Raw genomic sequence first — 55399 nt, 5'->3', positions numbered from 1 at the left:
TTGCATTAAAAAAAACCCAACACATTTCTCAATAACTTTCATATCATTAATGTAGATGACTTATAGGGACCACAATGGAAATTATAGGGACCACAATGGAAGTTAGAGGGACCACAATGGAATTTATAGGGACCACAATGGAAATTATAGGGACCACAATGGAAATAAGCCTTAGGGCTTTATTGTGTCATCCCTGACTATTTTTATCTATTTATAGTACGTATGACACAGGTTGCTGTTTCATATTTTTTATATCAAGAATGGTCGAATAAAATCAATCAATCAATCAATTCTGTGTACTGTAATATGATATTGACACCCCTCTCTGCAGGAACACTGCCATCATGATGGTGGACCCAGAAGGAGCCTTGGTCTCAATAGATCCCACCATGCCCACCAACTCTCCAAAGTAACACACCAACATTATCCTGTTGCACATTATAGATTTATTTATTTATTTATTTTAAAGACTCTCACTAAATTGAGGCTGCTTCTTTCCTGCTTCTCTTATTTCCTCACAGCTTTCTGTACAAAGTTGTCCCTCTGTCTACTGGTCAACTTGGAGGTAAGCCGCCAGCAGCAGCTTTATTTTCTCTCTCTCACCCTAACTAACACATACATTCATGCATCAACAACACATTTTCTGTGAAAGTAATAACGAGCTTGAAAATTGATCGACGCTTGACTGTGTGATAATTGTTCTCGAGGATTTATCTGGAGTGTTTTTCTATCTGCAGAGAAGGAGGACATGTTTCAGAATGTGTTGTCCCAGGTGGCTGATCAGTTCAGCAGGTAACACCTCAGTTGTTTATGTTGTGTTATGGCTGAAGCCAGCCCTTCCCCACCCACACACATACCTCACACACATGCCTCACGCCACTTTCAATGATAACACAAGCTTCAACTCATAGAGGCAAGTTAAATCACATAAGTTATTTCACCTTTTATTTTGTACACTGCAAAAAAGCCAACTTGTATTTTTTGGCCTAAAACAGTGATTTAAGTTGGTAAAACTTGGAAATATAAATGATTGATATTTAGGGCAATAATGTAAGTTAGCACAACAAAGGAAGCCAGTTGTCTGCTCAAAAACAAGTTGGTGAGTTGTTGTTACTTATATCTTTAAGTTGGGGTTCACAACAAGGGACAATTCTTCCCCTGCTAACTCTTATTTCTTTGTTGTGAAATGCGGGAAAGCGGTGAAATTCGGTCATTAGCGAAAGCTAGCGGCTAACTGATGCTAGCGGCTAACTGATGCTAGCGGCGCTGCTTGTTACAGCTACAAGAGTAGCCATTAGCGTATTAATGCTAACTCAAAATTGTGGTCGCAACATTAGCTAACATTTCATAGCGGTGTTACACTCGTGCCAATTCAGCACATTGCAGAAATTAGCGGAAGTAAGGATTAAAAGTTATTACAATGTAAAATTAGTACAATTTACAGTTGAGTTGACAAAAATCTGAATTCAGAGTTGAGCAAACTCAAAAACAAAACTTAAAATATTTAGTTTAACTGTCCAACTTAAAATTTTATCGAAGTTTGTTGCCTTGAAATTTTGAGTTCACCCAACTTTTCTTTTTTTGCAGTGTAAGCCCCATTCCAGTTTTTTTTTTTTTTTTTTCCATTATGACCAATGAACTGTGTGAATTATGTGTCAGTCTCTTATCAGTTTCTATTATTTTCTCTTACAGAGCCTTTCGCATCAACGAGCTGAAGACTGAGGTCACCAACAGGCTAGCAATGCTGGAGAAGAGAGTGGAACGTAAGTCGTACATTTTATACTTTCAATCAAAAGGATACTTCAGAACCAGAGGTGGTAATCAGCAGAGGCCCTACGATGCCATTTTATCCCGATACTTGAGTCCCTATACAATATTATTGCAATTTTAAGCATTATGCAAAATGGTGAGTACACTGTAAAAAAAAAGATAAACAATAGCTACTCAAAAAATTGAAGCAACAGATTGCACGCAATATTATTAATTAAATCTAACTACGTTACAAGTTCAGTTAATAACAACTTAACAGGAAATGCCTGTCATTTAAAAACAAACTAATTCTATTGTGTTGGATTCATTCAAAATTCTCTTGATTTAGAATTACATACACATAAAGATTATATTTAATGTGATCAAAATAAGTAGATTCCAACTCAAACATTTTTATATTAAAGTTACTTAAACAACTGCCTCAAAATCAAGGACGCATTTATATTTAATACATTTTATCAAATATATTAAGTAAAATGAAATGAACAATGACAATTGATGACAATATATTGTGATTTAACTTTTTTGTATAACATTTTGTGTCCATAAAATCAAAAATGGTGTCTATTGATCTCACTTCAGTCTTTTTTATTACTCCACACTGAGAGTCAAACCCACAGACTGACCAACAAAGTATTCAGGCAAATTTAACTTAATTGACAACAGAAATGGACAACAACACTTGCAGCATTTTTCCAAACTTTCCTCAACTTTAAGCTTTGCAGTTCTTATTTTTTTTAATGAAACATAAAAATAGCCTAACTTTGCAGCATTATTTCAACAACTTCCCAACACGATATCCTGACGCACAAGGTGCCTTGGATCTTCAAATTTCATATGATACCACTATCGCCAGTATATTCCTAAATAAAAGTGAAAATAAAGCCCGCTATAGCCTCTGAAAAAAAACAAAACAGTGAAAATACTGATGGCCTGCCAGAATGCTAAAGATCGATACTTGTCGGCCAATACCACCACGCAAAATATTGCGATACCATGCGGTATCGATTTTCCCCCCACCTCTATCCAGAACATCCCTTTCTTATGCGATACAACCTGAGATATAAACTGACAACTGTGACATCTGCTGTCATCTCGTTTCAGTGGAGGGCTTGAAGGTTGTGGAGATCGAGAAGTGTAAAAATGATCTGAAAAAGCTACGAGATGAGATGACTTCGAGAAGTGGTGGCAGGTGAAATGAATAAGAAGTTAAGACATTAGACAGAAATATCATGTGAAATGCAATATTGAATCAAGTTTCTTTCCTTTTTAATTTAGAGTAAACTGTCCGTGCAAATACAACTTTGACGATGGGAAGAAAGTCACTCCTCGACGAGATGTCCCCAATTACCCAAAGGTACGCCCATTTCTTCCATTACTATTTGACAAAGCTAACATTGAAAGCCTCTAAAGCCTCTTTTGAAGTTCTGATGGCTTTGTTTATTTGGCATATACAGTACACACTGTCTCAGGAGACTGTTGAGGCACTCAAGAAGCCAACATTTGATGTCTGGCACTGGGAACATAACGAGGTTTGTTGACATTCCCGCTTCATAACTCAATCAGCCGTTTCCATTCAATGTAATCCAAGTGACTGATGTCTGGATTTCTTTTCTCTTCTTTTGTGGCTGCAGATGCTAAGTTGTTTGGAGTATATGTACCATGACTTGGGACTGGTGAAGGAATTCAACATGAACCCTATCACACTCAAACGCTGGCTGGTAAAGTTTGAGCAGTAAATGACAAATAAATGACATAATTTTGGTGTCAGATTATAAAGTCATTTTAAAATGGTACAAGGCTGAAAAATACTTCCAGGAGTCTGCAATCAGTCGCTTAGTGAATAATTCTGTGTCTTCTAGTTGGCGATTCAGGAGAACTACCGTAACAACCCTTTCCACAATTTTCGCCACTGCTTCTGTGTTAGTCAGATGATGTATGGGATGATTCACCTCTGCAACCTACAGGTATGCTGCATGTTTGTGTGTGCTCATGATTAGATTAAAGTTTTAACTGGAGCCGGATTGTATGAGGTACCTATCCATAGTCGGTATATTATCTACAATAGACCTCATTTTGGAGAAGCTGGCAGGAGTACTAGTACAAAAGCTTAGTGTAGTGTAGTTCAATTTAATTCAACTTTATTTATAGAGCGCATTTCATGCACAAGGCAGACTCAATGTGCTTCACAATGGATATACATAATTACAGTTAAAAAACAAAACAAAACAACAGAAAACAAACAAAAACAAACAATTAGAAAAAATCAATTACAAATGAATTGAAGAGTGCAGGTAGACAAGCTATGCCATATTCACCACATACACACTTACTTACTCACACATGTGCACCCACTCCCACAACCGCACATGCACACACGCACACACACAGTTCAACCGAATGCTGTTGAAAAAAGATAGGTTTAATCTGTTTTTATAAATGGCTACTGATGTGGCATGTTTTTAGTGTTCTGCTGTGGACAGGGGCAGCAGCAAAACATATTTTAGCCACCTAAGAAAAAACAGTATTAGTTTAAGTGAACAATATACTTAAATATGTTTAACAAGCCTAGAAACAGCACTTTTCAACCTCAACAGAAGCCATTATCCATCCTCACTTCAAAGCCACCAGACTCCATTTACAAATACAGTCATTTCTTATCACAGAACACCAGAGTTGCTGGTTTACCGCTGCCTGGCCATTTAGTTAGTTTGTCACTGTGTGACTTAAGTGTTGTAAAGGGTACTTTGTATCCACCAATGTCACAAAATAAAATAAACAAATTAACCAATTGAGGAACTGGAAGACTAGCACCTGCCCTGTCCTACAAAGTAAAATTGTAGTTTTTGTCAATGGAGTCTGGTGGCTTTAAAGAGCACAGAACAGCTTCAGTTACCTGAATTTTAACTTAAACAGGGCTGTCTGATGGCAAGGTAAAGCAATGAAAATGCATCCATATTCAAATTAAAGCAGAAACATAAAATTATATTTATTTATTCTTTAAGGTGGGCCTTTTTTTAGGTGGTTAAAATAGTTTTTAATGTTACCTCCATCCACACTTTTTATTTTAGTTTCTGTACCTGTCCTCTTACCTGTTTCTCAAAAATTAGGGTATGCCAACTACTACACTGTAGGTAGTACACTGACTATGGATAAGTACCTCATACAACCCCACTTTAATATATTAGAATTATTACTTTAATTAAACAAATAGCAATTAAACGCTGTTTCCTACAACTCATATTTTGTTTTTATGTTTATTGTTTATTGTTTATTGGATCCCCATTAGTTGTCACCATGGTGACAACTATTCTTCCTGGGGTCCCTAAAAAGCAAGACACATAACAGTAACATTCACATGCATCATACATACACAGTACAAGTATACATACATAGTCCACGCATCTACACATACATACTCACAAATATACACAGACACATTCAGAGATCAGTTCATTAAGAGCTGTCTCTGTACAAGTTTAAACACACATAAAACACACATAAGCTTTACAGATATCAGTCAACTGAATTTAACCTAATTTCTTTACTCAAAACAGCAATTCCCTTCTAAATCCTGATTTCTTACACTTAAGAATGAAGCAGTACGGAAGTCCATTCCAGTATACAATAGCTCTGTACAATACAGTTCTTTTCAATGCATTTGTCCTAGGTCTAGGTAGTCTGAAACGACAGCTTAAGATGTACCAACTGATGGACATTTTGCCATTTTTGAACAACTTATACACTAATAACATGGTCTCATTGTCCAGGAGAAGCTGACTCTCACAGATATGGGCATTCTCATGACAGCTGCAGTGTGTCATGACCTGGACCACCCTGGCTACAACAACACGTAAGCGTCACTATGCTGTCTGTAGGTGTGTTGACAGATATAGCACAGTAGATGCCCACTGACCCCAGTGTGTTTTGACATACTCTGCACAACACTGTTGTCAATGAACTGTGAAACTAGTTCAGCATGGAGAGAGTTCAGGTATGAAAACATGCTGATTTAGATTATCGTGTTGTTTCTGGTCGGAGTTTTGGGCAGGCGAGGACCTCTCTTATCAGGGAAGCTTCATGGGAATTTACTCACTCCATCCATTCATCTGTGTCATCAAACTACCAAGGTACCAAATCAACGCCCGCACAGAGCTGGCGGTGCGCTACAACGACATCTCACCGCTGGAGAACCATCACTGCGCTGTGGCCTTCCAGATCCTTTCTCTTCCCGAGTGCAATATTTTTGCGAATGTGGATCCTGAGGCCTTCAAACAGATCCGACAGGTGGGATGTCAAATTCTCACTAGTCTATTCAAGACAATGATTCTCAGTTTTATCCTCATCCACAGTCTTGTTACATATCAACATATCAATTGCAAACGTCTTTCATATTTGCAGGCAATCATCACACTCATTCTGGCCACCGACATGGCGAGACACGGGGAGATACTAGACTCCTTTAAGCAAAAAGTGGACAACTTTGACTTCACCAACGAAGAGCATGTGACATGTGTATGTATACATTATACCTCACAAGATCACGTTGCATCTCCACCTGACATCAGCCCTTTAATGGACTGCATGTGAGAGTCGTGACGACAACACAAGAAGGCCTTTATTTGTTCAGTGTGCTGGGGTCAGCAGAGGCCAATGGATTGTATTAATAGAAAGAGGTCACAGAAATACATTCAAAGCTGTATGTTTGTACACATGCTTGTGTTTTCAGCTGAAGATGGTTTTGATTAAGTGCTGTGACATTTCCAACGAAGTGAGGCCAACTGAGGTAGCTGAGCCCTGGGTGGACTGCCTGCTGGAGGAGTACTTCATGCAGGTGACCTCAGTCTTGTAACCTCTGGTAACCCATTATCTAAATCCATCATGTCAACTTGAGAGTAATAGCTTAATGGTATTATTTCCACTTACGTGCTTCGCAGAGTGACAGAGAGAAGTCTGAGGGTCTCCCTGTGGCTCCCTTCATGGACAGAGATAAAGTCACCAAACCCACCGCTCAGATCGGATTCATCAAGTTTGTCCTCATTCCAATGTTTGAGACTGTCATGAAGGTAGGACAATGTTTCTACAGCTGTGTTCCTACCAGTGCTGTAATGTAACTAAGTACATTTACTCAAGTACTTTACTTAAGTATAATTTTGAGGCACATTTCTTGAGTATTTACATTTATGTTACTGGCAAATATTGTACTTTTTACTCCACTACATCAAGCTGACAGCGTTAGTTAATGTAATGTAATGCAATGCAATGTAATGCAATGCAATGTAATGTAGTTACTTTTTTTGGTCAAGATTTAACATGAAAAACATGATAAATTTAAAGTGATTAGATATTTGTTTTTTTAAAGATTCCTCATAAAAGTATTTAGGTAGTTTTAAATTAGTCCTGTCTTTACAAAATTAAAACACTGCTTATATAAATGTACAATACAAAAAAATGTAATAATATATTTGGAATATAAAACAATTTGAGGGGGGGCATTCTGCATAATGAGTACTTTTACTTTTGATACTTTAAGCACTTTATTATACTGATACTTTTGTACTTAAGTTTTCAATGCAGGACTTTTACCTATAGTGGAGTAATTTCACAATGTGTTATCAGTACTTTTACTTAAGTAAAGGATCTGAATACTTTTTCCACCACTAGTTCCTACATGCACCTTCCTTACAAATGCACTGATAAACAAAAAACATCCAAACACAAAAAACTGCCATTTAGGTCACTCATATTTACGTTTGTTGATGGGTAGCGACCTCTAGTGGCCATAGTCATTTTTAGGAGGAAGTCAGGTGACGTAATATAAAAAACAACAAAGCTGTAGAGAGAAGTAGGGGTTTACAGATCACAGGACTACGACCACTGATTATGAAACAATGTTGAGTTATTTTAAGTCAATTAGAGAACTATGTTAGTACTAAGTTAGCTTCAGATTTATTAACCACATCACATACTACGAAAATTACATAATTATGTCAGGTACTGGCATCCGGCACTGGTATATCTTAACAAACGCACTAATTTTCACCCAAACCATGATTTTTCCCTGATTGTAATGATGTCCATGACACATACATAACACCAGGCAAAATATGCAAAACCACACACACAAACACACTCATAGATTTACGAGGTGTAAAAAAGAAACAGTGATAAATAGATAGAACAGTGATACATGTAATGTTCTGAGTCATTGGTAAATTACCAATTGTGTCATTAATGTATGAGGACATGTTGCAGAAGAAATGAATGGTGTTACTGTGCTGTCCAACAGCTTTTCCCTCAGATTGAGGAGATCATGGTTCAACCTCTGAGAGACTCTCGTGACCACTATGAGGAGCTGAAACAGATTGATGATGCCATGACAGAGGTAGAACCTTTTCTATCTATCTATCTATCTATCTATCTATCTATCTATCTATCTATCTATCTATCTATCTATCTATCTATCTATCTATCTATCTATATTTCTATATTTCTATCTATATATCTATCGATCTAAATGTAGGTGGTTAACAAATTTAGAGTCACTGTGGTATGAGCCAGATTGCTGGAACATACACATACACACACACATAGACACACACGCCAAAAAGATTCATGTAACAGCTTATAAATGAACAGTTTGACATTTGGGGAATTTAAATAATTGACTGTAAAACACTCACTGTAATATTTTTTGGCTCCGACCAGTTGAAGAGATGTATTTTACTGAACCCAAATTTAGCCTGCTGCCACCGCGACCCGGCCCCAGATAAGCGAATACTTTTTGGCCCTAGTGGATTATAACTATATCACAATATTATTGTTACTCTGAGAAATCATACAGTGAAAATATCAAATTATGACCTCAGGGGATGTGTATAAGCGGTTAAACAGTGGCACTAATACCTGTTTCCTGCTGTGACAAGGACAGATGTATGGAACAAATCCAAATCAATCGACACAGTGTAATTTAAGTTTGTCATCTGGAGCTGCCAAACAATAACAATTATCAGTTATAAAAACATTTTCATGGGTGGGGTCACATACAAACACCCACACACACACACACATACACACACACACACAGCCAACCACTTGCTAACATAAAGGTGTGTCTTTTGTTCAATGAGGCACAGAAGAAAAAAACTGAAAATATGTCATTAGGCGGGAAGAAGAAGTAAGCTCTGCAGTGAGTGAGTGCAGTGGTATCTGTGTAAGTAAAAGCAACTGACTCCTTGGTTATGCTTTAGTGTTTAGTGTTAGTGTCATGAGTGCGCTCTGTCTCTGCCTCTCTCTGGCCTCTCTGCACAGCAACTCTCCTCTGTACTGAACACTGTCTACAAAAGCCACACCTTTAGGAATGTGCAGCACTTTCATCCCTTTGCATTCGCCTTTTACTCTACGTTAGCACCAAGGAGTTCATATCAATTTACTCACTAAAAGGAAAACCATGGGGGTAATCCCATTGAGACGGCTCAAGCAAAATGGCTTCAATGTGAGAAAATTCTTGGCAAGCACAAAGGCCTTGGCTGTATAGAACTTAAACTACCTACAAAGAAAAACAGACCGCAAGAAAGAAACATATAAGCATCTTTTTGATTCTTGCTGTGATGCTGATGATGCTGTTTTCATGGCTGAAAACAAAGTGGTGAAATTGTCGCTCATTTGCTCTACAGTGACAAGATACAACATTTTCTGCATTTTCTGCAAGTTCAGTCCAATTTGGTGGTCAGGCATGGTTTGTTTTTAAACCTAGTTTTAGTTTCAGTTTTCCTCCTTAAGACCCTGTTGTTTCTCTGTGCCTAATCCAAGCTCTAATTCTTTGCAGGGGTCTTCTTTTGTGATCAAACTCAGGAAAGACTTTTAAACGTGTGAGTGAGGCCTCGGTGAAGATATTCTGTACTGCGCTGGAATGATGACAGACGGATCAGGATAAGAGGGGAAAGAAAAGAGACTGCTTGGCTACATACTGAACTAAACTTAGGCGTCATGTCTTGAACTTTGACTTAGACTTTTGAACTGGATGTTACAGAGAGGGACCCGCTGACCTCTCTGTATATATATGGTGTTTATGTTATTCTCTTATTTGATAGTGCCTCAAGACATAGAAGGACCACTTTCTAATTATAAAATACAAAATGGCTGCAAAATAGACAGCCATTTTTCCCCAATATTTTTCCAGTAGAAGAATAAAATGCACCAAAGTGAGAGGTTTTCACCTCACTGTGGCAATACATTTTGGACATGTCGCACTGAGTGCTTGCCAGGGATAATATAATAATAATGCGGCATCACACCTTGACATTTTTGTTCACACACATGATGAGCTGTAAAATAAAGACACACATGGGCATATGTTGTCCAAGGTTGCTTTTAAAGGGATTATACCATCTAAAAAGTGTTCAGTGCATGTACAAAAACATTTGCAAATTGCAAACTGTGAAATGAGATACTGTGAGTCTTTACATTGTAAGTCAGATTTTAAGTGTTGACCAAGGTTTGTTAGAGAAGGTAAAAATGCATAAAGAAGCGTTATAGGAACTGAACAATGATTTTAAAAAATGAAGGTATCTGTTCAAAGACGGAAATTATAAAACAACTAATGAACATAAATCAGACCCTCATTTGTGCATTGTATACTTTCATATATGACTTGTTATATATAACTGTAGATATACACTACATTACCTTTCTGACCTTGGAAATAATGGCTTCGAAGTCAGTTGTCATGGGGATATATCTGTTTCCAAGCAAGCCCAGGAGCTGCAGGCTTGACTCCAATGAAACTGCATTGTTAATTACTTTCCCAGTTATTTCCCCCCAGATTGGATGAAGTGGATGGATGGGTCAAACACACATGGGACTTTCATCTTTGAGATTCTTCTCCGTGACCCGTGTGAAACCAAAAGTCAACATTGACTTTTTTTAGTTACTCATTACAAACATTTTTTTAAACGTAACCAAGTTGTTTTGTTGCCAAAAACCTAACCAAGCTGTGACTGTTTCACAATATTAACCAAGTTAATGAGTCTCTCCTGGTCTCCCCTCGAAAATCTCAAAATAAGCCCTTTGTACAGACAGCAAAATATGACTCACATTTACGTTTTCTCTTTCATTCATTCATTATCCTTAACTGCTTATCAGCACTTGGGTCGCGGGGGGCTGGAGACGATCCCAACTGACATTGGGCAAGAGGCAGGGTACAACCTGGACAGGTCGCCAGACTATTGCACTACTACTTTTCTTCTTACGTTATTTACATAACTTGCGGACCTTACGTAACTTGCGGACCTTACGTAACTTGCGCAACTTACGTAACTTGCGCAACTTTCGTAACTTGCGCAACTTTCGTAACTTGCGCAACTTTCTTAACTTGGGTGACTTGCGTAACTTGCGCAATTTATGTAACTTGTGTAACTTACATAACTGACATGGCTCCCGGTTTGTGAATCAACGTTTTTTACGCAACTCCCGTGGCTCACGTCACCCTCCTTTTTTTTAATACACATGTATGTATAATGATGTATGTTCTATTTTTAGGACAATCCATGGTACTATGAGCCGCAAAACGTTCATTTTGACTCATATGGGTTATGGGAGGTATTGACAAACGGTTTATTCTGACGTGAAGGTTGGAGATCTTGTTGGTTAATGATGAAGTTTTGCTGTTTGTGAATGTCACTTTTAGAAGATAGGGTTGGTAGCTGTTATGACTTCATCCATTGCACTTTAGATCCAATTGGGAATACTCAATGCTTGCCTGTCAACAGATCCATCACCATTACTATGAAGTGAACCCTATAAAAGGGTCACCAAAAAAAAGCGAAAGGGATTGTTTTGTCATGTCACTGTTGATATATGCTTTTACAATTACAATTACGATACTAACATCTTCAAAGACGTATTTCATTGTTTCACATTTCAATCAAACTTCTTGGCCCTTTTCAGAACACAGAATGATGCTTAATTTGAGCCCATGTGTAAGACTGCATGCTCTTCACATCATGAATCATTCAGCAGATGTTCCAGTTATGCTTCTGTGCCCCATCATCCTGATTTAAATACATTTTATTGACACATTTTAGACTTGGGGGCTAGAAACGTGTTGAAATATGACTAGTTATTCGGGTCTGTACCACCCAGAGGTGCCACTTATCTCAGGCAGCACCACGCCCCTCTCTCCCTCTTTCCCTCTCTCAGCTTCCCATTGAGCCACATCACATCTGAGTGGTTTTCCTGCAGCTACTCCTCACTGTTTTTATCACTGTGTTTTTGGCAACATGCTGCCAATAACTCCAGAGTGATTAATGTCTCACCTCTTGGCCTCACCTCACACAAACCCACCTACATAGCACTGATGAAATGTTATTATGAATCCAGAGTAATGCACAGAATGAATCGACAAAGATTTTATTTGTGCAGGATCTTTTTATTAAGGTTTGTTTGTGCATTCATAAATCAAGTAGGAGGATTAATAAACTTCAACTTCACTCCTCTAGTCAATAGCTAAATTTGATAAATCTCACTATGTATTCACGTTGATGGTCTTTTTAATTATTTTTTGTGGTTTGTGTGCATACTGCTGCAATCCTACGTGTAAGTGAATTATCTCAAAGCAATAATAAAAAAATGAAAACAGTAGATCACATGTTTGTGTTGCACTTTAGTTGCTCTGTGCTCAGTGGTGTCTGAATGAGTGTAATTACGCATCACATTCTCCACATAGCGTGCCAGAGTGTATTGACGTTCACCTGCAGCAATGTTTTGATTAAACAATATGCTGTCTTATCATAAAACAAAACTGCTGCACGGCCAATTAATAACTCAGAAAACACTCATGAACAAAAGGATTTTTTTTAAATTGGTGACAAGTTGAGACAATGTGCACTTTGATTATATTTTAGTTTATCTTGCAGCATGCAGACTGACAGCCCCCACCACACATAATCTCCTCATTTTTCACTTCAGCAAAAGATGAACCGCTCAGATTGAGCATTCACCCATGCAGCCGGCTAACTTGTCATTCAGTAGACTGTTAGATGTTTTCATGAGTGCAACGTTAATTAAAGCAACTGATATCTAAAACCCTTTTGTCATTCTCTTTGCCTTAAGGCTGGGTGTCACTTTGTGTTTTACTGCAACAATACTTCAATGGTGCTGTTTGTTGACATGAAAGTGAATACTGTAACTGTTACTAAAGCACCTTGATGGTGGTTAAATGAGCACCTGTTTAATTATTCTTTTACTGGGCTTGCACGATGTGGGACGTTAGCGTGCAAAGGCATTTTTACAGTGACATTTGATCAAGGGGTTTGGCACATTACTCATTCAGTGTGACAGTGACGTAGCCACCTTCTTCATTAGGTGATTCAGTTGTACAGTCTAATGTGATCCAACATAACAGCTCTGACATAAATTCTGCCTTTCCAAAGATAATAATGTTTAGTTATGACTGACACGGTTGATGTATTTTGCAATGGTGTTGAACTGGACTACATTAAAGTAACTGTACCCCACATCAGACATCGTTCTGCGATTTTATCCTTGATCGGACACATCTGCAATGCCGCACTTTCCGGTGTTTCAAGGGAATTTCGAATAAGATCACCACCACCAGTCTAGGTATAATTGATTCATACAAATTTAACAATCTACATGTGAAATGTAATTTATGTACATAGAGATTAACATGTCTAATTACAATACGAAAGTAACTCTGATGAGAGAAAGCAGTAAGAACGTTTGGGCGACACTTGGGCAACAATCTTAGAGTAGCATCATACCTCTGTATTTTTACTGTACTTTATTTTATTGTGAAGGACAGAAGTACGGCCCGGGTGTGTTGATAATGATGGTAGATAACGATGATATTTATTTGACTTACCCAGAACAACCGATTTCCCCAGAAAAATATCAGCAGCCTCCATTGTTTTACGGCGAAGAGATCCAAGTGGGATATAGATAGCGCACGGCTAATTCACCGGCGTTAGCATCTTTTTGCAGACTGGTAAAACACTCGTACAAGGTTAAAACAATAAATGGTTTTAAAGATAATAAGTTAGACTCTAGTTTCACACCATTCAATTATTTGGAAACTTAACATGATCATTTATGAGTAGTTAATGTCAAGTTTTGATATAATGTTAGCGAAAAGCTGTTTGATGCAGGGATACAGTGATGCTATATAGTAGATCTATTACTTTTCTGACATTGTCAATAAAAACACTAGGTTTTGTTAGTACAATTCCTGCCAGAGCTGTTGTATTGGATTGCTTTAAATTGTAAAGATGCATGTAATGAATTGGCCAGAAAATAAAGTAGAAAGCCATATTAACATGTAATTTGATATATTCTAACAGCGAATACAAAAATGTTTGACCTTATGGTTTTGGTTTTTTTTAAATTACATTACTAGTCATCACTTGTTTTTAATGCACTGGAATTTACTGATGAATGAAAGAATTATCTTTATATTCAACCATATAATGTACATCTTGAAGGTCAAATATCAAACATAATTTCTCCATAATTACATTACAAACCGAAAAAAATGATTTGAAGCACATGGCTTATTTTTGCCTATCCCATACAGTCCAAAATCCAAAAACCCAGAATATCAGCAAAAGAAAGAAAATGAATAAAAATAAATAAAATAAACCTCTACATTATAGTCTAATTCATAATCATTGATTGCCATTGATCGCCTTACATGCAAATCAATTCACAATAAATAAATAAAAAATGTAAACCCCAACAGACAGCTACACAATTTCAACCCATCATTAAGACCATTCCACAGTTTGATATGTCATCATCTTACTTTAGGCGCCAGTTGTTGCACATATCTACTTTATACTGGCACTTCCATTCGCTTATAGGAGAAATGTCTGAGTACTCTTATTTTAACCCAAACCATAAACTTTTTCCAAACATAACCAAGTAGCTCTGTTTCACAAGGTTAGCCATGTGTTTAAAACTGCAACTGTGCAACTATTTCACAGCGTTAAATACTAACAGGTATGTATGTCGTTTTGCGAGTCACTGGCATTGTAAGAGGTTGTGTTGTTCATTTCCGTGGAGAAATAATGTCTGCAGCACTAAAAACCATCCCCCAAAGAATCTCTTAGTGGTTCTTGATTTCTCTATAAAACAAACTGTTTCAGTCTGGCTGACCTTTTCTCTCAGTGTCCCTGGTCAGATCCATGCGGGTCCTTTTTGACTCTACCACTTGGGGGCGACAAAGGTAGATATGTTTAAATCCTTCATAGAGTGGCTTTAATTTTCTTCTGAGATCTCTGTTTATTTATGTTTCATTCTTGATTTTCTAGAATTTCCCTCAGAGCTGAATAAGTTTGTTTGATCTCATGAATTACTGACACAGAAATCCCTTGCAAATCTGTATTCTCATAAAAGGCTTACAAAAGAAATACACAGACACACATTTTCTATATGGACTGTGCAGGTACGACCCGCAGCTCTAACGCCTCTGACCCCGAGCCGTTTCAGGGCATTTTTTGCTCTTTTTTACATTTCACTTACTGTTTTATAAGTCCTGCACCTCTGTGGAATAGTCACAATCATGGTCAGAAGTGTGAACGACTCAAACAATGTCTTTTGTGTAGTATAACACATTATAATGACAAAATAGTATCCGCATTCTATAAATATTCGACTATTTGCATTTTTAAAACCTCTACTTGAAACTTCTCCTGTCCTCTTTCCTATGCTCTGTGTAAACAGCCCACTGTTCTGTCTGACTGTAGTGAATATTGGCAGAATTTAGTGTTTTAAAATGATCTAGTTATTCCATTTGATGACATTTTAAATAGAAAAAAAGTAATTTTGACAGAAATATCAAAATTTTGTTTACTTTTTCTAACTTAAAATTTTGTAAACAATGACATTAATGCCTGTTTTAACAGTTTCTTTCTACAATTAGTTGTACATTTTTGGCAGTCTTTTAAAGAAAACATACGTGGTGGAGCTCAGAGGGTTAACTGAGCTTCAACTCATGGATCACAGATCTGCACTGGTGGTCCAACAAACCCTGATTCAGAACCAGGAGAAAGTCTGAAATACTTTGAGGTAATTTGATCCAACTTCTTTCTATCTACTTTTATCGCAGCATATCAGGTAGAAGGCAGGTGAGAAAGACATATACAGGAATGTTGATCAAAATTGATAAAATATTCAGTTTGCAAAGCCGCGCAGAGAAAAACACATCCACTGTCTGTTGTGTCTGCAGTGCTGCTACCCTGTGTATGTTTGTGCTGTAAAGTGAATCTGTTTTGACTTGACATAATCAGTCACAGGAATAGAAATGGATAGTGCTTAATGAAAGCTTTTCTCTCATTTTATCATTTTAAAAGCATCTTGGAACAATCTCATAAAAGCTGTTAAATTCTTGTGTGTTCTACAAAACTCTCCTCTACGGAGACAGATTTACAGGTGTTGTTAAAACTTTTGGCTATAACCAAGGAAAATGTCATTCTCTATTTCCTCCTCCTTTCCTCCAATGTTTTCTTCTTTTCTTACCCGCTACTTTCCCAGATCAGAACGCACCGTGGAGAATTCCTCACAGCATGCAATCTTCCAGGGGTTAAGGTAAAAGGTTCATTGCGTGCGTGCGTCCATGCATGCATGGGTGTGTGCATGCACTTGCGTGTGTTTGTGTGTGTGTGTGTGTGTGTGTGTGTGTGTATGCTGTCAACAGGCTTTCCAAAAAAGTCTTTGCAGCAGGAAGCCGTAGATGATCCATGACCTTCCTGTGAAACTATGTAAAATACAAACCAAATGGCATGGAATAAATTCTGACTTTACTACTACCTGGCTGTTTTATTACCTTACTGTCCATTAATCTGTTCCTCATTATGTACTTCCAGCTTTTTTAAAGGAATCTGAATGAACTGTAAACTGCAGGATTCTTCAACAAGTCTATGTAAACACATGCGACTGTGCATTTATCTCTTGTCGGCCTGCAGATTAGGCAGTGGTGTTGGTCAGGGCAATGAGTCAGCCACACAGGCTTTTCTCTGCTGACCAGACAACAGCGAAGCCCAGGCCTTTTTCATGTGAGCAAACACGCATGCAGACAAAGCCATGCTTGTGGGAGAGAGGCAGTTAAATCATCAGGGATGTCCAATTCCCCTGACTCCCACATTCACAAGAATGCCCGGCTCCTTGTTTGGACTGTGAGGACACAAGCTAGATTTACTGAAGACAGTTACATCCCTGACAAGAATGGCGAGAAGTCAAAGGTCAGAAGTGAGAGTTAACCCTAAATAGTGCTGCATTTTTGTGTCAGTGACTGCGCAGTAGCAGAGAAAACAAAGAGCGGTGTCAGATGGTGTAAATCTCGGCAGCAAAACAAAATTGTTTTCTTTCTCTCTTAGGAAACACGTCCACTGTGGGAATGACTCTGCAAATAACTGTCTCTTTAATCAAACAGCCCCCTCTCCCCTTCCTTTAAATGCCCTTGTTAATGATTTGGGTCAGGTTATAAGAATAACCCAATGCAAAAAGTTGGTTTAACTGCTACATTTCTTTTTTTACAAGGTAGAAAGACCTCACACACACACACAGCCACAGGGCTCAGACACACCTGCACTACATCCTGATAAAACAAGTCTTAAACCTAATGTTTCCATGAAGCACTATCAGCAGAAAATTACTCATTTAAAGTGAGAAATATAAAGCTTCCTGTACTGAAATCACTGTGCACATCTTCCAGGTGCAAAAAAAAATACTGAATGCATTTCCATCCATCCATTATCGTTAACCGCTTATCCGCACTCGGGTCGCAGGGCCAGACTATCACAGGGCTGACACATAGAGACAGACTATCACGCTCTCATTCACTCCTATGGGCAATTTAGAGTCACCAATTAAACCTAAGTGCATGTTTTTGGACTGTGGGAGGAAGCCGGAGTACCCGGTGAGGACCCATGCTGAATGCATTTCCTACCTTGTAAAATCCTTGTAAACTTCTTGTTCTACTCTTTTATTGGTACATTTCTTTCATTGTGACACATAAGGCCAATCACCACTCTTTTTATTCAAGAAAAAGTGTATAATATCATCTTTCTCAACCTCCCTAGTCATGTGACCACCCTCCTGAAAATTGAAGCCAAAGAATCCTGAAACCTGCATTCTCTCTAATGACCAGGAGGGGGCGACTCCACTGTTTAAAAAAAGAAGTTACATTTTCGTCCCATTCAGAGTTGAATAGACTATAAACAGGGTATGCTTTGGGGCGTAGCTACCTTGTGATTCCGCTTCCACGACAACCTGTCAATCAAGACCGAGGCGTAGCAATGCTTATCCATGGCAACGTGTACATTTAAATAGCCAAGAATTTGGTTTTTGGTGTGTGTTGTTTTCATCTTTGACACTTTCACAGTGTGTCTTCAGTCCTTGAAAATAACATATTGAGAGCCAAAAAATGTCTTGTCCTGTCAAAGTTCAGTTTTACTAAATTAATATTGATATTAGCATCCCAGTTAATTTGTTAATGTGAATTTAATGGATACAACTTTCTTACCAAGCTAGCTAGCTAGCACTAGCCTTGGCTGGTAACTCAACGTCTAGTTTAGTGTTCCTTCCCAGCTCTCTGTCTTCCAAATACCCCCCTTATCTTGGCAATGGCCAAAATGTCAATTTCGAGGCTTCAAAATGAATTCTACAAACTATTGGGTGACATCACAGTGGCTATGTCAAAGGGTGTATTGGAGGGTGTACACATGTTTCTTGGGTATGCCCAAATCAGTCACAGTATACCCACCTTAAAGCCAAAAATCCATTGGAATATATAGGAGAAAAGAAGCTTCCCACCTAACAGTACAGTACTTTTCTACTTAGTTTTACAACCACCTCCACAACTACCACTACACAAATAAGTACATTTTTTACAGTCTTTGGTTACATCGCTAACAGTGATAAATGCTCCGCAGGGTACCCATAATCTAACTTAAAAACATTTCTTTATACATATCCTCGACAACTACATCATCCAGCATATTATCACATATCAACTCCCCCCTATACACTCTGTTGCTGCAGGGTTTTACTATCAAAGGCTAAAGTAAATATTGAAAGATCTGATTGCCAAAGAGCTGTACACATAGAGGCTATCTCAGCTCAAGTATTCATTTCCTGCATACCGGCTTCGTGTAGTTAGTATCCGTGACTCTCGGTCTTGACCCCAGCGTTAGTTACTTCTGCTGTGGTGATACATGTCTGAGAATGGTTATACCGAAGCCTGTATGTTTTTGTCTGTCTGTGATTTTCTTGAAATGTCTTGCCTTTAGTCAGTATTATGCAAGAAGCTGAACTTTATACCAAATTTATTTGTCCATGATTTCAAAGGTCATTCGTGCTTTTCCACAAAATAGACAAAACATTTCCCTAATTTAATTTCCGTTTAACAAACTACAATGCTTCAGTTTTGTAATAAATTATAAATTGAATTATAAATTATAATTAAATAAATTATATCTTTGTATGCATGCTTATTTTTATTACTTTTTGAGACAAATACGAACAGATTGGAGATCACTGGTTTGAGGCAAATTAAAAAAAGCTTGCAAACAACAGACATTGGAACATGCAAAGATATTTGTTTTCCACAAGCTGCCACAGCTGTTGGGAAATTGAAGGACATATTTTCTCCCACTTTAACTTTATGCAACAAAATATTGCAATCACAGTCCCTGTGGTTATTTCTTCATACTTTAACACTTTGTATGTGTTGAAACATGAGTAATTCTCTTAGATTTACTATCTACAGTGTTTCTTTAGTTTAATTAAACTCTGCACTTATAAAAAAAAAAAGAGACCGCCCTAATGCTTCCCCTCATTTACAATTTACAGCCTTCCAAAAACAGACATTTTACTGGTTTGCTGTTTTTCTCCGAGAGGCAGTTAAATTAACAGCTCCCCTGTCAAATGGAGCACCAGACAACCAGAAATGAATGATGTGGATTCAACAGCACAATCTCATCAATAATATTATAAATAATTACAATTATGTTGAACAATTAAATCTCTCATGAAGCGCTGACTGGCAAGGATTTGTATATTTGTGTGTGTGATTCTTTTGTTCCAGACACATCTCCTCAGTATGTCAAGAGAGAAGCAGAGAGCCCAGTCTGGCAGCTGACAGTTGGGAAAGCTAATCCCAGCCCATGAAAGAGGCCTGACAGTTCGTTGAGGGAGAGGCCCGCACCAGTTTGTTTACAGCGTGATAATCTGGAGCAGGCATCTTGATTGTGTGCTGGCAGAACATCAGCTGCCGTGCCGTGACTGCAGGGCCACACGGCAATTACACTGGCCTCTTATCTGTATGAAAAGCAGGCTTAATGAGAGATGGACATATGGAGTATGCTTACAAAAAAAAGGCCTCTAGCAGGAAGTACCTTAAAGTCAGTAAGCTCAGTCTGGCTAATAGCATGAGGCGGAAGAGGAACTGGGTTAGGCTTGTTTTAAGTGATGCTAATCACTATTAAAAGGATGTTTCATTGAGCTTTCCATTTTAAACGCCATTAAAAAGACTTTTTCCTGAATATAATATATTTTTGGTCAATTGGGGCAACAGAAACAAGCTGTAAAACAACACTGACATAGAAACACATTTTACTTTAACGTAGGAGCAAACAGTTGTCTACATCATCAGCTTTTAGTATTTATGCCTCGCGAAAGTGGAACACCCTGTCTGACACAGTTAAACTTGCCACATCAGTAACCATTTTTAAAAACAGATTAAAAACCTATCTTTTCTCTACAGCATTTGGTTGAATTGTGTGCATGTGTGGTTGTGGGAGTGGGTGCACATGTGTGAGTAAGTAAGTGTATATGTGGTGAATATGGAATAGCTTGTCTACCTGCACTCTTCAATTAATTTGTAATTATTTTTTGTGTGTTTTTTCTGTGTTTTTTGTTGTTGTTGTTTTTTTTAACTGTAATTATGTGTATACATTGCGAAGCACATTGAGTCTGCCTTGTGCATGAAATGCGCTCTATAAATAAAGTTGAATTGAATTGAAAAAAAAATACATCCAGCAGATACAGAGCAACATCAGCATTCATTTGGAGTTGTGTTTCTGGCCACCTGATGAATGTGAGTTCAATATTGACTTTAGTTAGCTCTGTTTCAGTCTCCACCCACTACTGCACTCCCATGCTACACCCACGCTACACCTCTTGCCCCATTTTTGGATAACCAGCAGTTAGGAGGAGCTGGACACTGCCAAGATGGCGACGGCTGGGGTCACCCACATTGAGCTTCATTTTGGCTCTTCAGAAACGTATGGGTGACGTCATGAGTGCTACGTCCATATTTCATCCAGTCTGTGCTCTAAAACTGATAAATGCTGCCCTGTGTTCACCAGCTAGCTGCCTGAAAACAGCTGAGGGGAAGTGTCTAAATAAACAATAAATCAGAAGTCAAGTGTTCTTTTTCTGTTTGTTTTCTCACAGTTTATGGTTAACAGTTTCAAACCCATGTGTCATGCTGCCAGTCAGAATTCCCTTTGTGCTGTTGTTTATAACAGACAGTCACTAACAGTCCACAGTGGAGTTCAGTTCAGTCCTGCTGGTTAGCTGTATTGAATCAAACTTTGCCTTTTCTTCTTCCTGATGTGAAAGAACTGATTCCCCTGAACTGCGGCCCTTTTTACCACTGATGCCTCGTGGAGGTTGTAGACAGCCATGTGTCTCCTTCAGTACACCCCGAAACCACTTCTTCTCACTAAAAGGGTTTTTTCCACAGGAGGCAGTTCCCGGCTGGTGCCCAGTTAAGAACGGTTCCTTGGTTTTCCACTGCAGCACCAACTCTTTACTGGTCCGGGGGCGGGGCTATGTGACCAACAAGACCAACTCGTGCTGTTGAAAGAGACCAACTAAAACGTGTATTTTTCATTTATTTGATTTATTTAACTGCAGTGTGCTTGATATGGGCTAGCGATAGCATGCTAACGTTAGCAGCCGATCATAGTGTGCTAGCGTTAGCAGGCTAGCAAGACCAAGACCAACTCTCTGCCGTTGAGAGAGAATAACCAAAATGTGTATCATTCATTGAACAATGAATGATACAAGCTTCAAGCTGGGAACGTTTTTGCCAACAATTTTTGTGGAGAAAACTTTAGCAATTAAATGCGCTGCCTTTGTATTTATGTGATATTCGCTTAATAATTCTGTTTGATGCCACTAACCCTTCACTTCAGCACAGTTGAATCTCTCAGGGCTGAAAAGCAGCACTGCTGTTAAGATTTATGCACCATATGGAACGTTTCAGATTACAGCCAGACTCCCTGCAACGTATAGTATAACTCCTCCCAATTTACAGTGTCATTTTTTGTACCAGTACAGTAGACACTGGTCATACATGTGAGTACAAAGAGAAAAGTTGTGAAGTTAGGGACTAAGGGAGTAACAATCTGGGAACTTTATACGTTGACCTACAACAAATATGTGTATAAGCATGTGAACTAAATTCCAGGTGACTTAGTCTTCCGGTACAGCCACACACACTGCTGAACATGTGCATTATAACTACAGTTTGCAGATATTTAGAGTGAACAGAGCGCAATGTTTCCCAGAGGAAATATGAACATGTTTCGTGCACATAAAAGGAGGTTTAATTGCTGAGGAAACTTTGTTTATTGATTCACCTCTAAATGACTCCTAGCAACCTTATTAAATGTTCCCCTGCAGAGAATTAGCAGGATTCTACTTTAACCCCAGCAGGCCAAGAGTTTGATTAATTAAATACCGCGGAGATCTTCCCTGTATCCTGAACAGATGTTTTCTGAGTCATGTGCTTCCTCAGAACCATGACTTTAATCAGTGCCATCTGATGAACGGAGAGTCGCTGGAGATTTCTGGCCAAATATCATCTACCTTGAAACTCCACATTACTCATGTTATAGGTTTAATTTCCATTAAGGCCTCTTGAAGATGACTGTATTCATGTTTGTAAAAAGGGCATTAAGTTTTTCCAGATGTGTACACACAGGCAGCATGAAACAGGTAAGTGTGTTCTGTAATTACCAAGAGTCATAGATGCTTAAAGTATTTGTATATGATTTTTCTCGAAAGAAAGAGAGAGGTAGCTCCACCTCAGCTATTAGATCATAACAGCTTTGACCTCCCATAATGGGGAAAGATAAATGATACGTTACTACGCCTGTGTTTAAAGTGGGATTGTCTTTCATCTCGTGCTGGGACTGTGCCAGGAAAGATTCTCACTGTGGGGTTTAATGCTCCAAGCTATAAGCCCAAACATGTTTATTTATTTTTTACAACTCAAAAGAACCTTTTTTTCCCCTCCGTATCTCTCCCTCTCTCTCTCTGTCATTAACTTTATGGGAATTCCCATGGAATTTCTCCGTAGTATACCTGATTGTGTGTTGATTGTGCTTTTCTTGGCGAAGTAAGGGTTAAATGATCCCTCCTCTGTTATTTCACTGTGTTTTTCCTTTTGAACTGTGCCCCTGCTGATGACACAGGAACATCTGGATGCCTCTCTGGTAGTGACTAATTCTAAGTAATGTGGAATCATTAAACACAACTCAAATATTTGTGTACTTGAGATTATGTAACATCAAGAGAATATAAGAAATCAACACTTACTGTAAGTTATACTCTGTTAGCATCACCAGCATATGAATATAAAGTTTTTAACCTTGTTTACATGTCCATAAGTTCATTTTTAATATGTTACAAGACTCATAATGAGCGAAATAAACAGCATTTCTACATAGGAGCTGTAGTATACCAATGATTTCCTACATCACATTAATAGGAACCGATGCAAAACTGTTTTTCCAGTTACATTTCCACAGAGATGTTTTTCAGTTTTTACATTTGCAGTTTTAACATGTGGTTATGTTGTACGTGAGTTGAATTCGCAATTCCTCCCTCCAAACTTTATTGCAAATGATTATAAACATATTTGTGGTACACCAAAAACAAACTTAATCCAGTAGAAAAAATGTTTTCCTCAAAATACAATTGACAATGCTGTTTTGTTGTATCGAATGTGCATTTTAGGAGACCAGGCTTTTCTTGATTTCCACCGCTCCTTCATCGGTCAACTTAGCATAAGGCCAGATCCAGAATTTCTCAATGAGGAAAAAAGAGTAGATCTGCTTCCAGACCCTTTTCAGAGTTCTTCTTTTACTTGTAGATGTAGTCTTCTCTTCGTGACATCACCCATAGGTCTCTGACGAATCTAAATGAAGCGCAAAGTGGGAGGCTCCTGGTTCTCTGACCGGTGCCGTTTTGGCTGAGCCTGACCCCGTCTGACTCCCAGCTAATCTTGGCTAAATGCAGCAACAAGCCTCAGACTTTGGCTCTTCTGCGTTGGCTTAACTTTTCAGCCCTGGAGGTTGCCAATTTAATGAAATATGAATCATATCAGAGTATTTTTTTTACATAGATATCAAAGTAAAAGCACTCATTATGCAGAAAAATTGCTGAGTGAGTGCTGTACTACAACAGTATATTTTAGGCCTATTATTACGTAATTTACAGTGATGCATGCCAGATGGACCTAATCCCAACAATTGTCTGTACTGTTTAGGAGTTTCATCTGTGAAGCAACCACTAACTATAAATGTGGGGGAGTAACTGTGTTGCTGCAACACTTATTATTATTTTTAGTTTAGTTTTATCTCTTTCATTTTTTTAAATTTATTTAACCTTTATTTAACCAGGGAATATCCCATTGAGATTAAGAACCTCTTTTTCAAGGGAGCCCTGGCCAAGAGGCAGCAAACACAGAATACAGTTACATATTTACATAACATACAGACCTTAAACACGTCATGAGAAACAAGTGCATGTTATGGAATTGGCCTCAATAACTCTTAGTTTGGATTTAAAAGTGCTCAAAGAAACAAATTCAGTTAATTTCCATTCTTTCTGGCGCATATTGACATCCTACCAACTGATGTTCTTTTTTTAACTTCTTAAGTGTCCTTGTTCTATTCTGTGTTTTTTTCTATTGTTGTTTTTATTTATGCTACCTCAGTATTTTATTCTATTGTATTTTATTGTACTTGAATACCGGACTGCTGTGACAACCGAATTTCCCTTCGGGGATGAATAAAGTAATCTATCTATCTATCTATCTATCTATCTATCTATGTATCTATCTATCTATCTTTCTATCTATCTATCTATCTATCTATCTATCTATCTATCTATCTATCTATCTATCTATCTATCTATCTATCTATCTATCTATCTATCTATCTATCTATCTATCTATCTATCTATCTATCTATCTATCTATCTATCTATCTATCCATCTATCTATCTATATTCCATGCATAAGGTGCAGAGTAAACAAATGCCCTTTTACCCAACTCCGTACGAGCAGAAGGGACAGAAAGCAACAATTGATCTTGTGAACGAAGAGAATAAAACCCTGCATTTCTCACAGTAATTAAGCTGCAAATGTACGAAGGCAGCAGTCCCAATTTTGCCCCTTCAATTGTTCTGAAGCTTACAGTAAAAGTTTCCCCTGGGTGTGAAATATGCTGTATACTGTATATAAAACGTCCTTCGTCTTTAGTTTATTGTTTCCCCACTGTTATCGAACTTTCCGCTCCCCTTCTCTCTTTTCCTCCATGTGAGCCTGTGCTCCAAAAGGGTCAGTGTGGCCCCAGAGCCCCACATGTGTAAGGGGATATCTCCTCAGTTGGCCGACAGCAGGGAGCTCACAGAGCAACTGGCTGCTGCCCCGGCACACTGTAGGCAAAGCAGTTAGAGGGAGGAAAAGAAGGGGAGCAAAGATATGAAAATATCATCAGAGGACTGGAGAGCAGCTTGATTTCAGCTCCTGCAATCCTTATGTAAATACCCTACACATTCTCAAAGAGCGCACACACACACACACACACATGCATATACACACACTAACACTTCTGGCATCTGTGTGGAGGTGAGGTCAACTAGATCAACCACAGAGCTTGGCTCTCCCCCACCGGCTGTCCTCGTTCTGCAGCGCTGCGGAGGTGAAACATCATCAGCTTGTTAGTTTTGGAGGCTTTCTGATTATTTTCTTCAAGCAAACCATTATGGAGGAAAATATTACGCCTTTTCAGAGAGTATTAGGGGTATTACTGCTCGGCTGCATGTGATGGCGATAAACCCCACAATGCTAATATTGTCTTTCTCTATCAGGAGTTTTCAATCCCTGCTGTGAAAGCAAAGTGTTCCAGTTTGGGAATATACTGTTAATCCATGTTCCTAAAATATGACAAACCTGATGAGATGCAGAGGAGCCAGGCGTTTTTTAAATTTTATCTCAAAAATTGCTGTTTTGGTGGAAAGATCTATATGGGTGGCACAAATCCCCTGTCAAATGCGATCATTTTAAGCTAACGTTGTGCAAGTCTACGCACATGCACACACATAAACATACACACACACACGACTGGAATGCAGTATTAGCACCCTGGCTGTACTCAAAGCCAAGTACCTTTACAAATGAGTACAATTGTGCCTCATCAAAGGGTGGAAATACTTCACATTTCTAACAGTAAAAGTGGAGTTGCATGTGTGTGTGCACGTGTTTGTGTGGGTGTGTGGGTGTGTTTTTGCAGAAGTTGAGGGTTATTTTATAACCTTCCTCCTGCCTTCGGGTCATATTTGACCTGGTTTCAAATGTTTTTATGCCTGTATCAGATGTTTGGGTGTCTTATATGTAATTGCTTTAAAATAACGTGGATGAATTCCAAAAAGAAGTGTAAAACTTCTTGAAATGATTCGGCTAAGAAGGTGTAACTCATAATTTATTCTTTAAACAATCAAACATAAACTGGGTCAGTTATGACCCGGGTTGTAAAGCTAAAGGCAAGACAACACAAATGTTATTGTTGTTTTTAATCAATATTCTAATTTAATTCTGCTTTCAAATTCTACATGGTATATTCCATCAATATTACATAATGCATACCAATATCTTTAATGTATTTATTTTTGATTAATTTGTGTTTTTTTACAGTAGTTAATGTTATACAATAATGGAGCCACAATCACTGGGCCTCATGCAGAAACATTTGATTATTCTTTTCTTAACTTTCTACAGGATTTTCAAACTCAAAAGCGCTTTAAAGTAATGAAATACACAATCCGATAGTGAAAACCTGCACATGACTTCTACACAGTGGTGGAAGAAGTATTCTGATCCTTTACTTAAGTAAAAGTACTAAAACCACACTGTGCACTGTGCACCCTGCATTCAAAACTTACTTCAGTAAAAGTACAAAAGTATCAGCATCAAAATGTACTTAAAGTAACAAAAGTGAAAGTATTCACAATGCAGAATGGACCCACTCAGATTGGCCAGATATATTATTGTATTTTTGATGCATTTATGTAAGCTTTAATTTAATGTTGTCAAGGTAGGGCCAATTTTAACTACTTAATATGTGGTTTAATTAACAAAAATGAGTAAAATCTATTGTTAAATCTCGACCTGAAAAGTAACTAAACTAACTAAAGCCGTCAGTTAAATGTAGTGGAGTAAAAAAGTGCAATATTTGCCTAAGAATGTAGTGGACTAGAAGTATAAAGTTACATAAAATGAAAATACTCAAGTAATGTACAATACTTCATAATTGTACTTAAGTACAGTACTTGAGTAAATGTACTTAATTGTATTCCACCACTGATTCTACAACAGGTCTGTACCACACATTATGTTTCTGTCTAAGAGAAAATGTAAAATACAAGACAGTAAATGTATTTGTGTGAGTGGTTCTTGCATGAGGCCATAAAAGACATCTAACTCTTCATCCAAATGTTATTGCTGTTTTATGGATCCAATGCATGGACGAGGTATTCGTTGGTTCCATTATTTCACAACTTAAGGAGGATGTCAAGATTACATGAGCTCAGATAAGGACACATCTGCAGCGGAGCTCTTAGAATGACAGAAGGCAAACACATAAGAGAGTCAACAGGAGACTGACCAGACAAGGCTGTGGTGTCTATTTCACAGGTTGTACCTTCAGGAATGCAAACAGCTTCTCTGCATTTCAACTGGAACATCCAAAAGAATATTTCAGAGCTGCACTGCAAACCTTGGAAAAAGACAATATGCAAGAAAATTAAGTAAAAAGGTGGAAAAAGATTGCATTTAAACTATATATTTATTATCACATATAGATATACACTACTGGTCAAAAGTTTTAGACACACCAACTTTTGCAGAATTTAATTGAAAATGATGCAGTTTAATGTCTCAGTGTACTCTGAAATGAATGCACATTTGCAACATTTAAAATTCTTTATTGAGCATGATAGTGTTTTGAAAGTTAAAAAAAGATTCAAAATCACATTTTATGTTGGACTAAAGGACTAAAAAAAGACACAAAATGACTTACAAAGACATGAAAAGAATTCAAAATGGACAAGACTCCATAGAGTTAAGTTGTTAACCCATTTCTTGTTCCCTGAAAAAGGCCTACTTGTATAATTCTGAAATGTACGTTATTTTTCAGTTTTGGTTAACCTTACCTTTTTTTATTTACTTCTGGCAGTTCACCACTTACCTCTGTACCCTTTCAAGCAGTTCATTTGACGTGAACTGCTTGAATTTCAATAAAAAACTGGAAAAATTGGGGTGTTCTAAAACTTTTGACCGGTAGTGTATGTCATACAAGTATAAACCTCAGGGTGTTTGTATGATTTTCACTTCTCCTTAAACATATTTCCTCTTCTCTGTCCCATTGTTTTATAAAATTATTTGCATGAGGTGGTTAACCATACACTGCTCATTGTGTTTGTAAGTACTGCAGGACGACGCAATTGCTAGTTAATCATAAACATCCTCTGTACACTGGAGCTTGTGTCTGTCGTTGCTATCTGCGTGTGTCACTGCATGCAAACAGCCTGGCAGAGCTACTGAACTTTGGACTTCTGTGTGTGAGGATACAGCATGAAGCGTGCAACAAGCATGCACACGGTTTTGAATGACTCTCCAAACTTCTGATTAACCCATTGACGCCTGAAACGCCTGTAAAACCTCTGGGCGATTTTAAAATAAGCCCCTAAAACCTGAAGTTTTTCTGGAAATTCAACAGAAGTGTCAACGCTTCTACTAAATAATAGATTTTTCAGCCTCTGTAGCAGATAGAAATGAAATTAAAAAAGTATTTGAGAGCTTATACAAATACTACAAAACGACGTATCCGCTTTCCAGGCTTCAATGGGTTAAAAGAAAGACAGGCGACAGATGATTGATGACATCTCATATCCTTGGCCTTGAAATGGAGTCTGCAGCTGGTTATCTGCTCTAACTAAGATGTAGCCCGAGACTAAACTCTGTCACAAAGCGGTGTGTTTGCCTGACCTCCACTCCTCCAGTCTATCAGGGTCCGGGGCCCCGTTTGGTTTGCCAGGGCCCGGCTAACAATGTTTGCTCTGCTTTACAGCCTCTCTGTTTGCTTTCCCCTTCACTGGAGCGACCACCTCTTGGTCTCAGCAGCACTCAAGTCCTGCCACATTTGGGGGTCACCAGCCCGGGGCTCGGCCCACCCAGACTGCAGTGCATCAGAGATAACACAACTGCTCAGGTGGCTTGGTGCAGCAGGGTTGTCACCCTACCTTTTTGCAATACACACACACACAGACACACACACAGGGGTAATCTACCATTTGATGCGGCTCTGAGATCTTCCGTCAGATAGACAGCTTTTCTGTTTGGCAGCTCTCACCTCGGGTTTGTCAAGCTTTCCCTTGAGGACATCATAAAATCAAATAACATGCCAAGAGAATAAAGGAGTGACTGGATTCCTTTAGCTAGAACTGTGACTCAACCATATGTTGTCATCAAAGGTGATAATTACCTGATAGATTTATTTCGCAACTGAATTCATAAATAAAAAGGTTGTCAGAGAGATAAAATACAACTCAAAAACAAAAAAAGTGAGCTCATAAAGTAAACCTTATCTTTATATCAAGAAAACCTTTTGAACCAATTGAAGTGACATTATAACATAATTTGTGTGATTAATGTAGTATTGACTCTCACAATAAGAGTCTCAAATTCACACATTTGTAATGAAAATAATCCAAAATTGTATGCCACAATGACGTGTTGGTGATGTATTCGATAGTCCCCTGCATCAGATGACATCATTGGAGTTTGTACAAGAGTAAAAGTTCAATTCAAGCACCTTTTCAAGCAATTTTGAGGTACATAGATCAAAAATGTCCAGGCTCTTGAAGTATTTACAATCATATCTAATTGTTGCTATAAATGCAATTGCAAAATATAAAGTTTACAGGAGATTTTATACCCTCATCAATCAATTGACACATTGCCAGCTCTTGATATTAACTTTGATTGTAGCCTTTGGGTTGATTATGATTATTTAATGAATATTTACACAAGTCATTCTTTAGGTGACGGCACCAGATTGTGTTGAAAATCAAGCATTTTTTAAAGGAATGTAGTCAAATTAAAGCATCACCTCACCTTTGTGTGTATTATATTATAATTATAATGCTTTATAATAACATGGGAAATACATGGAATAAATTGTTAACATGAATCATATTTATCTCAATATCACAAGGGTTGTAAACTTTTGAAAATATCTGCTAATGTAATTCTTTAGGTGAAGGCACCAGATCAAGCATTTTTTTTTAAATGAATATAGTCAAATTACAGCATTACCTCACCTTTGTATGTATTATATTATAAGTATAATGCTTAATAATAACATGGGGAATACAAGGCATAAATTGCTTACATGAATCATATTTATCTTGATATCAAAAGGGTTGTAAACTTTTGAAAATATCTGCTAATGTAAGTCTTTAGGTGAAGGCACCAGATTGTGTTGAAAATCAAGCATTTTTTTTAAAGGAATATAGTCAAATTACAGCATTACCTCACCTTTGTATGTATTATATTATAAGTATAATGCCTAATAATAACATGGGGAATGCAAGGCATAAATTGCTTACATGAATCATATTTATCTTGATATCAAAAGGGTTGTAAACTTTTGAAAATATCTGCCATACGATTAAAATCTTAAAATAATGTAAGGGTTTCAGCTACTAGTTATTGTTTATGTTTCATTCATGGCCAGCAGCAGGTTGGTTATAGTTTGCCCAGTCTTTTATTTATCCCCACAAGACAAGAGCAACATCCAACAAAGCAATGATTTACAAATCCCAACAACACCTTTGTTATAATTGTTGGGGGTATTATTAGTAGAGCCTGGCTTGCTGGAGCGCAGGAGGATCACATGAGGCCTTTAGGGGGATGGGCGAGTTTCAGAGGGTGGTATGGCTTTAAGAGTTTACTACCATCACTGCACTCACTCACTCACACACACAACAGAAAGTTTGGAGGCCAGGCGAGCAGTGGGATACCGACGGATAGGAAGTGACGGGAGTGCATGAATTGCAGAAGGAGAGTAAAAAAAAAAAACAGGAGACGGGAATATCAATACAAAGCAGAATGAGAAGCAACGTGCGATTATCGGAGTGTCGGCTGTAGCGCGAGGGGCAAACTGAAATGCGCATGATCTTATCAACAACGCCGGAGCGAGAGACTTTCAATGGAAGTGAACTCGGCTCCCACAAGTGAAAAGCAGAGATTTTAGTAAAAGGAGGGTTACTGTCGACTGGTGTCCATGCCCGTGCTTGTGATTCTAGAAAGTGCTGGCACACAGGGGGACACAGGCTACAGAAGCGCGACCTATAAACTCTGAATATGAAGGAGAAGACTTTACGACAAAATCCAAGAAAATAGTAAAGGGGGATATGAACGCAGATCTTTGGCTTTCGCCTCGATTTTTTCCTCTGTCGGGTTCAGTTTTGCGTCTTTGGGGATGTTTGCGAGTTGCGTCTCTGCGACTTCAGTTCGGACGCTGACCCGTCTGTGCGCCCTGGTGCTGGTGGTCGCTGTGGGACTCGGTTCGGAGCTGCGGGTCCGGGTCCGGCTCGCTGACGGACTGGTGACCGAGGAGGTTTTGGAGGCGGACAGTGAGAGGGACTCGATATCGCTCGAATTCAAGCAGGGGGACGGGACACTCATCACTTTTGTGGCGGACTTCAAACAGGTGAGAGCTCCAGGTCCTGTTTACCACAATAACTAGACCTTGTTGTTGGTTCAGGGGGGACGTTTCCTACACTCACACTGACACACTGGCGATAGGAGATCTGGAAGAGGGTAAAAAAAAGTTTCAAACTACTGTATAACTTTAAATGAAGCGAGTTGAAACAAGTTACCAGCTACCAGTGCTCCATAAGAGGTCAGTGGGTGCTAAATCGTGTATTAATTTAAATTAAAACAACCTTATTCATGAAAAAATCAGACAAAATCCACGATGACTTTATTTGTTTTGGGGGACCTCCTGGAGATCTCTAGTGGGCTGTTAGTGGTCCCCAGCCTTCACTTTGGGAACCATTGGTTTCATTTAAATCATATAAAATGTTCCCCTAATTGAGGCTTCAAAATCTGAAGGGTGTGTGTATGTTTTACTAAAAACCCTTGCTCGAACAAATCCAAGTCATATCCCTAGGGGTGAGGTCTGTAAACCCACACAAAAGTGTTATAGGTAGGACTAAATGGCCTTTATACTTGATTCCTTTTATCATTTCTTTTTTTATTTATATCATGAGATCAGCGCCCAAGTCTGTACCCCATCAAGTGACAACAATGTCCTCCTGGTCAAGCTAAATCATTACCTCTAGGCAAGATTGCAGGCTCACAAATCTGAAGCTTAAAGGGAAACATCCCAAAAGCCCCCAAGCCCCCCAGAGGCATACACTATAACTCACACATAAACTTAAGTAGAACTTAGTTTCATTCATCTTTTTCCATCTCGGCTTGAGTTTCACGGGGGTCAAGACAGCTGCTGCGCCTTAGATGTGGATGTCCACACACCCCAGTGGACTTAAAACCCCTGCTGCTGCTGCTGCTGCTGCTGCTGCTGCTGCTTACGGGTCCGGCCCAGAGCTGATCATCAGCGGCCATATTTAGCATTCTTCTAAAAGTAGCCGAGCAGATCAAGTGTCCCTCCCTGACCAGCACTACACCATTTTTTTTGGCAAGATGACACTTGGTTCATTTTTGACAATGACCACTCGGAGACACATAAATGTCAGTCCTGGAAGGAAAACTACAACTGCTGTGTGTAAAGGAGGGACGCAGAGATGAGGAGGGGTTGGTTGGTTGGGGAGGGGGGGAGCAAAGGCATGTGTCTGTGATGGTTGCTGTCACACAGAAGCTGACAGGCTGGCGAGATGTGAAGGGGGAGATTTACCAGGATTAAGTGGGCATGTCTGACCTTTTTGATCTGCACGTCTGGTTCACTAACCAAAACAGCTAATTTAGAGTTGAAAGAGAAGAGGCCGTCACCCCCAATCACTGGTGACACACCAATATAAAGAGACATACACTGATCTGTAAGCCTTTGCTTGGTTGTGCAGGCGCCCCGCGTTGCTGCGTCCCTTCCCGCATGCACACGTCCGCGCACACTCACATACAAACGCACATATGGTTTTGTTTATTTGAATAAAGCCAACAGAACCTCTTAGATCACTTTACTTTTCCGCTGCCTGATTTATCTGTTCCAGTTGTAGGTCGGCCTCCTCGCCCGCCCGCCCGCCCCCCCTCTCTCTCTCTTTCTGTGTCTCTTTCTCCCTCTGTCCCCCTTTTCTGTCTCTTGCTCACTTCTTCCTGCTCTCTCCTCAATTTCTCCTGCATGTGGTTTTCATTCAGCTCTTGTGCAGTATCTCCAAGATTTATGGAAAGTTGGACGAGCTGTCACTTCCAGCTGCCATGAATATACAGTCCAGATGAACGCATGTGGGAAGAAGAGTGTTTTAACAGGGACGTTAAACACTGGAGGTTTATAATGAACTGTACAGTCAGAGGTGGATAGGCACCGTGCAGGTTAGAGCAGTATTCCTGTTAGTCATTATTGAGCAAGCAAGCACTTCCCTTTACCCCGAGACTGTTTGATTCCTTCGGGATCATTGCTCAGACCAGGATCATTAAAAAACACTCTATAAATAATCATCAGACAGCAGCCGTCTTGTTCTTTTCTACTTTGTGAATACGTGGCAAAGATGCAGTGGTAAATGCTATAGTCATTAGACACTGGTGGAGGGGTCTGCTGGATGCCAGGAGGAAGTTTAGTCAACTTTATCCAAGCAATGAATCACTGTGAGAATCAGCCATGCTGTGATCCAGAGGGGTTTGCTCTGAAGGTATGTGGACATATGGAAAAGATGATGAGGCTCAGCTTCACCTCTGTGTCATGCTGAGAAAACGTCATCATGAAGATAACATTGTCCATTAAATTCAAACCACTGCAGAACTGTGATGTTATCCTTTGTATGGAAGAAATGCATCACAGGAGGAAGTTAATCATCCTCTGTGTGTTCTCTAATTGCATCTATAGGTTGCATATGTTGCTCAAATCTTTAGGGACTTGTTAGTTATCTGACTGTTTCATTCCTATCTGGTATAAGGGTGAAGTATTTACAGTCAAATCAGCTCCAAATGATGTAAAATTGCAGCTGTTTGCAGTTCAGTAACAACCCGATGACATGCCCGACGTTGCTGTGCAATTTTTTCAACATGAGACAAATCAGATGTGCTGTTGTAGCCTTGAAAAGACAAATTCTCTCAAGTCATTCAGCACAGATCTGAGTTTTTTTCTTCCCTTCTGCAACCACTGCAACAATTTATGGTCTAACACTGTCTAAGACCTTGAGCTGAACATAAACCATGTCTTGGAGTTTAATCCAAGGGAAATGTCTCACATATTTGAGAGCCTGTTTAGGGTCTTTCCAGATGTAGAAACGTCAGAGAAGCTAATCACTTTATAGCCTTTCATGTCAAACTAGTAGGTTTGATCAATGCAGGAATGTGAGTGACTTCACAGGCTTCTCGGCTGAGTTAACACTTGAGCAAGGTTTCATTTCAGTGCACATCCTTGTGCAATCATAGTAACGTGCACCTTTGGGCTTTATAATATAACATCTGTGTGACAGATTTAGCATATCTTTAATCTGTTTTGATTTATGTAAAGATAAATGTATCATTAAATGTTTGGCCACATTCAGGCAGAATGATTTGAAATGGCTGTTTTATATTTGGAAAGCCGCTCTAGTGTTTGCAGATCATGTTTTAACAGTCTGGTGTACTCAAAGAAATGACAAAGTAGTGGAGAAGTGCCCAAACATTGTCTGATGGGAAAATGAATGACTAGTTGCTGTGTTTGAATGTAGATCACAAAATGTGTTGGGTGCTCTTGGAAAACAAAGAAGAAAGCAGGATAAACAGCAAGGCAATCCACTCTAAAATAAAAGATACATTTCTAAGTAAGGAGCCTTTTATTATAGTGGCTAAATCATTTTTTTAAAAAGCTGACATGTTTGAAGCACTGTAGCTCTTCATCAAAGCTTTAAACTGCAAACTTGCTTAAATAACCCCTTAAAGCTCTGATCAAAGTCAATGACAAATCGCACCAAATAAACAGGGTCATGAACTGAACTGTAGCTTATATTTACTCAAATAGCAGTTTTCCATTAACCCATTGAGGCCTAAAACGGCTGTAAAACCTCTGGGCGATTTGAAAAATAAGCCCCTAAAACGTGAAGTTTTTCTGGAAATTCAACAGAAGTGTCAACGCTTCTACTAAATAATAACTAATTTCAGCCTCTGTAGCAGATAGAAATGAAATTCAAAAAGCATTTGAGAGCTTGTACAAATACTACAAAACGACGTATCCGCTTTCCAGGCTTCAATGGGTTAAAGCCCTGGCAATGACCTAAAGTGTTCGACACATGTTCTGATGATTTTGCCACAATAAAAAGGTGTTTTTTTAGTATTTCCCTCCTCATTTGAAAATGTTTATTTTATTATGGTGTACCTGTGTTTCCTTTCTGTTTATATTGGCCTAAGCCATTTAACACTTTATAACTGAAGTTAAGACTAAAGTTGTCAAAAAAAAAGTTATGTTGCTATTCATGATACAACCATTGAGTATTTTTCTGTGCCGGAAACTTTTATCCACATGGCATGAGAGCCGCCCCTCGCTCTGCCGTCAGGTCATGGGAGCACCAGATGTTGGATGCCACTTGACACTCACTATCTCACACTATCATGTTAAATGGGTCTGGATTTTGTAAACAATGGCACCGAGGCGAGAATGAGCTTGCTCGCTGTTTTTATTGATTCTCATTTCATTTGGGCCTTATAAACTGGATTGTGTTTCAGCCTCAGGTCAGTTCACCCTAGTGTATATTCTGTCTTCAAAGCACAGAGGCTTAATGGATACGCCCAACAGTAAGCTTGCTGTAAGAATGAATTGGAGATTCTTCACACACCCTTATGTGTCATGTCAAATGCAGGATGGGAATTGGGGGGTGGGGAGGCTGGTTGTTTGGTCTTTCTTTGTGCCCTCCCTTTGGGATATACGGTAGTTTTTGTGATCCTTTTTTCCCGAAGCTCTTCTCTCAAAGCCTTCATGTACTGTATCACACATTAAATGGATTAAGGCTGTGGCCTTTATTAGCTATTAGGCAAACCCTATCCTGTGTGGGAGGCTTACTGGAAAACCGTTTTGTTCTTTTAGTTAGTGGTAACGCTGGGGTTTGTCAAGTGATGCAACCAGTTATTTTTCCCACAAATCCTGTACATCAGATTCAAGTCGGTACAGTTCAGTCACCACATTTCATGCTGCCACACCTTGCCTCTCACTCAACCCTGAAACACCATCTAACTCTGTCACTTGCACAAACTTGTCTCTTTTTTTCAGGTAAGTGTCACCTGTTCCAGGAAATGTTGTTTTTGACGACACAGAATAGAGGAACATAGGTTTTTTTCTCTCCTGATGTGAAAGGTCACAGTGAGTCACCTGTGAGTCGCCCACGCTCAGTGAAATCACCCCTGTGGGAAATTGTTCTCTGACAGAGAGAAAATAAAACTCAACTCAAAACAGGCAATCAGTGCTTAGATGTTCAAGCTTTTGTTTATGTTGTACAGTACCTCAGAAGACCTCCACTCCTACTCGGTTTCCTTTTCCATGCGATGGCTCTTTTCAGTGTGGGAGAGGACACCTCCACAGAGAAGTTACTGCATAGTAAAACATAAACACGTGATATTCAGGGATACAGCGCTGCTCTTAACTGACCAGAAAGTAGGGTAGCTCAAGCTTCTTGAACTTTATTCAATTGAAAAATGAAAAAGAAAAAAAAAAAAGAAAATAATAATAATAATAATAGTAATAAATAAATAAATAAAATATCTTTCGTAAAAATAGCCTTTGAAATAAAATATCAATCAATATATAAATATATTTATATGAGAAAAGAATAACGAACATGACAAAAGAACTAGGACAAACCCTAGTCAGGGCAGCATTTATATATAAAGAAAGAATTATTTTTTTTTAACCAAATCGATATATGCAATATGGCCTAATTCCATATCACATTTAATATATATATATATATATATATATATATATATATATATATTATACACACAATAAATAAAAAATAAATTAGATCAAAGTGAGATCAACAACTGTATGTTGGTTATTACTTTAGTCACTTCTACCACCTACTGAAAATTACTAATTCGATATGCAATGTATGAAAACACTAAAAATGAATAAATTAGACCAATATATTGTAGTGCACTGCCACATTATACTGAAAACTCCTACATTAAACATTTTGTTGACCTATATATTCAACATATGTCAGTCATTAATTCAATGAAAACGGACAAAAGTGCACCTGCTGTAAACAAAAGGATCCACTGGATTTATAACACAAGACAAAATGAGAGCATCATTGTGAAACAATCGTTTTTTTTCTCAATTATTTTGTATTCATAATCGTTGGAAGTCAAAATTTAAAATAAAATTCAGCTAACTGCCCAGCCCAACTAGAAAGTTTTCTGTTTGATGTTACTTTCTTGCTATGTTACTTTAAATTTGAGAACATAAAGGGACATTATTCTGCAGGGAGAAGCTAATATTGGTTGTTTTTTTAATGGCACTCTGCTTCTGTTCCCTTCATTGGCATGTGTGCAGGCAGCTGAGCTTTTTCAAAGATGAACCCATACACTTAATCTTTCTCCTCGCCAACCTTTTGTTCCCTGCTGACTCTGAACCCGAGGAAAATGGTTTTTTTCTGTGGCCTTGTTGTGGCCCTTCATGGGCCCCCTTTGGCCTCTCGTGGCCCCTCAGCCCCTGTTGATGTCTTTATCCTTTATCCTCCTCCCGCCAGCAAGCCAGATGTTCGTCTGTAATGCTGCTGATAAAGAAAAAGCTTCCCATTCCCACAGAGAGAGGACATAGCAGAGAGAGACAGCTGTCATCCACCTTTTTTTTTTTTTTTAATGATTTCCCATGATCGGGGACAGCGGACTGCAGGATGATGAGGCAGTTCATGGACGACAAGGCGGTAGTTGCGGTTTGCATTGTGATAATTTCAAAGTACCTCAGAGGTTTGAAGATTGCAGTTGGCAACAAAACACCCAACAAAGGATTTACTCTTCCAAAGCTCCTGTTCTGTTTTCCACACAGTGTCCTGAGATGTCCTTTTGTCAAACTCATGGCTGTGTCCTTTTGGCAAGCTCAGCCGAGTAACTTTCAAACTAATTTATTGTTTGACTTTGCTATGCAACCCGTGTGACAAGTCAGTCAGTTATGGTGCTAAAGCTATAAGGGTCTACACCTGGGCAGGTATTACATCACTCCTTTTGCTTGTCAAATAAATAAACTGCTCTTGTGTCACATATGCAGTCATAAAACACAGTTTCTGTTGTCACATTTCTGAAAAAAGAGCAAGGAAAGAAGAGAAATGAATGTATTTTAAATACCTTTTTTTTAAAGTCACATTTTCCAGTTTCTTTGCTCAGATGACACTGATTACATACTAACCTTTTTGTAATGACAATTAAGTTTTTAGATAAATTAGGTAAATTAGATAAAAGTAAGAATTTAATTTGTGTGTTTTTAAATAAAAGCTTTTAAGGATATTTGCATATATGGCACTGAAAAAAATCCTTAAAACAAATATAACTAATCAGATGTAGTTGATATTATAGTACTGTTTTTAAATGCATTCTCATTAAACAAAGGTCTGTGTGTCCCCTGCCACAGGATATGAAAGCTGTGGGCAATGTTTAGAGGTTGAATGGGGCTGCAGCCATCTCTATTGTTTATGCCTTATCTATCAGCCTCATTTCCTTCCCTGTTAGCGCCCACTGTTTGTGTCCCTCTCATTTCCTGAATGCAAAGTCTCCATAAACAGTTTGGGTGTCTGGATAATTGTATCCAGATTCTGTGTGATTTGAAAAGTTCCCTGGTTGTGGTTTGCACATGTTTTGTGCAGGTTTGAAGACTTCTAAGCATGAAATAAGAGGCTGCTGGTGGAGTTTTTCTGGCTGTATTTCTGAGTTCATGTGTTAAGTTACATTCAGGAGAAAAGCCAAGAGGAACACCTTTCTTTCTTTGGCCGTTAGTGTTTTTATTGTCCATTCACTGCTGCCGTTTACTAATTGGTCCTCTCTTTGGACAGCCAGGTGTGACCAGCCCCAAATGTGACTCCACATTCCTGCCTTTGGAGCTGTGTAATTAGCTTCTACTCAAGCATTTCTTAGCGCAGCGGCTTTTCTCCCTCTCCTTTTGTCTGTGTGAGTCTGTCTCACCCTTTTCTCCCTCTGTCTCCCAACATGATCTTTAATCCCTGCCTACACCTGTGCTTTTTGACTGGGCTCCCCCTCATACACCAAGGCAAATATCCTCCCCATCGCCAAACATGGTTAAATCCACGTGTTGTTTTTAAAGGGGGAGTCAGAGCCATTTAGGCATGTTCAGGGTCTTAAAAGTAAACACATTTCATCACGTATGCCTCTGCAAATATCAGCTAAAAGGGAAAAAATGGAAGCCTGATTGATGCTGAAAAGGTGAGCTTTATATTAGCAATGTAGATTTGTGTTACTATGCACGCTCAGTAGCTGCTGACTGCTAAAACACTTTTAAAAGGGAGGAAATCCTCGTTGTTGGTTAGTTTTTTTCCCATATATTTTAGACGCTTTGTGGTTCCTGCTCAGCCTGCTTGAAAAAACCCAACTGAAATACCCACACAGTGATCCGAAATGACTCATCAGAGGGTGGCTGACCAACAGTCGTCCCCAGCCAGCCATCAGCCTTATCAACAGACAGGGTCTTAGAGGGGATTGAAAAACAGGAAGGACCCCCTACACAGGGGATAGCTACTGGCATATTGTTTGTGTGAGTGTGTCTGAGTGTGCATACATTAGTGTGTGTGTGTGTTTAAATGTCCATCCATGCATGCATGTGTGAGTTGGCACAGTTAGTGTTGCTCCCAAAGTGAGATGTAGATTGTCTTGCGGTAGTCCTTTCCTGTTCTGACGGCTGTTAGCTGCTTCACAGAAAATAAGCTTATTATTCTCTGGGCAAAGGGCTTCACAAAGCTCTCATTTTCACAGGTATATCTGCCGTATTTGGCTAGCTGGCTTTCAACTACAGTGACGGGAGAATGTTCACTGTAAATGGCACCCTTTGAGTGTCTGAATAGGCTTTTGTGCTGCTCTTAAATATAACCTAGCCCACCACAGGTAACCACCAATGAAACCGCCTCCCCACCTCTCTGCTGTTTAACAGGTCTTAGTATGACCCAGTAGTCAGGTTGCATGAATACGGACTAGTGTTTGGCTGTCAGCCACTGGTAGTTTGCCTGCAAATGGACCCGGGCCGGCCGGGTGTCAAGGAGCAATGCTTAGGAATCTGTACTTGTGTGGATTATTTATAGCCGTGCTGACATTTACACTGCTCTGGTGGGAGAAAAAAAAACTCAAGGCTCCGCTGTCCTTTGATTATGGTATTACCCGCCTTTTTGCAAGACGGGGAAATGTCACTCTTTTTAATTCTTAATGTCTGTACCTGGTGATTTTCTCTAAATGTTGGTCTGCAAACCTTTAATTTAACGTAGGTCTGTGGAAATGCACTTTTAGGGGCTGACGTATTTTCCTGATATAGGCTTCACTTCTTTAAGGAGTAGTTGGGAATTCCTTACTCTTCATTTTCAAGCTCTAGCAGGCCCACTTGACTCTACTGTCCAAAAGTTGAATTTTCCCATTTAGATGTGTAGCCAACATTAACTTTGTCTTCTGTTTTTGAACAGCAGTTGCCTGAATCTGTATCTATAGCAGGTTAAGCAGGTTCTGCCACTACAGGAAACTGTATGTTACTCCTTACTGATATCCCACAGGAGCTTGACACATGCCTTTATCATATTTGTTTGATCTTTCACTCAGCACCGGTATCTTCCCCCATTAGCAGTTTGCATAATTCACTGATTTGAACAACCACTTGGCAGATTTTTAAAGCAGGAGTTGTTTGATCAGTCACTTCACAATTCACTCACTCCTGTCGCTGCCTGTCATCATAAAAACAGGTGTAAAACCCTTCCTTTAATCACACCAGCGCATATTTAACTCCTTTGCTGCGTTTTTCTTTCATCGCACTTTTGAGAGTGTGTCCGCACAAACCAGTCAGTGTGTGTATGTGCCAGTGCTGCTTTCAGGCAGGCAGAAGTGAGGCTGGTCTTGTCCAAACAAACAGTTGAATCCAGCAGCTTCTGTCTGGATGGAGATGTGGAGATGATGTCATTGTTATTACTCTTTTTGCTTTCAGAAGCCATGCTGATTATTATCACAGCAGCACCTAAACCGCTAAGATATCAACACTGATTTGTTATTGCCATTTAAAGGCCACCATTACAGTTAATTTCCCTTAGCAGTTGGCTGGAGTCTTTTATTTAGTGCTCTCTGTATGATTAGATGAATAGTTTGATGCTAAGATGAGAGAGGTATGATGAGATCAAAACCACAAATTGCCAAACATGCCAGATCTAATGTCTCAATTATATCTGTTTTGCAACAAATGATCTCGGCTTCCATTTAGGATTCTTGGAACGTTGTGGTGCTATCCAGTGAACCAGCACTCTTTTTCACCACGTCTTGGTGAAACCATTGTATTTAAGGAAGTGTTATCAACAGACGGTGTTGCCGAACCATTTTGTTTTTGGTCTAAATGCTTTGAACGGTTCAAAATTAGGTGCACAAATGAAGGGGACCAATTCCATGTTGATGGAAAAGGAATATTGTACCCCTTCTCGACCAAGGCAGTTCCAGGGCCGGTTCGGAGCTGGTGTCTAATCTCTAACCAGTTCCTCACGTTTCAACAGCCTTTCGGCCATCATAACTGGTTCCAGAGTGGCACCAACTCTGTTGGTCCTAAACCAGAAACAGCTTACGTCAGGCTGGGCTAGGGATTACTGTGACCAACAAGACAAAATCAAGGCAAAGTAGAACTTTTGTAGACAGACAATGTCATCCACCATTGGATGTGAAATCAAAGTTGTGGAGTTTTGACTCCTGACATTCGTTTCACTTCTGATCTCAGCCTTTTTAAATCAAAGTTGAAGACCCACTTTTTTAGGTTGGCATTTAATTCTGCCAACTCTGTTTCTTAGGTCTACTTATTTTGTTTGTTCCTTTCTATGTATGGCTATGGTCTATGGCTCGTACTAACTTGCAGCACTGCAGCACTTTTATTTTGTACTTATATGTTATGCATGTGTTATGTATTGTTTTTATGGATTTCCTGTGAAGCACTTTGGGTACCTTCTGGCTACTGTAAAGGGCTATACAAATAAACTTGATTTGATTTGATTTGATTTGATGCAAATGTAGGCTCGCAAAGCAAGGAGCAACATTTGTAGACAGACAATGTCATCCACCATTGTTGTTATTATCTAAGTTGGCGCTAGCATTTCTGGGAAAGCGGACTCTCATGCAGTGACATAATGACGTGGCTCTTGAAAAGCAAACAGGTTCCAGAAGGTTCCAGGAACTTGCACCAGCCCAGCAGTTGGTCAGAGGGAGAAAAGGGAACTTTAGAGCAGCTGGTTGGTTGATTTATTTAACTTCAAACAGAGCAGGGCTAGCTGGTTCCCCCTGTTTCCAGTCCTAATGCTAAGCTAATCCACTACTAGCTATAGCTTCATATTGAGCAAACCGACATGAGAGTGGTATCGTTTTTCTCATCTAATTCTGTCTAGACAGAAAATAAGTGTGTTTCCCTATTTATTTAAAGTTTTTTTTATTACAGATGGTATCCCCTTGATATAGAGTTGTTGCTGCAGTAGGCACTGTTGCTCTCCCCTCGCCCCTTTTTGGCAAACGCAGGGCAGCAGAATAGACAATCATTAATCTGGACATAATGACACAAGAGGAGGAGGAGATCTCAGCGTCTACACTCTGCCATTGAGTAAGATCCAAAGAAGCAGAGTTGGTGGAGCTACCCTGCTTCTCTGTAATTACCCAGAGAGCCCTGGGGCAAATCTATGTGGCTGACACGAATGCCCCCCCCACCCTTCTCTCTCGCTCTCTCTCTCTCTCTCTCTCTCTCTCTCTCTCTCCACACACATACGTACACACAGTGTCCCAGCGTAGCGCCATGTGTCTGCAATATGGGAGGTCTTGAAGTCGTGGCCTCCTCGTCTCCCTGCACTTGAGGGGAAATGGCACTCTCTGCCGACATTGTACTCCTTCTTTGCATCTCAGTCTGATATATGCATGCCTCCTTGGTCTTGACATTCTCTTTAATTATTCAGACTTTGTTCTTGTTATGAAAAAAATATACGACCGGGTTATTATTATAGTATGGCAACATCTGAGGTATTCTATTTCAACTCTGTGTTTCTCCACTCCTTTTGAGCCTGTGTAATACACTAAGGGAAAAAACCTGAGGTTAATATCACATAAAGCCTGTGAATCAATATTTGCTCAGTAATTTGCTTTCCAAAGGTCAAATAGTATCGCATGATTGTCTTGTGTAATACCCATGCTTGTATTGTACGCTTGCCAGAAACTCTTTTCACAGACAACAGTGCTTGTTAGAATGAGAAACCAGTGATCATGCAAAGTAGTCTGTAAAGAACTACGGAGCGTAAACACTTCTAAGGCAGGTTGTATTGCCTTCTTGCCAGTGTGTACACTTCTGCATACAGGAAGTGGGACAGAAGAGCTTAAGGGGAGCTCAATGAGGCTATCTCTGGGCTGTTTATCTATCCCAGCGTCCCTGCTGCCTCGGGGAGTGAAAGCCTTCAAACTGCTACTCCTCTTCAGCCTGTTTGCTTCAGACGGGTGTGTGAAAAGCGGAGGAGGGGTGTTTGGGACTGTGTCTGTCTTGTAGCTGAAGCCAGCGAGGAGTGGGGGGTGTCTGATGAATAGGAAGACAGGTCTGCTGCTCTGCTCTCCCTGTTGTTCCTTCCCATCATGCTTTGCATGCCCTCTCACAGAACTCTTTATGGCCTTGGGTTTGACGCCAGATATCTCACGCACTTGCCAACAGCAACAATTTTTTTTGTGAGTTCTCCACTATCACTATTTTCCTACTTCTACAGTTGCACATAAAACAGCGTGGTAAAATGTTTCTGACTTTTAACGGCATGTGAGAAACTGTGATAACTTTGTCCAGAAACGGGCCCAAAGCCTTAATTTGACAGTACAAATAACCAGAGCATGGCTGGAGCAATGTTGCACAGGCCTACTGACAATAAAAAGTATCAACAAACTGTCAGATGAAGCTCTATGGGCGTACTGAACATAAACCCCTCTTTACTTTTAGCAGACAGTTGTTTGAACATCTTTGAACTCCACATATTGAATTACTTTGAGCGTCTGGAAAAGTGCTACATTAAGTACCGGAATGGAAAGAAAATTTGTTGTAATTTATCCGTATGAGCCTGGACATATAAACAGTAAGTTATTACAACCTCGCTTCACGCACCACTTCAATGTCTTCTGCATGCGTCTGTTTATCCGTTCAGCCAGTCATCTCTCATCCCTTATGTCTTGCAGGATGTGAAGATATTCCAGGCGCTGATCCTGGGCGAGCTGGAAAGAGGGCAGAACCAGTACCAGGCCCTGTGCTTCATCTCTCGCCTCAGCCGCAATGAGATCATCCCGAGCGAGTCCATGGCCCGTCTCAGACAGGTATGACACAATTTATTATCAACATTTTCACATCTCGGAAAATTTAATGTTTAGAGTGTATTGTTCTGAGCATGTGATCGTTTGTTTTGTCTGCTCAGAAAAACCCTCAGGCCATTCGTTTGGCGGAGGAGCGGCGAGGACTGGAGCAGCTGACGATGAGCGCGGCGGTCAATCTGAGCCAGGCCTCTCAACTCAGCTCCCACATTCACAACATGTGCAGCGAGGCCCGGGAGGCCATTTACACCAGGGAGTCTGATGTCAAACACTGGCTGGACAAAGGTCAGTGGTCATCTTTTGTTTATTTAGCATTGAAACTAGAGAAGTTTGACAAAATATACAGAGGACACTGAAAATGGCCATGCATTACTTCTCTCTAATGTGCAAAACAAACCGAACCTTGACCCAAAAAATGAACTGTGTGCTTCCTAAAGTGTTACACCCCTAACTAAAACGAGCATTAGTCCTGTGGTAGATAAGTCTGTCTGTATTTAATCTCTTTCTCGTCCCTTCTGATTGTCTCTGTCTCTGTACTGACACTCGTTATCTCCGAGAAACTATTCTATCTTCCCTGTTTGTCTCAGCCAAACACCTCTTCCCTCTTCATTTTAGTGATATTACTCCAAGTATTATCTCTTGCTGTGATAAGGTTCTATTCCTGGTCATGTTATCTATGTTTAGCTTCCTCTTTGTTACTTAACATTCCTGATAAATCTTCTTTTACTTTCAAAAAAATCCTTTAAAAATCACTCAGCAGCCTGAACCGCTCAGCCGTCTTGAATTTCCTTTTTAAAAAATTAAGAAAAAAAAAAGAATATCCACGACATGAAGTGGGAGGTCTAGGTGAGTTGGTATTGAATGAGCCATTAACTATTTGTTTTAAAAGACCTTCCCGCAGTGGGATCCAGTATCTTATTAGCAATGATGTCCAAATTATCCAGGCTGAGGAGAATCCATATGACAGCACTATTATCCACTGACAGTACTGTTACAGAGGAAACAATGTTGATGGTCATGGTTCAGCAAGCACTCCGCACCATTATCAGCAGAGGGAATCACAGTAGCATCTCCTTTGCATAACAAAGCTGCTCTTTTAGCGCACCATCTCGCCTCTTTTTAGCCACTTTGTTCGCCCTCTTCACTTCAACACAGCATTTAATTGAGTGAACTCAGAAAGAGAAGGATTCACACAACTCTATGACAGCTTGCTTTTGTCTTTAACACCACCAGCTCTGATTATAATGCCCCTCTACTGTCTGTGCTGCAGGAGTGGATGGCTCTATATTCGAGGTCCTGCCCCAAACAACGGAGGTGCCCAACTTTCAGGCCTGTCACTCAACTAAAGACTTGTGGCAGCCCTGTCTCTGCACATACAGCCTGCGTCTGGAGTGGTACCCCTGTCTGCTGAAATACTGCCGCAGCCGGGACACCACGGGCAAAGGCTCGACCTACAAGTGTGGCATTAAAAGCTGCAGTAAGGGCTACCATTTCACTTACTATGTTCCCCAAAAACAGCTGTGTCTGTGGGACGAGGAGACCTAGCATTTTGTTCTGGATGGTTAAGAAATGAGAAATACTTATTTTTTCCTTCCCCGGTCAAGCCAATGCTTCCCCACCCATGCTATTCAAAGTAAACACAGTAACACTGGACCTCGGTTTATGTGATGTTAAATTAAACTGTCTCAGGTGGGGAGAGCGGAGATCCAGACATTTAAGCTGAAACAGAAATGAATTCAGGTTCCAAACGAAACCAAACCTTTGAGGAAGGAGACACGTCGTTCTAAGAGGACCCACTAACTTTAAGCCTTTTCTGGGAAAATGACATATTATTGTCAGCTATTATGTGACTTTGCTGAAAAGCTGTCACTTTGTGCCTTTTTTTGGAGAAATTATTGGAGCAGATGCCAACAACAAAAACCTCCCAGACTAGTTACAGTATGCACAAAGTTGGACAGTGCATCTTTGATCCAATAAAAGCCCAGCAGAGGAACAACAGAGTCTAAAGCAAAGGAGTCGTACTGGACAAACATGATCTGCCATCCTGGTGAAGGAAAATTTGGATGGTGGAATTCTTAAAAATGCTCTGTGAAAACTAGCTAAACACCTGTTTATGACTATGTAAGCTGGCTGACAAAGGAATACTTCTTTTATGTTGGCTTTATTTATTTTGGTTGCATAGTGAAATTATTGAGGACTATTTTTTCTATCTTTTTTGCATTAAACCAGCTCTTACAGTCTAAACCACAGGTCCTCAGTAACATAAACACGCTACAGATCATTTCAACCTCTTGGATTTTGGATGTTGTCTCCAGACTCATCCACACATCAAGATACTTTGTTACAAAGTTTTCATGGTTGTACAGAGTGTGGATAAACAGGTTTATTGTCTTCTTCAATAGAACAGTTCCAGCTCTGCTTTGCCTCATCAATACACATGGGGAGACGTCATGCCCACCGCTCACATTCTCAGTTTAAAAGTGTCAAATAAACCAAAGTCAAAGAAAATACTGTCAAAAGAAGAGTATAATGTTTTAGTTTCTAGAAACACACTCTTCACTGTGGTGTTTTTTCCATGTTAGGATCCACTGAAACTGCAGTATGGCCTTCTTAATAACCTATACTGCCATCTTCTGGTTAAACCGTGTTTCACTTTCTTGTGTTTTCTGTTGCATCCCAATGCCAAATTGTGGTTTTTGGTTTTCAGTTTTGTCTGTTCATGTCAACAGTTACATGTCTATAATTTATGCAACTCAAATCCCTGATCATTTTTTAATTATGTAATTCAAGGAGCACTTCTTGAACTTGTGGGACCAAATTTCATTTTGTGTGTCTGTTCTTTAGAGCAATACGTACGCTTTTGGTTTGTCTTACCTCCATCTTCATTTCAGTCCTTACTGCCATATCAGCAGGTCATTTTTGTGCTTTGTGTGTTGGTATGTCCTGCTAACTAAAGAACCAAATGAGTGAACAATTTCTATTTGTGGCCTTAACTGGTGATCAAGTGCCTTAACATTTCCACTGATATATTTGCTATGTAATTGTAGATTAAGTTTGTAAACATATTTTTTTTTCTATGAAAGAGTTTTGAATATGTTGTAAAAAGTTGCCATAAGGAGAAATTGAAGCAATTAGGTAATGTACCATTTAAGAGTTGAGTTTTACAGGAGTTGTTTCAATAAAGTCTTTCTTTGCACTGCATATACAGGTGTAAGTAGTTATTATTTTAAAAGTGGAATGTTTCTATGTCTTTAGTGGACATCATAAAGTAGAGAGCTGACAAGAAATAAGGGAAGAGAAAACTGGGAATGCTGTGACAATATAATCTGCATCTTTTACCTATTGGAGGCACCCTAATAATAGATTTGAATGATAACTTGATATAACATTGTGTTCATATGGAAAGTGTCTGTTTACTGACCCACTCCTGGGAGGTGAAGCACAGGTACAGCTGCAGCAAGGGGTGGGACTGCATTGCTTGAGGGTTTCAACCTAAGTACTGCAAGTAAGATGTTGTTTAAAACCATAAAGCCACTGTATAGCCCCCTATTGCACATGTAGTAATTAATAAGTAATAATTATGATTAATAAATAAAGCAGTTTCTCCATTATCGTCACACTGTCAAAATAATCGCCGAAATCATTTTTTGTCAAAATTGTTTTTTTTGCTTAAATAATCTCCTCATGATGCCGGCCACCTATGGTAAAATCGCCTACATCCTCAGTTGATCAGATCATGTGATTTTACCCCTTTAACCCTTTGATGCACAACATGGGTCTAAAGTGACCCGACTGAGTTTTTAATTTTTCTTTGCAATAAATTAATTTCATCATTCAGTATGCCAGGTTTTCCTCAATCAATTTGTGTTTGATTATCATACATCCAAATTTTTTGTTTTTCATTTCTTACTTTTTGCATAAAAACCCTTTTTTTTTAATCATTACGCTTCTAATGCACAACATGGGTCAAAAAATGTCATTATGGGGTATTGTGTGTATCATTTTAAGGAAAAATGAATTTAATCAATTTTGGAATAAGGCTGAAACATAAAAAAATGTGGAAAAAGTGAAGCGCTGTGAAAACCTTCCAGATACAATGTATGTGTGACAAAATGATACATAAACATGTTAAATATATTAAATATATGAGTGTGGAAAGTAACTATTTGAAACAAATTACTCTTATTATAGTATTAGGTCATTTAATTTTAAATCAAATTTGGATGAATGAGTCATTTTTGACCCATGTTGTGCATTAGGAGGGTTGTCCATATGTTGTGCATCAAAGGGTTAAGATCATCATTCTTTGACAATTTGCCACATTCATAGGCATCAGATAAGAACACAGCAAAGAAGAGCTAGAGGGAGATTGTTTAGTTATCAGTTTAGCTTATCAGTGTTTTATTGTTGACACTAATATTGGTAACACTTTATTCTAAGGTGTCTACATAAGAGTGACATGAGCGTGTCATAAACATGACATGGGATGTGTCATGAACATTAATGACAATTTGAAGTAACATTAAAGCTCATGATACTTCTCATGTTTCTGACAGGCTTGTGTAACTCTTATGTAGCCACCTTCAAAATAAAGTGTTACCATATATTGCTTAAGTCACAAAGGCATGTTCAAAAATTGCCTAAGTCAATATTATTGATCATTTCACTCAAAAAGGATGTAACAAAGGATGGCTATTGGCATAGTAATAACACTGTGTGTAAATTATGTAATTTAAGAGAAATAAATGACTTAACATAAGAGTCACACAAGCCTGCCAGAAACATGACATGACAAGTATCATGAGCATTAATGTTACTTCAAAGTGTCATTAATGTTCATGACACATCCCATGTCATGTTTATGACACACTCATGTCACTCTTATGTAGACACCTTCAAAATAAAGCGTTACCATATCTTGTTTCAGTCACAAAGGCATGTTCAAAAAATTGCCTAAGTCATTTATTTCTCTTAAGTTACATAATTGACACACAGTGTTATTACTGTGCCAATAGCCATCCTTTGTTACATCCTTTTTGAGTGAAATGATCAACAAATGTCATATGTTACACTTTTGGTGATTTTTTGTGTGTTTCCTGCTATATTTGAAAAAATGAGTTAACAGGGTGACTATTTAGTCCCCTCTGGTTGAGGAGAACTTGTGTGTAATTCTCGCCATTGGCCACAAGGTGTCGCCACTGTTGAAAACAGATTAGATCACTTCCCATCGCTTTGGGAAGAAACAGAGAAGGATGGAAGCATGCTTTTCCTGTTAAATATCCAATAAGCCCTCCATTATCTCTAAACTACGGTAGGTGTACTGTAGGTGAATACAGCCAGGGTACAATTACTTTAATACTACTACTTGCTTCATTTGCATGTATGGCGACTAATGAGGTGAAAGGGGAATGAAGGGATGCTGAAGGAGGCTGTTGTTGCCACCGGCGGAGCTCACGCAGAAGGCAACAAATAGCAGACAGTGGTGCTTGCTAACAAACCTTTTACAGTCTGCTTCAGAAACAAATCTTCACAAGACAACCAACACGCTGAATGTAAACGAAGAGGCGGTCACATGTGCACCATCAAGGTAATGATATTTTACTGCGTTTGGGAACGCGTCACGGTCCCATTGGAGAACGCTTTGTTAGCCTCTTAGCTTGCTAACGTTACCGGTTAGTCTGTTAGCATCACTGATCCGGCTAACTGGGTAGTTAGCAGAGAGAGCATCCTCTTTAATGGAGGATTAGCTCTGGTCCTGCTGCCCTTTCACTTTAACCCTATAAAGCCAAGTGTATCATATTAGATACAGTAATTTTTGAGACCTCTACATCATCAAAAACCTGATGTATACATGTGTTGAAGATAAACAAACTGAGCAACAAATTGCACAAAAATACCAGATGTAGCAAAAATGATATGCAGGTTCCACGAATGGATCAGTCATTGCTGCATTAAAAAACTTCATATCAGCAGATGTATGATGTTGTGTTATATGGAAAAAAATATGTATTTTGCATGTTTGAGGAAAAAGGAAAAGTTAAAAATGTTGTTGTTTGATGTTTTTGTTAGTTGGAGAAAAATAATCTGTGAGCAACAAATTGCACAAAAAGACCTGATGTATCAAATATGATACAAATTAGAATTCATATATGCAATTTATTTATTTTTTAAAATTCGTCAGCAAGTTAATAAGCACTCGGTTTTAAAAAAAAATTGAATTTTCTGGCAATTATTTCATGGTTCAGGCTTTATAGGGTTAACAACACCAGCTGCCCTCTGTGGAAACGCAGAGGAGCTGTATTGACTAAACAAGGGAATTCACGGTTATTCTGATAGCTCGTTGGCAACTGTTATTTAGTTAATTTAATTTGTAGATTACCATGGCAACGTAATTTTAGAACACAGTAACTACTTCAACAGATCTCAAGTATGTATACATTCCATTACTTTACTATTTATTACTGCCACATAGAACACATAGGTTACAAAACAAGACCGTTTTGTAATAATTACATAAAATCTGTCTTATAAGATAACATGTGATATTCCTTTACTGATCCACATGGGGGAAATTAATCACAAGTACAGAGTAAAACAGATTAAGATTAATAAAAAATATAATAATAAAATAAAGATGTCCAGATCCCATTTTGGATTCTGGATTCATGTCCTTTTGTTTCAGTTTAAATTTTTTATTTTTGTCTGTAGTGTGTGGACACGTGTGTTATCTGTAGATTTTGTTCATGACAAAAACACCAAATCAAATTTCATAGATTATTTCATTCATAAATCATCAAACAGTCAAAGTATGTCCCCTATCCATCACAGGTAAAATAATAAAGTGATTAGTTAATAATGAATGAATTATTTCAGTAAAAATTACAAACATTCACCATTTCCTAATCAAGAAAATAATACATAGTTTCCACCATATTTCATATGCTGCCATGTAAATAAGAGTTAAGTTGGCAACAAATTGAGTTGTCCCACTACATAAAGTATACCTCCCACTTAAAATCCATGTTTCATCATTCAGGAACAACTGAAATATTAATAATAACCTTCTCCTCGTGTGAACTGTCTGAGGCCCAGCACCCAGTAACCTCTCATCTAGTTTGGAAACTTGCTTGAAGTCTTTGAGATTTAAGAAGTGGACATGTTGTTCCAGTCAGGGTGGGCCTGACCATCTGCATGGTCTCACCTCCTAGTACAAACGTCACAGCACAAGAAGAGACGTCCCCCTCACCCCACCAGACCCTCGACCGGCCAACTATAGTGCTATTATAGTTCAAGCAAAGGCTAATTGTTGGCCACTTACAAAGGATTGCACAGTCCAAGTCTCTGGACGCTAATGCTGTCTCCTTCTACTCTAAGCGATATTACAGTGCAAGATGTGCATTTTTCTCTTTCTTTGAAATGTGCTTCACATTTGGCCTGATGACTGCTGACAGACAAGTTTTTGAGAGATACTGTAAGTTGGTTTAGTTGTTCTTTTGTTTGTTTTATTTCTAGGAGAGAAGATGGCACTGGTTGTGGTTGGTGCACTCCTGTGCCTGTCCTGTTGGGCCTCTTTCTACTTTCTCTTGTGTTACGTTAACCGGTCCAGGAGCTACGAGTGGAACTGTCGCCTTGTCACCCTGTTTCACGGCATCCTGGCAGTCTGCATCACAGGATACATAGGCTATGTGGACGGACCCTGGCCTTTCACTTATCCAGGTAGGATGCTTGTGAAAAATCAACATTTATGCTTGATAAATGACATCACTGACAATCTTAATTTTTATTGACTAATTGTGTTAGCTCTACATTGCTTAGCATGCTTTTGAAAATGTTGGGTGTTCATTGAAATAGCTGCACAGAAATGTGCACAGTTTAATTCAGCAGTGGCTAAATAATTCCACCTTTTCTGTCTTTATTCTGTATTATCAGAAGTTGGTTTCTAAATATTTATATTAATAATTATACAGTACAGGCCAAAAGTTTGGACACACCTTCTCATTCAATGCGTTTCCTTTATTTTCATGACTATAGACATTGTAAATTCATCAAAACTATTAATGAACACATGTGGAATTATGTACTTAACAAAAACGTGTGAAATAACTGAAAACATGTCTTATATTCTAGTAAGCAAAGGGTGGCTACTTTGAGGAATCTAAAATACAAGACATGTTTTCAGTTATTTCACACTTTTTTTGTTAAGTACATAATTCCATATGTGTTCATTCATAGTTTTGATGAATCTACAATGTCAATAGTCATGAAAATAAAGAAAAACGCATTGAATGAGAAGGTGTGTCCAAACTTTTGGCCTGTACTGTATGCTCATATCGTTGTGATTGTTATATTGTATTATGCTTACGCTAACTACAAACTGTCTGTTTCTGTTGCCAGGTACCAAGAACACTCCTCTGCAGATAAGTGCCATGGTGGTGAGCCTGGGCTACTTCATTTTTGACATGGCCTGGTGTGTGTACTTCCGCACAGAGGGGCCCGTTATGCTGGCCCACCATACCATGAGCATCCTGGGAATCCTGCTGACCCTGTGGTTGGGGGAGTCTGGCATCGAGTCCTGCGCGGTGCTCTTTGGCAGTGAAATCACCAACCCCCTCCTGCAGGCACGCTGGTTCCTTAAACAGACGGGACATTACGGGACGCTGCTGGGGGACGTTGTGGACGTCCTGTTCGTGCTGCTGTTTGTGGTGATGCGAGTCTTTGTGGGAGGCACAATGCTGTACTGTGAGCTGATCTCCCCGAGACCCAGATTCTTTATCAAGTGTGGGGGAGTGGCTATGTACGCTCTATCCTGGGTGTTTATGGTGGACATTGTTCGATTTGCCATTCGGAAAAGCAAGAGCTGGCACAAACAGAAACAAGACCAGCAAGAGATGGTGGCAGCTAACGGTCACGACGGGAAGAAGGACTGATCGGCTTGTGCTTCTCTTAAGAAAATCTGTGTCTGTGTTTATCACTTTGGACGCACAAGGGAAAGTGCAAAATCAACTTTTTGTATGTTAAACTGAGATTTTAAAAAGGGATATTTCAATGTAATAGTTTTCTATGTTGAGAAATATCCTGTGACATCTGTCTATAAGGTCTAACACCTGTGCATTTTTTTGAAAAAGCTATTTTTTATGCAGCTGAACACATGTTTGATTATTGTATAAAATGTACAGTTAACAAACACCACAGATGTAGTTTATGTCACTGAAAACCAAAGCACTTACTATAAACACACGGACAGATGTTGCTTTCAGTTGCAGTGAACTGTGGCCTAGTCATATGTGGCAGTGCTGCTCGGGCGGAAAGCTCAATGTTAGGAAAGAGAAAGTTTACATGTAATGCCTGTTCTCTTTGTGAAATATTGTTTTAGTCATTTTCAAAAAATTGTGTTTGCTTTCGTTTTAATCCTGCAGTTTTTTTTGGCACACGGAAAACTTTGAGCAGATGTGAAAGGTGTTCTCAGGGAGATGAAGTCATACCCGAAAGTTATGATGTGTGTGATGTGTTTTGATTACTTTGTTTAATATAGTTTATAGCAATCCCTTTATGCCTTTCCCTGCTGTTTGATATCCTATTCCAGAGCCTGCCCAAAAAAACATTTTATTTATTTTCCTTCCCTTATGTAAATGAATACATGAAGCGCATATATCAATTACATAGCCCTACACTGGTAATGTTACTTTGGATTCCAATTGGATAAAGTACAGGCCAAAAGTCTGGACACACCTTCTCATTCAATGCGTTTCCTTTATTTTCATGACTATTTACATTGTAGATTCATCAAAACTATTAATGAACACATGTGGAATTATGTACTTAACAAAAAAGTGTGAAATAACTGAAAACATGTCTTATATTCTAGTAAGCAAAGGGTGGTTACTTTGAGGAATCTAAAATACAAGACATGTTTTCAGTTATTTCACACTTTTTTGTTAAGTACATAATTCCACATGTGTTCATTAATAGTTTTGATGAATCTACAATGTAAATAGTCATGAAAATAAAGAAAAACGCATTGAATGAGAAGGTGTGTGTCCAAACTTTTGGCCTGTACTGTATGTATGTTAACTATACATATCTTGAAATGCTTGGTGAAATGGAATGTATTCATTGTGTAGTATATTGAGTTATTTGAAGTGTCTGATTGCCAAAGATTTGCACTCTGCAATGATAGCTCCAATTTAATTTAATTTGATTTAACAGAGTCATGTTTCTGTCACAGAGATCTTGTCAGGCCAGGCAATTGAAAGCAATCAATTGTGAGCTATCTTTAGAGCGTGCTGATCTTTTATCTGACTTCAAAAGAACGTCTTTTACTTTTTTTCTTCTTTTTTTTAATCCAGCACCTTTAAATGTTTTGATATGTACATGTTGTGCACTTTGTTGCCTTAACCTTTATGGCCAACATAAACTAGTGTCCGGACCGACCAGGAGGCCTCTGACTTGGGACCGGATAAAAACATGTACAATCATACATGCATCTCTTGTTTCTAAATCCCTAAAATCTTAACATGTATTCTTAACAAAGGGCAGTGACATAAATAC

General features: G+C 38.9%; 3 protein-coding genes across 7 annotated transcripts in view; all 3 read left to right on the top strand.

Annotated features, from left to right (window-relative positions):
- pde9ac (phosphodiesterase 9ac) overlaps positions 1 to 11031 on the top strand; it is a 14262-nt gene extending 3231 nt beyond the window's left edge. The window contains exons 4-20 of one of the 3 annotated variants that reach the window (XM_059330844.1): positions 332 to 409; positions 522 to 565; positions 738 to 792; positions 1693 to 1763; positions 2875 to 2962; positions 3049 to 3127; positions 3228 to 3302; positions 3405 to 3491; positions 3633 to 3737; positions 5541 to 5623; positions 5901 to 6057; positions 6172 to 6285; positions 6500 to 6604; positions 6708 to 6836; positions 8060 to 8155; positions 8907 to 8983; positions 9599 to 11031. In XM_059330844.1, the coding sequence (XP_059186827.1) occupies positions 332 to 409; positions 522 to 565; positions 738 to 792; positions 1693 to 1763; positions 2875 to 2962; positions 3049 to 3127; positions 3228 to 3302; positions 3405 to 3491; positions 3633 to 3737; positions 5541 to 5623; positions 5901 to 6057; positions 6172 to 6285; positions 6500 to 6604; positions 6708 to 6836; positions 8060 to 8155; positions 8907 to 8951 (1411 nt within the window). In that variant the 3' untranslated portion in view covers positions 8952 to 8983; positions 9599 to 11031. Of the gene's footprint in view, positions 1 to 331; positions 410 to 521; positions 566 to 737; positions 793 to 1692; positions 1764 to 2874; positions 2963 to 3048; positions 3128 to 3227; positions 3303 to 3404; positions 3492 to 3632; positions 3738 to 5540; positions 5624 to 5900; positions 6058 to 6171; positions 6286 to 6499; positions 6605 to 6707; positions 6837 to 8059; positions 8156 to 8900; positions 8984 to 9598 lie in introns of all 3 variants that reach the window. The other 2 variants (XM_059330843.1, XM_059330845.1) reach the window with 2 other exon arrangements.
- A 20084-nt stretch (positions 11032 to 31115) lies between these two features.
- Positions 31116 to 48061, top strand: oafa (OAF homolog a (Drosophila)). Its single transcript, XM_059330846.1, is given in 5 exon segments — positions 31116 to 31597; positions 31600 to 31859; positions 44723 to 44857; positions 44956 to 45136; positions 46122 to 48061. Coding segments are annotated over 5 exon segments (888 nt in total). The 5' UTR covers positions 31116 to 31560; the 3' UTR covers positions 46397 to 48061.
- Positions 48062 to 50017: 1956 nt separating this feature from the next.
- On the top strand, positions 50018 to 54223 carry tlcd5a (TLC domain containing 5a). Of its 3 annotated transcripts, XM_059330848.1 has the most exons (4): positions 50018 to 50162; positions 50359 to 50438; positions 52364 to 52567; positions 53246 to 54223. In XM_059330848.1, exons 3-4 carry the CDS (start codon positions 52372 to 52374, stop codon positions 53776 to 53778), a joined length of 729 nt encoding a protein of 242 aa, XP_059186831.1. In that variant the 5' UTR covers positions 50018 to 50162; positions 50359 to 50438; positions 52364 to 52371; the 3' UTR covers positions 53779 to 54223. The 3 variants fall into 3 exon arrangements, with proteins under 3 accessions (XP_059186831.1, XP_059186832.1, XP_059186830.1); XM_059330849.1 differs by lacking the exon at positions 50359 to 50438 and having other exon boundaries at positions 50058 to 50162; XM_059330847.1 differs by lacking the exon at positions 50018 to 50162 and having other exon boundaries at positions 50172 to 50438.
- Positions 54224 to 55399: the final 1176 nt, after the last annotated feature.

This window comes from Centropristis striata, chromosome 4 (genome assembly GCF_030273125.1).
Source record: "Centropristis striata isolate RG_2023a ecotype Rhode Island chromosome 4, C.striata_1.0, whole genome shotgun sequence".
In the NCBI taxonomy this organism is placed as follows: Eukaryota; Metazoa; Chordata; class Actinopteri; order Perciformes; family Serranidae; genus Centropristis; species Centropristis striata.
This window is presented reverse-complemented; position numbering and strand designations above follow the sequence as displayed.

Coding starts and splice junctions, on each gene's coding strand:
- tlcd5a (XM_059330848.1), top strand. CDS start 52,372: ATGGCACTGGTTGTGGTTGGTGCACTCCTGTGCCTGTCCTGTTGGGCC. Junction 52,568..53,245: donor CTGGCCTTTCACTTATCCAG/GTAGGATGCTTG, acceptor TTCTGTTGCCAG/GTACCAAGAACACTCCTCTG.